At 40.7% G+C, this 72,089-nt stretch overlaps 2 protein-coding genes and 2 long non-coding RNA genes across 5 annotated transcripts; all 4 read left to right on the top strand.

Annotated features, from left to right (window-relative positions):
• Positions 1 to 11,113: 11,113 nt before the first annotated feature.
• On the top strand, positions 11,114 to 24,397 carry LOC124264662 (immunogenic protein MPB70-like). Of its 2 annotated transcripts, none has more exons than XM_046699397.1 (4): positions 11,114 to 11,210; positions 11,443 to 11,541; positions 23,194 to 23,304; positions 24,190 to 24,397. In XM_046699397.1, exons 1-4 carry the CDS (start codon positions 11,180 to 11,182, stop codon positions 24,300 to 24,302), a joined length of 354 nt encoding a protein of 117 aa, XP_046555353.1. In that variant the 5' UTR covers positions 11,114 to 11,179; the 3' UTR covers positions 24,303 to 24,397. The 2 variants fall into 2 exon arrangements, with proteins under 2 accessions (XP_046555353.1, XP_046555352.1); XM_046699396.1 differs by lacking the exons at positions 23,194 to 23,304; positions 24,190 to 24,397 and adding exons at positions 11,701 to 11,811; positions 12,623 to 12,818.
• A 2,622-nt stretch (positions 24,398 to 27,019) lies between these two features.
• LOC124264663 lies at positions 27,020 to 27,537 on the top strand. Its single transcript, XR_006895211.1, has 3 exons — positions 27,020 to 27,035; positions 27,233 to 27,331; positions 27,491 to 27,537. It is a non-coding gene; the product is annotated as an uncharacterized LOC124264663 (long non-coding RNA).
• Positions 27,538 to 46,410: 18,873 nt separating this feature from the next.
• LOC124264656 (transforming growth factor-beta-induced protein ig-h3-like) lies at positions 46,411 to 48,420 on the top strand. Its single transcript, XM_046699393.1, has 4 exons — positions 46,411 to 46,767; positions 47,000 to 47,098; positions 47,258 to 47,368; positions 48,185 to 48,420. Exons 1-4 carry the CDS (start codon positions 46,638 to 46,640, stop codon positions 48,295 to 48,297), a joined length of 453 nt encoding a protein of 150 aa, XP_046555349.1. The 5' UTR covers positions 46,411 to 46,637; the 3' UTR covers positions 48,298 to 48,420.
• A 12,136-nt stretch (positions 48,421 to 60,556) lies between these two features.
• Positions 60,557 to 61,064, top strand: LOC124264657. The gene is made up of 3 exons (XR_006895209.1): positions 60,557 to 60,575; positions 60,773 to 60,871; positions 61,031 to 61,064. It is a non-coding gene; the product is annotated as an uncharacterized LOC124264657 (long non-coding RNA).
• Positions 61,065 to 72,089: the final 11,025 nt, after the last annotated feature.

Below are 72,089 nucleotides of genomic sequence, written 5' to 3' on the forward strand. Positions count from 1 at the left end.
TACATTTTCCTCTATGACGTCACAGACGTTTGCAAGATTACACACGCCTGAAGACAAGGTGACATAATAAGGTCACCGTAACGCAGGTCATTTGATGAGACTTTGCCGTGGATAAGGGCAACATATTTTCCTGATGTTTTGTTCACCAGGAGCCAAACCATTCCAATACGATCCACATTTATAACCGTATACATTTTCGTATCACAAATTGAAAGAAGTGAATTGTAGATTATTCAGTGATCTCATTATGAAATTACCAGCTTTTGCTAATCCCCAGCTGTATGAAAGGTCCCATATATGTCGGTGTTTCAATCTGAGATCAGATTAGATCCATGGCCTGTTTACACCATGCTCATACGTTTCACAAACGTAAACGTTCAACACTTCGGACTTTGTTCCTTATGGAGACAATATCGGTATATGCTAGCTGTAACGTAAGTTGCCGACTTGTACTGAAATCACTGAAGAATTGTTCAAAGAGCAAGGGATCAATAGACCGATCCAATCCCCTCCGATAAGCCCCGCCCACTTCGTTTTTGACGTTAGGGGGACAACCCTGACTAATCACAATGGCGTGTCCGAAACGTACATGATTGAGAACGTTGTTCATGAATTATGCTTGTGGTACTTTGGTATCCGTCGTTTGTGAATGATATTTATAGAGGCAAGTTATAGGCATGTGAATTTTAATATATTTTAGTTGGCAGATTGCAATTGGCGAGTGAAAATGAGTTACATGCCCGATGAAAAATCGTCTGGGCCTGTTGCTGAGAATAGGAAGCGTATTTTCTTTCGAATCAATTAATCTATCTAGCAATTCACCTCCGTCAAAGATGTCAGCAGGGGAAGGGTAACTGAATTTTGTTGCTTGGATATTTTCCCCAAAAAAATTCCATCATAATTTTATAAAAACCATGAACACATCCACATGTTCATGTTCCAGATCGTTTCGGCATCTATAAATAGATTGTCAACGTTGCGCGCGGCGCCTTTACTTATCCGTTGGCGTTGTTTAAACTTAGTTAAATAATCTGAAAACATGGGTGTCTATGTTTTAATGAATTAATAAATGGTAAATAAAAAGCAGAAAATATTTCCCGTTTACTACTTTGTGCACCTTGTTTGTCTGTATATAATTAATGTAAACAAATCAGTCACAGTGCGCAACTTAGTGAACTTATTTGGAAATCTGGAAAATGGGCTTGGGCTTGGGCTTGAAAACAGTATGTTTCCATGGATGTACTCTGGACATACCCAGAAGCAAATATTCAGCAGCTGATCTGCAGCAATTCTCAGTAAAGTTTCCCTCTTCAAAATCTGTACACTATCCTAAAATGACACTGAATATAAGGAAATCCATTTTTAAAAACCATCCTTTCCATTGTATTTTTCTATACAATGTATGTAGTTTGTTGTGGAATCCTAACTTACATACAGACTTCGACAATATTTGACTTCATAAACTACCAGCGTTCATGTACAGGTATGTCACAGCACCAGAACACAAAGAAGATACAAGACCCAAGATACAGTCTGCACCTACTGGCAGACCCATCTTCCAGAAATACGAAACCTGTGATGCAAAATCTTTGAACAGAGGATCCACAGTTATCCGAACAATTAGCTAGCATTGAAATAGAATGTTACACAAATTACAAAAATATAGCTTTTTTCTTCAGAGATATTTAACTGCTATAACTATTAGTGCAAATAAGGTGCAAAGAATATATCCTAACTTCAAAGCTTTTTGTCAATACAAATTCATATTGACATTATTGCTTCTTAAACAATGATAATCTTTGTTTTATTAGATCTACGACTATATCCCTAGAGGACATTTCTAAATTTTGATTTATTTCCTTTTCTGAGATACTTATTAGTGTCATAAAAATTATAATAAGGTTGACTCAAAATGTGATAAAAGTCATAGCAAAAGTTTAGGAAAACACACATGAAAAGCGTTCACAAACCAGTGTGCAGTTTAATATGAAGCTCATGTTGCAAATAACCATCAACAAACTTGAACAATTTGTCCAAAACCAACATCTTAATAAACACTAGCTTTGGCTCAGTCCTCAAATATTAGTAACCTCCTCAAAAACTAATGATTTATAAGAAAAATTACATCAAATCTGGGTTAAATTATATGTTTCAATATTTATTCCATTACATGAAAAATCATCTGAGATTTTTGTAAGTTATTCTGTTCCAGGACTGGATAATGCCTGACCAGGATGTGACCAAAACGTAGGGTTGTCTGGATGTTGGAATAACTTTGATGAGTTATGATACTAGCAATCACTTTCAGAATTATCTTATTAGTAAAAACATCTAAAAGCAGGAACCAACAAACTAAGTTAATACCAAGTGATTGTCCTGCCATGATTTGTATAGTGTTTGTTTGCCTAGTTCTGCCTTAAAAATCATATGAGTCTGATATGTCAATCAATAAAATAATTATTTATAATTGATTAGGTTATTATTAATTTTATTACCCTTCCACATTTACTAAAAAAAACAAAATTCTTAAAACATACCCTGCTATCATTTCCAGTGAATTAATCGAAATGACAGTTGCAATATTGCTCCTAAATTGTACCAATATATGTGAATAATTCTATGTTGTAACAAAACTTCAAATGTCCTCATAATTAAGATATACACTTTATTTCAATCTGCCCAATACTACAGAAAGTCACTATTCTTCTCACATAGTTTTCGTATTCGATCCACATGGAGGAACGTAATTCAATTCAAAGCCCAATCCATCTCTTTATAAAAATTCTGAAATATTTGAAGCATAGATTTATAGGCACTCATATGAATTAATTTTGATATTTGGATATTGCATGATAGGCAACTGCTGACACTGACAATATTTTCGTTTGAATAAAAAATTGTTACTCCTCGAATATTTTGCACTATTAACAAGACACTGTGCAGTAGGCCTTCAGATTGTGCTTTAGATACTTAAAACATCCTAAAATGTGTGACAAATTTAAGAATATTTAAGAGCGAAGGGAACAGTATCCGCCACATTGTTCTTTAATGTAACACGTTTTGCTCTTTCGGTCGACCCTAGAACCGAAATCAGATCGCTGTCAGATTTGTTTACATTGTGAGACGGCTTTCTCGCCCGTCTCATTTGAGCTTTATGGCGTACCAACTCAATGCCCAGTAGGGACTAAAAACGTTAAGCAAAATCAATTTTGTAGTTACAAGAATTGTCCGTGTTTATAACCCTTGCAAAGTCTTAAACTGCTATTTGTTGTCACCAATTGGTAATGATTATTGCACATGTGCAAAAGTGAGGACATTCGTGCAAATTCTCATCTGCAGGCAGACGAAGGTTTCGTGAACGATGGTGCAGACATTTAACTGATCGTTAGGCCTATCGCGCTCCTTGATCCGCCTCAATTCCTTTTGTTTTGACCATAATGGTTTTGGTAAAGGTACACATCAAATCGCAGCTATATGTAATAGATATAGCGAGTGTAAATGGCATAATTCGAAGCACATCGCTTCGGAGGCATCGTTTTGAACCCGGAAATAAGTCTGACACATCCACACAGCGCGCAAGTTTTGATTGACAGACTGGATCGGTCTATTAAGCCTCACTCACTCACTCACTCACTCACTGTTACGAGAGTGGAAGGTAAGTAGATTGATACGTGGCAGCATTATGACGATAGGACCCGTCGGCTTGGAGGCAGTTTGCTGTGTGTGGAACATCCTTCTATAACTGCAGCATAACTTCTCTTGAAGAGATGTGGTGTGAAAAGTCAGTTCACAAATTCAGAATTGTGTGTGTCCACCATTGACGTTGATGCCATAACACTTCCGCCACCAAACTGTCGAAGTTGAACAACGCACGCGTCAGCATACCGTTCACCCTTGCCCTGCCATCTGTGCAGTTCAGATGAAATCTCGACTCGTCAGTGACCAAAACAGTGTTGTACTCCCTCAGTCTGTTTCCTACTGTCCTGGAACTGATTGGACGTAAGCCAGGAATGGTCCGAGCAGTCAAACTGCCAGTCTGGATTCCTTAGATGGGTCAGTTGAATGGGATAGTCTTGATGTGACGTCACGCGTGGACGGCCGGTATGAGGCAAATCCCATTATGTTGAAAAGGTCTCCATAGAGATGAGACCGTGTTTCGATGGACACCAACATGTCACTTCATTTTGGGACATTCCAGTCTCCAGGATACCCACGGCGCGGTGACGCTGATTTTCTGTAAGCCGTGGCATGACGTGCGCGCAGTTTGGATTCAAGTCAACGTGTTTTCCACAACATTCAGAGGCGAGAGAGTAATCAACCGCACTTCAGTTTTCAATATCAGGTGTGTGTACTTCAGGTGTCATAAGGCATGCAAAAAGTGTGGTAGTTCATTGTGCACAAAGTACTCGTGCCACGCGAGATACGTGATATCAAAGTTCATTCAAAATGCTTTGTTACATGATTATTCAGGATTATTTTTTCAAACAAGTTTTTAAATATCTTCTGTTTTATGGAATTATGGTATGCACGTTTAACTTTTTCTGTAGGGGCGGTTGGGTAGCCTAGTGGTTAATGCGTTGGCTCGTCACGCCGAAGACCCGGGTTCGATTCCCCACATGGGTACCATGTGTGAAGCCCATTTCTGGTGTCCCCCGCCGTGGTATTCCTGGAATATTGCCAAAAAGCGGCGTAAAACTGAACTCAGTCAGTCAGTCAGTCAGTAAAGTTTTCTGCTAGTATATAACCGACATCAGTCCTAACTGGTACTGTGAAGCAGTTACTTAACTCTTCAACTCTACCCCCACATACTGTTACACATGAAACATACAATGTCCCATTGTCCACAGCTACGAACTATCATAAACGAATGAGCATTTGATGTTGGTTGCACTCGTCGTGAACGTCAAGGTCACAACGCTTACCTGTAGGCTCTTGATGTCTGAGTCCGTTGCTTGTAGGGTTTTGAAGCCATCTACTTGCTACAAAGGCATGTGATAGCATTGCTGTGTGTATTTGATTCATGGTGGCTGCTGTAGCTATTGAACACACAAATCAATGACTGAAATTATGAGCAATGATCAATATAACGCACACACAAAAACAACATGGTCGACTGTATCAAAAATATTTATAAAACAAGCACCGGGTGTAAACTAATACATCGGTGCGTTATACACTGGCTAGACAAAGAAACTACCAGAAGCAAAAGTATGTTAGAAATCGGATTTATAGACGAAACAATGTTCTAAAATCATGTTGGACCAATCGTACAAATTCACATGAACACCGTCAGATGTAAACTAATACACTGGCGAACAAAACACACTATACCAAGAGGAAAGTATAAGTCGGATTCTAATATCATGTTGGACCAATCGTACAAATTCACATGAACACCATCAGATGTAAACTAATACACTGGCGAACAAAACACACTATACCAACAGGAAATTCTTTTATAAGTCGGATTCTCAAATCATGTTGGACCAAACGTTCAAATTCAAATGCAAATTTTGGCTTAGTTGACGGTACTCCCTATAAATATATTCTTTAAAAGTTCCACATTCAGTTATGCACAGTTAAATCCTCACACATTATCTTTCCTAAACATAAGTATAACCCCATGACTGTCGACCCGGTTTGGTGTTCAGAAATCATACTTATCGTAAGATGCGCCTGAGAGGACAAGGTGATCAGGTTCACCGTCTTGGTGGTTGATGCACGCCATCGTATCTCAGTTGCCTAGATAGACGTTGATGATGTCAATCACTGGATTGTCTTGTCCAGACTCGATTATATAGCTGGAATATTGCCAGGTGTAGCTAACATTGTATTTTGGCTGTCAGTGTGTTATAACTCCTTGCTGTCTATTTCAGTAGCATTTCACAGACGTTATTGTTTCTAGTCAAAACTGAAACATAGTTAGTCAGTGTAAATGCGAATGTTTTATAAAGGTATGGTTTTAGGCACCTTTGTAACAACATTCCTGCAATGTCAGGTCTGATGAGTAGGTTTACAACCCGACCTGTAGTATTGTCAGTGTAGATAAGGTATCTCAAGAAATCTATGATAGTATGGTTTTGGACGCGTTTAGCAACATTCCCTGAGTATGTGTGCGTGTACATGAGGGGGTGTGCGTGTGCGTGTGCGTGTGCGTGTGCGTGTGTGTGTGTGTGTGTGTGTGTGCGTGTGCGTGTGTGTGTGTGTGTGTGTGTGTGTGAAATGAAAACCACACCCACCGTCACTCCATGTAATAAAAGAACCGTACCCAACGTCTCTAATTTTAATTTTAAAATCCCACCCAACTTCTCTATAGTTAAGATCAGAACCACACTTTTAACTTAATCTGAGAACCACACCCGCCGTCTCTTTATTTGATATCAGAGCAACATCCACCATCTCTATAACTTATATGAGAACAAACTCCATCCACTCTTCATCTAATATTAGGACCGCTTTCTTTCATTTTTACTCTAATGTCTGAAAGGTATACAGAGAAAACCATCACCGTCCAAAATTTAAAAACCCAGCATCAGCCCAAACCAAACACTGTATCTAATATCAGAGCAACTTGCACCTTCTGTTTTTATAATATCAAAACTACCTTCACCTTCCGTTTACTTATCATTGGAATTGTGTCCACCCATTCTTTATCTCATACCAACTCCACCTAATCTATATATATCTGACATGTCTCCTCCCTCTCTTTACCTAATGTCAGAACCACCACCCTTTCCAAGTTTGAAATAAAATCTGTTTCCCACGCCTCTTTATTTCACATGCGAAACACTCTACTCCATCTTTACATGCTATCACAATCATCTCAATTCACTGCACATCATCCCAGGTTTTATTTGATACCAGAACTCTCGGCTCTCGCATAAAAGGATTGGTACAACTTGTTCCAGTATTCGGAATTGCGAAATACATGCATCTAACATGCGTTCGTTACAGAAAGATAATTCTAAATATATGTCGTGCCTTTATATACCGATTCTTATCAACCATGTGATTCTCTTGACCAATCAAATCTCCAGATAAAAGACCAACGCAAGATAAACTTTCCGCCAGCCAATATAAAGACTGTTTTGACTCAGTTTCAGCAGTTGTTCCTGCAGAATGAAGACCCTTCTCATCAGCTTAGTGGCGGCCACGGTGCTCGGGGTGGTGATGTCTCTTCCCTTCCAGCGGGACACACTTAAACAGCTAATACCTCTTGCCAAGAGCCTGGGGGCGACGAAGTTCGCCCACCTTGTTCACGAAGCCAACCTGACAGCTAACTTCACAAGGAAAGGTAATTCAATGCAGCTATATGACAGGCTTCGTTCAGAGTGGTTCAATGTCGATGGCATATCCATGTCAGTGTCGTAGATTTACTTTTGCCTGTGAAGATTATACAATACTAATACAGTCTGAAATAGTGTTGGGGAAAAGCACAATTAGGCAAGGGGATTAGGGATCTGCCACTTGTCAACACTCGCTCCTTTCTGTAACCTCGAAGAAGATTTGCCCATGATTCTTATGCGCGAAAATACGACAAACCAATGGGAATGCACGAAAATAACTGGGCATGTGGATAACAAATTTACAAACTTATTTTAATTTAATATCCATCACATATGTGATATATTGACTGGAAGGTTCTGCCCAAGTGCATACATCATAAATTCATAGTAGCTCTTTGTGTGCGACATCATCTTCTTAGTTGCTGTTCTTAGTTGCTGTTTCAGCATACTTTCAGGCTCCCCGTCCCCTTTGTGTATGGTTGTATGCCAATCGTTTGCAGATAGATAAAATGATATAGAGCCTTAACATGGAATGTTTGATTGAAGTATTGCAACATAATGATAAAGATCATAGTATAACACGATTTTCAGCGTCAGTGTTGTTTGCTTCAACAGAATGCACTTCAATGTAGTGTGTAATTATTGTTACTGTATGTCAGTGATTCATTCAGATTCAATCCAATATAAACATGTGTTATTATGAACTATGAAACAAACACATGATTTAGTTTAACTAGTTGAGCTTAAAATCCAATAACTAAGAACCTTGACTAGAATGTCATTATACAGTCCTACAAAATTGAGACTTAGACATTTATGATAAATTGATATCATATGTCCCATTATGAAATAAACAAAAATAACAATTGTGAATTGTAAAATGGTCACTCAGACCCAGAGCCTCTACTAATAAGTCCAAATAAACAAATGGTCCATTTGAGGTCACTTAATTCCTCAAAATGAAACCATTCAAACTCACAAAACGTAAAGCATTTGGTAGAATATATGGCACTTTTGGAGCCACTTATAATGTCACTTCCACTTGTAAAATGTTACATGGCGAGATACTGTACCGATATCTACCGGTTTACCGGTAGTATTGCATAGCCCTAGTTTTAATAAGAGATCAAACATTATTTGTAAAGGGAAACGTTTGCCATTGTTTTCTACGCTGGAATTATGCAATGGTTTACTGTAAAGGCTAGCTTCTTTTATCAAAATACGGAAATAAATGCTGATGGAATTGGTTTATCAAACATTTATAGACTAAAAACGAAAGATTTTACTGACGCAGTACACATTTTCAGGAACAAGTGGTTATTTTGTGACAGATGCCTTCAGTAGGGCAGCCGCTCTCGTAGTTATCGAACATATGTTATATTTGCCATTTAACATCGATGCAAAGCATATGCGTATGAAACTTTGCTTCTTTTGTTGAATATGAGGCTATGTCGTTACTTGTTGTTTCAGCTGGGAACTTCACCCTGTTCGTCCCAGACAACAAGGCATTCAATGTTCTGCCAAGAAACATCACAGGAAACAAGACCCTGCTGAGACAGCTCATCCTCTTCCACTCCGTCAATGGTACTTACAACAGATCCGAATTGATCCGAAACAAGAAACTGAGGACGCTGTCTGGAAGATTCCTGTACTTTAACCACACCAATACTAAGGTAAGCAAGAACGACAAATACTAAAGTGGAGATTCCAGTATTATAATCACGCTAAGACCAAGGTAAATAAGGACGTCAGATAATGTAGTGGAGATTATTGTTCTTTAACCACACTAAAACCAAGGTAAACAAGAACGACAAAAATATACTGGAGATTCATGTTCTTTAACCAAACTAAGACCATGGTAAAAACGACAGAAAAATATAGTGGAGATTCCTGTTCTTTAACCGCACTAAGACCAAGGTAAACAAGGACCACAAATTCTATAGTGGCGAGTCCAGTATTATAATCACACTAAGACCAAGGTAAACAAGAACGACAGAAAGTACATTGGAGATTCCTGTTCTTTAATCCAACTAAGACCAAGTTAAAAGGACAACAGACGCTGATATGTGAATTCATTTACTTTAATGATATTTAAACCAAGGCAAACAAGAATAACGCACTTTTGAGTAGATTTCTCCGTTTCAACGACACAAATACCACACTGCACTGCATTCCATAAGACCAAGGTACACAAAACTCACTGCAGATTTCGACCTTGGCCATACTGATTTAGAGCTTAGGCATTCTATTTTCTCCTTTTTTTCGTTAATGCAGGGAGTGTTCGTGAACGGTGTCAATATCACGGGATTCAACAGGAGAGCCTCCAACGGCTTCATCTTCCTTGTCAGCAAGGTCGTGCTAAACGGATCAGGACTGCTCAACAAAACCAACAACAAAAGGTCTGGACAACACCGCCGTCAAGCATATGTCCTGTGTCGTAATGGCACTTTGGGTAAAAACTGCACTCACCTTGGCAATGGTACCAATGGAAACTTCAACCATAGCGCCAACACTGTCAATCGCCCAATCCAACATGCCAATTTCTCAGGATGCATTAACGGGACTTACGGGAGAAACTGCACCCTCCATGGCAACGGTACCAATGGACACTTCACCAACCACCCAATCCAGCATGCCAATTTCTCAGGATGTATTAACGGGACCTACGGGAGAAACTGCACCCTCCATGGCAACGGTACCAATGGAAACTTCACCAATTACCCAATCCAGCATGCCAATTTCTCAGGATGCATTAACGGGACTTACGGGAGAAACTGCACCCTCCATGGCAACGGTACCAATGGAAACTTCACCAATTACCCAGTCCAGCATGCCAATTTCTCAGGATGCATTAACGGGACTTACGGGAGAAACTGCACCCTCCATGGCAACGGTACCAATGGAAACTTCACCAATTACCCAATCCAGCATGCCAATTTCTCAGGATGCATTAACGGGACTTACGGGAGAAACTGTACCAACCATGGTAGCGGTACCAACTTCACCATACCCAATCCAGCATGCCAATTTCTCAGGATGCATTAACGGGACTTATGGAAACTTCCAACATGGCAACGGTACCCATGGAAACTTCACCAGCAATCCAGCATGCCAATTTCTCAGGATGCATTAACGGGACTTACGGGAGAAACTGCACCCTCCATGGCAACGGTACCAATGGAAACTTCACCAATTACCCAATCCAGCATGCCAATTTCTCAGGATGCATTAACGGGACTTACGGGAGAAACTGTACCCTCCATGGCAACGGTACCAATGGAAACTTCACCAATTACCCAATCCAGCATGCCAATTTCTCAGGATGCATTAACGGGACTTACGGGAGAAACTGTACCAACCAGGGCAACGGTACCAATGGAAACTTCACCAATTACCCAGTCCAGCATGCCAATTTCTCAGGATGCATTAACGGGACTTACTCCATGGGGAGAAACTGCACCCTCCATGGCAACGGTACCAATGGAAACTTCACCAATTACCCAATCCAGCATGCCAATTTCTCAGGATGCATTAACGGGACTTACGGGAGAAACTGTACCCTCCATGGCAACGGTACCAATGGAAACTTCACCAATTACCCAATCCAGCATGCCAATTTCTCAGGATGCATTAACGGGACTTACGGGAGAAACTGTACCAACCATGGCAACGGTACCAATGGAAACTTCACCAATTACCCAATCCAGCATGCCAATTTCTCAGGATGCATTAACGGGACTTACGGGAGAAACTGCACCCTCCATGGCAACGGTACCAATGGAAACATCACCAATTACCCAGTCCAGCATGCCAATTTCTCAATGACGCATGGCAGTATAGCACATGTTTTAAGTCAGAGCTATGGTCAGTACAGCACCTTGATTGTGGACTTGATGAAAACTGGAACCTGGAGCGAGATCGAGAGTAAGTAACACATTTACTTCTTGAAGACAGAATGTCACTCTTTGCTTTAACTTTGCCTTTGTTTCATTCGTTTTTCAGATTTGTTTCTAACGTGTTCATTAGTATAAGCCACGGTAATACAACAATTCTGTCAATGCTTGAACTGAAACATAGCCTTGCCTTTGGGGCCAAACACGTATTGGTGAACATGTCGCTTCCTTGAATACACAATGCCTATAATCTCTTCCTGTAGGACCCCAAGTGACCCTTCTTGCGCCGACCAATGCAGCGTTCAGCAGCCTCCCGACGGTCTACCGAAACAACCTTGACAAGCAGGCCAATTTTCTGAAGAGTATGTACACCTCTTTGTTTCATATTCCACAAAATATTCACACGTTACTTGACACTAACTGGGTATTTCTTTAATTTGTATTTACCTACACAAATAGATCAGCTATATAAAATGACCATATCACACACAGTGTTGCAAGTTTGGGCGTGTTTTCTTCAGGCACAATGATGTACCACATCTTGGACGGCATCCACGGCCCCGATTCTCTGCATCAGAACGACATGCTCACCTCTCTGGAGGGACACCGCATCCACGTCTCCATGCAGAACGGTGAGTCACATATCATCAGAGACTAAATGAGTCAGACAGAGCTAGTACACATTGAAAATGATAACCAGTACACACTGAAGACCCAATCCTGTACAATATTTGTGTCTGCTTTGTGTACAGGCCATGATAGTCTGGTTTAACCGTTTCTGACAACATTAAGTCAACACAAATTCATACCCATGTCTACGTACCTTTTTCTTGGACTTTTACACAGCATTCTTTTGACCTGTCAACAATTTCATTGGACAATGGATTGTGATAAGATAATCGAGGTCGAGATCATTGGATATTGAATGGATATTTTTTCATCAAACTGTTAACCCCAATTCGAGGGGAAAACATGTTTTGCATTGGCAACTCATTTGTTTGTGAACAAATCTAATGACAAAAGTCTGTCACAGAAATGGCTTACTAGTACCATTTTTACTAATATTACGGCTCGCTTATTATCAAGTCTTTAGTAAAGGTCTTCACATTTGGTTTCCTGGACCTATGCAGACATGTCAGGTGTATTCCTACAGGCTATGTATCAGTTAGTCATGATTCAAGTAATTCTATTTGCATATTATTATCGCATGACTCTCAAGAATATGCCTCGAAAAGGACTGACTGTTTCAAGACTGTTTAAGACTAAGTATTTCGAATGTGCTTCATTTTCTTTGACGTCTGAAAAGACGTCGATATATACCAAATCATTTGAGCCTACGCGATTTAGGAAACATTCTTATAATCTCTCTCAACATGGCTTTCTAATCCTCACCCAGTGCTGTTTGAAACGGACTCAAACCATTTTGTTGGGAATATATTGCAGGCCACGTGCCCCAGTTCAACAGGGTCAGCATCATGAACGCGATTCATGCCACCAACGGCGTCATCTACGTCCTGAACGGCGTCCTTCACCTTCCAAGCAGCCCTATTGTGTGAGGTAGACCAGAAGACCCTGAAGACCAGACGAGATGCAATACTGCATCATGTAGAATGTTGAAATAAAATTATACTGCATCGACCGTATGTTTATTACCTCGGGCTTATCTTACAACATTTGTCCAAACACTAAATGTGCTGTTCCTCAACTTGTCACATATCACCCTGCACTAAAGTCTTCTACACTAATTATTACACATGCTCAGACTCTAAATGTCAACTACTTTAATATAGTCAATATCTAACATTCAATATAGACACATGGACAAAAGTTAAACACCCCCTGTATTTTTTTACAAAGCTGAATGTTTCGGCTAACATCAGTGGTGTGCATCCACAGTACGTTGGTAAAGCTAAAGTAAAGTTGGTTAAGTTTACAGTCATGAGAGACACAGCTCCCACCATGACGGAATCTCCACCAAAGGCAACAGTTGGTTGAACATTTTTGCTGCAGATGCTGTATTTCGCTTCCTCTATTTTCACAAGCGTTCATGAGTTACAATCACCTTTCGTCAGACCAATGTATTCTTTGCCAAGTCCTCGGATTCCAAGCCAAACGTTCTTGTTTGATGGCCTTCTAGCGTTGTACCCGGCTGTCCTTGGGCGATTCCGAACTTTTCGCGTTGAGACGAAATTATACGGGGGTGTTTTCAGAACGTTACTTGTGGCAAATGGATGTCGTCTAGTGAGCCTCAATATTCCCCTGTCTTCACAATCTGAGGTCACCCTGGGTCGACCTTCACCTCATTGGTTTCCCAGTATTTTCTGACAAAACGACTGACAGCTTTGTAGTGGACATTCATTTCCCGATCAGTTTTTTGAAAGACATACCGTAGTTATGCATACTAATAATTTGCCATCTCCAGCTATCTGATAATCTTCTTTGCACCATAGTTAAATGATTGAGCATTGTAAACCATGCAGATTAAATACCGACATGTGGCACGTGCACAAACTACATATGGTGTGTTTGGGAGACACTTTCTACAAACTACTCTTGTAACAATCATTATATCTTAAATGAAAGCTGTTATCGTAGGTATTGCCATACACGACCTGAACTTGAACATAGCTCTGTTAGCGATCAACATATTTAGAGGTGCTTAACTGTTTTCCATGTGTGTGTAATTCGAACGATCACAGTTTCCGTAACGATGCCGATGATAATGTCAGCTCATCTCACGTACTCTTACAGGAGAGAGGGGCGGTGGGGTAGCCTAGTGGTTAAAGCGTTCGCTCGTTACGCCAAAGACCCGGGTTCGAATCCCCACATGGGTACATTGTGTGAAGCTCATTTCTGGTGTCCCCCGCCGTGATATTGCTGGAATATTGCTAAAAGCGGCGTAAAACCAAACTCACTCACTCACTCACTCACTTACAGGAGAGAAAGGGTGAAACCTACAAGGTCCTATTGTCCACAGGTACGAACCTTTATAAACGAAGGAGCATTTGATATCCTAAAGGCTCGTCTTCAAAGTCAAGATCACCTGTAGGCGGTAGTCCGTTGATTTTAGGATTTTGAACCCATCTACCTGCTACAAATACATCATTCTGATATCATCGATGTGTTTGTTTGCGTGTTTGTTTGATTCATGGCGACTACTATAACTAGTTCTATCTGGAACAGATAAATCAATGAGTGATATTATGAGCACCGACCAAATTACGTGAAATGCACCAAGGATACATTAAAACAACATGGGCGACTGAATCGGAAATATATATCAAACAAACAGCCCGTGTAAACTAATACTTCGGTGTTATTTTCCATCATACATTGGCGAGCAAAAGAATCTGTACCAAAACAATTTATATCGATTTCAAAGGCGAAACCAATTAATGCTCTCAAATCGTCTAAGACCAATCGTACAAATTCAACTGAAAATATTGCTTCACTTCACTGAGCTCCCTATTAAATGACTCTTAAACATATCTCCATCACCTTGCCGTCCTCGTGACCAGTGTTAGATTTGTTCAAAAAGAAATGCTTGTAGAGGCGACTGGCGGGATCCGACGGTCTGGTTCAATGACTTGGTTGATGTATGTCTTCGTATAGCAGTTGCGTAGATCGATGCTCATGATGTCAGTCACCGGGTTGTCTAGTACAGACTCGATTATTTACAGCCGCCGTTACACAGCAAACAGCAAACAAACAAATATTTTCTTTGTATTTTGGCTGCCCCTGTGCTAACTTTATATCATTGATGCCTGCTTCAGTAGTACTTCATAAACGCTATTGTCTTTAGTTAAACCTAAAACTATGTTTCGTCGATGTGGATCTGTTATCTCAAGAAGAGATATGCACATTATTTTATAATGGTATGGTTTCAGTCCTGCAATATAACGTCGAGCGACAGAAAAAGTAGGTTTCAAACGAGAATAAATGAAATATGAACTGGCCGTTCTTCAAGGTACAACACTGAGATGTTGTTTTATTAGGGCAGCAAACAGGAAACTCCTTGCAGTGTCGTCTTGTGGTGCACGTGCCTCGCTAACTTTTGGTGTGAGTAACTGAAGTACAGGTGACAGACCTGGCGAAAGGAACACCCAACAGCCTAGGTTACACAAAACCAGATGTTTTCCCAGTGACTTCTATAGCAATATCATAATTTATCAAAATTAACTAAGCTACTCAGACAAACCGTAGGTCTGCACAAAATGTCACCAGCTTGAAAGTATCTGTGCTCACATTCAACATGTCATTATATTAAAAAAACCAGCTCTAAATATCTGAAAATGTTTTCAGTTTTAATCAGTAGATGGAATTACATTACAAAAACATGCACACACACACACAAAAAATCTTACGCAAAATCATCCAATCAAAGCTGCAAGATGGTTCAGTCTGCTCTGAAACTGCTTGATAAACTTCGGATTCTGATTTGGTGTAGTGAACTGTGAAGTGTGATCCAGATCATCACCTTGGTTTCTGATGACTTGGTTCTGGATTGTCTGGTCCAGAGTGATTGAGTGAGCTTAGCTTTACGCCACACTCAGCAATATTCAAGCTATATGGCGGCGGTCTGCAAATAATGGAGTCTGGACCAGACAATCCAGTGATCAACAGCATGAGCATCGATCTACGCAATTCGGATACGAAGATATGTGTCAACCAAGTCAGCGAGCCTGACCACCCGATCCCGTTAGTCGCCTCTTACAAGAAGCATGGGTTACTGAAGATCAATACTGTAACCCGGTCCAGACTCGACTATTATGCCGAGTGTGGCGTAAAACTTAACTCACTCACTCATTTAACAGGTATCAGAACAATATCCACCCTACTATATTAATTATCAAAATAACACACAGCTTCTTTTTTTCAAAATCATAACCTGACCAATCTTCTTTTTTATTAATGTAAGAACCACACTGACCACATTTTTAACATCATAACCACTTGATATCAAAACTCCATCCCTTTTTTATTCAACATCGGAACCCCCTCTACCTACTCTTTATCTCAGATCTGAACTTGATACGGAGAAAACGACAACTACAAAACTGTCAATAAACCTATCGTCTGCCTCCGATCTGGAGAAAACACTTTATTTCTCACCCGTTGAAGATATCACTCTTTAATAAATCTACAATGTTATTACACATTGTGTAATAACACCGCCTGATGTCGGACATATGACGTCATAATGGTTTACAGTACAATACCTCTGTCACAATGGTATTAGACCTTGATGGACTCGCAGAAAGCTGAGAGTCATCACACTGTAGGCAGTTTCTATCAATTTATCTTGGAGAGTAATAAACAGAATATTAATCTCGCTTTCGTGAAATACCATTTTTATATAACTCGTGAAAGATTTAGTATTCAACTCGCGTTCGCTCGTTTGATACACATCATTAACTCATTTAATAAAAATGGCATAACACGAAAGGTCGTTTAGTATCCTCTATGCATCTAACATTGGAACCACCTACACTTTTGTACAGTTAACATCAAACCTGCCTTCACCTTCTGTCCATTTATTATTAGAATCGTGTCCACCCATTCTTTATCTCACATCAACTCCACCATAGCTATTTATATCCGACCTGTCTCCTCCCTTTCTTTACCTAATGTCAGAACCGCCACCCTTTCCATGTTCAATATCAAAATGTTTAGATCGGCTTTTTATCTCAAATGACAACCTCTAACCCATCGTTATATAATCTCACAACCATTTCCATCCACTGTTATTCTATGTAGCTTTTGTTTTTATATTAGAATTGTCAACTCTCACATAAAAGGACAGGTACAATTTGTTCCAGTATTCTAAATTATAAAATACATGTATCTAACATGTGTTCGTTGCAGATAAATCATTCTAAATATATGTCGTGCCTTTATATACTGAATCTTATCACCCACGTGATTTTCTCAACAAACAAATCTCAAGATAAAAGACCAACGTTAGATAAACTTTCCGCCAGGCAATATAATGGCTGTCTCAACTCAGTTCCAGCAATTAACTCTGCAGAATGAAGACCCTTCTCATCAGCTTAGTGGCGGCCACGGTGCTCGGGGTGGTGATGTCTCTTCCCTTCCAGCGGGACACACTTGAACAGCTCATACCTCTTGCCAGGAGCTTGGGGGCGACGAAGTTCGCCCACTTTGTTCACGAAGCCAACCTGACAGCTAACTTCACAAGGAAAGGTACTTCAATGAATATTTGTGGGCACGCTACGTTCAGAATGGTTCATGTGACTATTGCAGATTATATAATACTGACAAACATAGAGTCTGAAATAGTTTTAGGGAAAAACACAATTAGGCATTTGTCACCACTCGCCCCTTTCTGTAACCTCCAACAAGATTTGAGAATGCACGTAAAGAATTGGGAATTGGATAAAAAAAATTCCCGAGGAATATATTGACATTATAAAGTTCACAGTTAACAGAAATGTATTCCATGAATTAAAATTGTTAATGGATAAATCTCGTCATGCAAGGCGAGACATTCAAATTCAGACAGGTGCCTTTGTTAACATTACGGCTCCAATGTTTATCTCTGAACAGCTATTTGGCTTTATAAATTTATTTCAGTTTAAAACCCATTTGGAGTACAGAGAGGTGATGAATATTTCTATGAAAAAACTGACTGCGACCTTTTCGTACAGATACCTTTGTCAAGCAAAACGTCGAACTCACGAAATAGAAGAAGTTGTTGTCCATAAGGGTTGTCTATATTGTCGTTTTCTAGAATCATTAAAATTTTCTTGATTATAAATTTCCGCCAGAGGTATGGCAGCGAGGTTACATGCAAGGTTAGACAACTGAACTAACACTCAAGCACTCTTGTCTGTTTGCATGACTCTTCGTGAATTCGTGTGATTAAGGTACCGGTATTCTTGTTCAACGAAAGCCTAGTTTTTTTGCTATTTCATATTGTCTTATTCATGTTGAGTAAAACCTATTTGGACTTGTCTTTTTTAAACATCTATAGTATCACGATGACAAAAGCATATCAGGACGATATTCCACAGTTAATGCTGAGGGTTAATGTGTACCCACAGCTTTTTTTTATTTATCAAACTGAAACTATTTCATAATAAATGCTGAGTAGTATCTGGTTACACTAAACAGACATATTTTTACTTTCAACTAGAAGCTGGATTCATATTTGATCTTGTATTGATAATTGCGTACCTGTCTTTGGACTTACTACAGCTTACAAATATAAAATAAGTGACTATCCATGCCAAATACTTAGTATTTAACTTTAAAACTATGCATTCAAAATTAAAAGATGAACAAATGAGAATATTTATGTTCGAATACAGTTTCAACAGATATTTTAGCATTGGTGTTATTGTTTTCATTATTAATAGATCATAGATGCTTGATTCTTTCAAAAACAGCAATGTGCGAGTGCTTTTGCACTTTATATTTTTAAGAATTGAACAGATACATAGTTTAGAGTTTATTTCGGTATAACGGCCAACAGCCCACTTACAAAAGAAACAATTGAATAACAATGACAAGGTGACAAGACATTCAAAATTACTCATTCAAAGTCGTTTTCCGTTTTCACAGTGATTCCTTGATCAATTTCGCATAATTGTTGAACGAGATAGGATTTTCAGATGTTATTAAATTTCATGGTAGTGGTTTGAAAACAGTAATACAATGGAAGATATCGTATTCTTGTGTTATGATAGGCAGGACATTCTAGTTGAAAATGATATTCGTTTTCGATTACATGTAGGTCACACATTAAACATATTATTGCCTTAAGGAGTATTCGTTCCCACTTACTCTTAGTGGGAATTCAGATGATCTTAGTAGAAATAGCACTCGGCGTAATTCTCTGGTCGTAATGGCGGACAGGAAATATTCTACATTTAATAATGATTTAAATCCTCGATAGGTGGTCAATGTTTCAGATTCATAACTGTTATACCATTCTTGAAGAATTCTTTAATTCCTCGAGTTAAACTCTTATATAATGTAATACACCTCCAACATCTTGTGAGAGCGATACAAAGGCACATACAAACATACATAGAATTTCTCGTATACGAGATGCCCAAGTTGTTCTGTTAATTTGATCGAGATTTTTCAGTAAGAGATAGATTTGTTTAGGGTATCTGTTGGGTTTTAGTCTCATTAATTTACACCAATAGTTAATACTTATCGGTAAATAATCAACATGCAGAGCATAACGTTCACAATCGCCAATAGCTGCATCATTAGAAACGTGTCTTCCAGCACATACACAGAATTGATAGAATTTATACTGAAACTGTTCGATGATGGGTCTCTTCTCAACTCGCCATATTTCTGAACAATACACCAAAATTGTTTTGATTTATGTATCAAATATTATAAACAGTATAAGCGGTTGTATATTTTTTAATGTTATTTGTAGTGATTTGATTGCAAAGACCGTCGTATGTGCCTTCACCCCGTGAAGGTCGTGGTTAGAATGAACCTTCGGTTACCCATGCTTGTCGTAAGAGGCGACTAACGGGATCGGGTGGTCAGGCTCGCTGGCTTGGTTGACACATGTCATCGGTTCCAAAATGCGCAGATGGGTGCTCATGCAGTTGATCACTGGATTGTTAGGTCCAGACTAGATTATTGACAGACCTCACAAACTCTTATGTGCCTTCAAAGTTAAATTGTTCACACCGTTGTTCCATGATAATCGGGATGAAAAAAGGATGCCTAAATAGTTGTAATGAGATGAAACCTTAGTCTATGTTCCTACATTTCCACTTTTCTATTCTCCACTGTTTTATAATTCCCCCTTTCCCATTTTTCGGTTTGATACGAGTTGGTCACGAATATCTGGGTGTTTGCAGTTTCACTGCATGTTTGTTAATGTGACGTAATGTTTCAACTCGGTTAATGGCAAAATATATTTCACGATAGTTAAGCATATTTCCCTACAATTTCCTCTGATTTGCATAAAGTTGTTTGCTACTTTTGTTTTTCTGCATGGCTCTGTGGATTCTTCCTTCACGAACGGCAAAAGAATTATGTGAACAAAACCTTGGTCCTTTGAAAATGAGACTATGCGGTTACATGATGTTTCAGCTGGGAACTTCACCCTTTTCGTCCCAGACAACTAGGCCTTCCATGGTCTGTCTAGAAACATCACAGGAAACAAGACCCTGCTGACTCAGCTCATCCTCTTCCACTCCGTCAATGGAACATACAACACATCCGAATTGATCCGAAACAAGAAACTAAGGACGCTGTCGGGACGATTCCTGTACTTTAACCACACTAAAACCAAGGTAAACAAGAAGGACAGATAATATAGTGTAGATTCCTGTACTTTAATGATAATTAGACCACACTTAACAAGAAGTACAGCTGTGCTGTGGTTGATTCCTGTATTTCAATGACAAGAATGACACACCAACCCTGTCACACTGCCGTGTAGATTCTTGAACCTGAATGACTCTAAAACTAAGGTAAACAAAGAGAAGGTATATGCCAGGTGGTACAAATCCCTGATGAGTCAGGGTGTATGGGAAGGATTGTGGTAGATAGAACATGCATTTTACAGTTCAGGGTGTATGGGCAGGTATGTACTAGGTATGTTCTGACAGAAATTTTTATAATATACAGGGTATTTGGAGTAGATTTCGATCTTGGTGATGCTGATTTAGCACCCCGTGAGTCTGGTCTGTTTTTCTGTTAATGCAGGCAGTTTTCGTGAACGGTGTCAAGATTAATGGATTCAACAAGAAAGCCTCCAACGGCTTTATCTTCCTTGTCAGCAAGGTCGTGCTACAGGGGTCAGGGCTGCTGAACAAAACCACCAACAAAACGTCTGGACAACACCGCCGTCCAACATATGTCCAGTGTCGTAATGGAACTTGGGGTAGAAACTGTCACTGTCAGTCACCGAATCAAGCATGCCAATGGCTCAATATGCATTAACGGGACTTACGGAAGAAACTGTACCCACTATGGCAACGGTACCCATGGAAACTTCACATATAACGCCAACACTGTCAATCATCTCATCCAGCTTGCCAATGGCTCAATATGCACTAACGGGACTTACGGTAGAAACTGTACCCACAATGGCAACGGTACCCATGGAAACTTCACCAATCACCCAATCCAGCATGGCAATGGCTCAATATGTATTAACGGGACCTACGGCAGACACTGCACACACCATGGCAACGGTACCCATGGAAACTTCACATATAACGCCAACACTGTCAATCATCTCATCCAGCTTGCCAATGGCTCAATATGCACTAACGGGACGTACGGTAGAAACTGTACCTACAATGGCAACGGTACCCATGGAAACTTCACCAATCACCCAATCAAGCATGCCAATGGCTCAATATGCATTAACGGGACCTACGGCAGAAACTGTACCACACCATGGCAACGGTACCCATGGAAACTTCACATATAACGCCAACACTGTCAATCATCTCATCCAGCTTGCCAATGGCTCAATATGCACTAACGGGACTTACGGTAGAAACTGTACCCACAATGGCAACGGTACCCATGGAAACTTCACCAATCACCCAATCCAGCATGGCAATGGCTCAATATGTATTAACGGGACCTACGGCAGACACTGCACACACCATGGCAACGGTACCCATGGAAACTTCACATATAACGCCAACACTGTCAATCATCTCATCCAGCTTGCCAATGGCTCAATATGCACTAACGGGACGTACGGTAGAAACTGTACCTACAATGGCAACGGTACCCATGGAAACTTCACCAATCACCCAATCAAGCATGCCAATGGCTCAATATGCATTAACGGGACCTACGGCAGACACTGCACACACCATGGCAACGGTACCCATGGCAACTTCACATATAACGCCAACACTGTCAACTACCCAATCAAGAATGCCAATGGCTCAATATGCATTAACGGGACTTACGGAAGAAACTGTACACACCATGGCAACGGTACCCATGGAAACTTCACATATAACGCCAACACTGTCAATCATCTCATCCAGCTTGCCAATGGCTCAATATGCATTAACGGGACTTACCGAAGAAACTGTACCCACCATGGCAACGGTACCCATGGAAACTTCACCAATCACCCAATCCAGCATGGCAATGGCTCAATATGCATTAATGGGACATACGGGAGAAACTGCACTCACCATGGCAACGGTACCCATGGAAACTTCACATATAACGCCAACACTGTCAATCATCCAATCCAGCATGCCAATAGCTCAATATGCAGAAACGGAACCTGGGGTGTTAACTGCTCTCACCATGGCAACGGCACAATTTGCCCCAACGGAACCTTGGGTGTCAACTGCACTATCCATGGTAACGGTACTCATGGCAATATGACGCATGGCAGTATAGCACATGTTCTAAGTCAGAGCTATGGTCAGTACAGCACCTTGAGTACAGACCTGATGAAAACTAGAACCTGGAGCGAGATCGAGAGTAAGTAACACATTTACTTCTTGAAGACATTGTGTCATTCTTTGCTTTAACTTTACCTTTATTTCATTTGTTTTTCTGATTTGTTTCTAACGTGCTCATTAGCATAAGCCACGATAATACAACAATTCTGTGAATGCTTGAACTGAAACATGAGTTTGCCTCGACGTGAAGAGTAGCTGTGTCACACAGCCCCTTCCATGTTAAGAGCCAGTGGCCAAACACGTGTTGGGGAATATATCACTTCCGTAAATACACAATGCCTATAATCTCCTCCTGTAGGACCCAAATTGACCCTTTTCGCGCCGACCAATGCAGCGTTCAGCAACCTCCCGACTGCCTACCGAAACAACCTTGACATGCACGCCAATTTTCTGAAGAGTATGTAACCTATTTATTTCTTATTGCACAAAGCATTCACACATTATTTAACACGAACTGGATATTTCTTCAAGTGTTATTTACCTCCACGAAAGATCCAGCTGTATGAAATGACAAACGACCATATGAAATAGTACAATGTTTCAATCTTTGTTGTTGTTTTTCAGGCACAATGATGTACCACATCTTGGACGGCATCCACGGCCCCGATTCCCTGCATCAGAACGACATGCTCACCTCCCTAGAGGGACACCGCATCCACGTCTCCATGCAGAACGGTGAGACACATATCATCAGAGACTAAATGACATTTTGAGGAAGGAGACATGTACATTCAAAAGACAAAGCCAATACACATTGATGACACAAACCACTACACATTCAAGTCGCAAACCAGTACATATGGAAGACGCAAACAGTACACATTCAAGTCGCAAAGCTGTACATATTGAAGACGCAAACAGTACACATTCAAGTCGCAAACCAGTACATATGGAAGACGCAAACCACTACACAATCAAGTAGCAAACCAGTACACAGTGAAGACGCAAACCACTACACAATCAAGTCGCAAACCAGTACACAGTGATGACGCAAACAGTACACATTCAAGTCACATTCCTGTACATATTGAAGACGCAAAGAGTACACATTCAAGTCGCACACCTGTACTCACTGAAGACGCAAACAGTACACATATAAATCGCAAACCTGTACATATTGAAGACGCAAACAGTACACATTCAAGTCGCAAACTAGTACATATTGAAGAGGCAAACAGTACACATTCAAGTCGCAAACCAGTACACATTCAAGTCGCAAACCTGTACATATTGAAGACGCAAACAGTACACATTCAAGTCGCAAACCTGTACATATTGAAGACGCAAACAGTACACATTCAAGTCGCAAACAGTACACATTCAAGTCGCAAACCTTTACATATTGAAGACGCAAACAGTACATATTGAAAACGCAAACAGTACACACTGAAGACGCACGTTTACCTACTGTCTGCCATGTTAACTAATTGTTGCAGACAATAAATTGACATGAAGCAAATTTATTCATGGGATGACACCCCACCACCTTCACGTTTTCTAAACATCAACGAGTGTTGTTTGAAAGGGGCTAAGAAACATTTTGTTGTGAATACATTGCAGGTCACGTGCACCAGTTCAACAGGGTCAGCATCATGAACGTGCTTCATACCACCAACGGCGTCATCTACGTCCTGAACGGAGTCCTTCACCTTCCAAGCAGCCCTATTGTATGAAGTAGAGCAGAAGTAACCTGTGAAAGAGTGTGAGTGAGTTTAGTTTTACGCCGCACTCAGCAATATTCCAGCTATATGGCGGCGGTCTGTAAATAATCGAGTCTAGACCAGACAAGCCAGTGATCAACAGAATGAGCATCGATCTACGCAAATGGGAACCGATGACATGTGTCAACCACCCGATCCCGTTAGTCGCCTCTTACGACAAGCATTTGTTACTGAAGATCAATTCTAACCCGGATCTTCACGGGTCCCCTGTGAAAGAGATGCACTACTGCATCACGTAGAATGTTGAAATAAAATGATACTTCATCGGCCGTATGTGTTCTCCTCCAACTTGTCTATCGTGTTCCAGCACTAATAGCTGTTTCTTTAACTTATATCATATATCCAAACACTAAATGTCCGGTACCTCAACTTGCCACACATGTTCCTGCATCAAAGTCTACTACAGTAATTATTACGCATGCTAACACACACTGAATGTCAACTGCTTCAACTACTTATCATTCCTCTCAAAGATCGGGCGGTGGGGTAGCCTAGTGGTTAAAGCGTTCGCTCGTCACGCCGAAGGCCCGGGTTCGATTCCCCACATGGGTACAATTTCTGAAGGCCATTTCTGGTGTCCCCCGCCGTGATATTGCTGGAATATTGCTAAAAACGGCGTAAAACCATACTCAGTCAGTCAGTCCTCTCAAAGATAATACAACGTGCAGTGTGTCTTCAGTTGTCCGGACACCTTGACAAGTCTAACCTACGAGAGCCCTTTCACTCAGCTTATCGTCCACGACACAGCACGGAAACAGCCCTGCTCCACGTACTTAGTGAAATCCGAAACGGTGTCGATAAAGGAAATGTTGCTCTGTTAGTTCTTTTAGATTTTAGTGCAGCATTTGACACTATTGACCACAGAAACCTCCTTAAGTGCCTTGAGAGTCAGACTGGGATCAAGGATCCTGCATTGCCGTGGTTTGACTTCTACCTCAGTGATAGAAGCCAGGCAGTGTCCATCGATGGATACACCTCAACATCAAGCAAGTTAGTGTGTGGAGTTTCACAAGGCTCAGTGTTGGGACCTGTCATATTCACACTTTATACTAAGACCCTCTGACTCCAAAGACACTTTTAGGCAGACGATTCTCAGCTTCTAGATTTGTTCAAGCTACAAATATCTTCAGGAATTGCTGCAAACTCCAGGATGTCACTCTACTATGAGGATATAAAGAAATGTACGACAGCCAATAAGCTCAAACTGAACAATGAGAAAACTGAAGCACTTCTGATTGCTCCCTCTCCCTTCCCCTCCCTTCCAGACGACGGGTACGGAATAAACTGAAAACGTTTTACATTTGGTTCTTCATCTATCGCAGTTTCTCATTCTGTAAAAAAAACCTGGTCGTCGTACTGGGCTCTGAGATGACGATGGAAAACCATGCAAACCAGCTCTCAAAACAGTGCTATCTTCACATCAGAAATATCAGCTCTATCCGGAAATACATCACTACTCAGTCTGCTGCAACATTAGCAGTGTCACTATTACTTTCCCGTCTTGATTACTGCAACAGCCTCATTGCCGGAGCACCAATAGCTGTCACATCTAAATTTCAGAGAATCAAAAACACAATAGCTCGAATATTGTCTCACTCACACGCAGATACGATCACATAACGCCCGTTCTGAAGAACCTGCATTGGTAACCAGTGGAATACAGACTGAAGTTAAGTCCTCTGTCTGACTTATCATTGCGTCTCTGGCACAGCTCCAGGGTATCTCCGTGACATGATTGAGGTTCACCATCCCTTCAGGACACTCAGATCCTCAAGCCAGAACCTCCTCACAGTTCCAAAGGCCATGGCTGCTCGCTATGGACAGAGAAGCTTTTCCTACATCGCAGCTGTAGAGTGGAACAACCTCCCAGCACATGTAAAAGACTCACCGTCTCTTCAATCATTTCGTAGAACAGTAAAACCTTTCTTCTTCAACAAGCTTTCTGTGCCTGAACTCTGAAGTGTGTACATCCAGACTTTGTATATAGTTTTATTCCTGTGCGTTTAGAGCATGCCGATGCATGGAATACAGCGCTATATTAATACACACTTACACAATATATTTCTGATGCTGTAATACAATATGCCTGCTACTTTAATCACACATGGTCTAACATAAAATTTCTTCTGAATCATCTTTCTCACAAACACCAACATGCACGTGGACTGAATGTCGTCTCCATAAGCGTATTATACATATCCCACATACTACCCGGTACGTGAACGACATAACAATGTATCAAATCGATTTGTATTCTTATGTGTGACTTTATACGTTCTATGGAATGGCACTTGGGGGATAAACTGCACTCACCATGGCAACGGTACCCATGGAAACTTCACATATAACGCCAACACTGTCAATCATCTAATCCAGCATGCCAATGGCTCAATATGCATCAACGGAACATGGGGTAGAAACTGCACTCGCAATGGCAACGGAACCCATGGCAACAGCACATTTTGCCCCAACGGAACCTGGGGTGTTAACTGCTCTCACCATGGCAACGGCTCAATCTGCCCCAACGGAACCTTGGGTGTCAACTGCACTATCAATGGCAACCGGTACTATGAATGGCAACGGACTCATGGCATGGTATAGCACATGTTCTAAGTCAGAGCTATGGTCAGTACAGCACCTTGATTGCGGACTTGATGAAAACTAAAACATGGAGCGAGATCGAGAGTAAGTAACACATTTACTTCTTGAAGACAGAATGTCATTCTTTTTTCTGATTTGTTTCTAACGTGTTCATTAGTATAAGCCACGGTAATACAACAATTCTGTCAATGCTTGAACTGAAACATGAACTTGTCTTTGGGGCCAAACACGTATTGCTGAACATGTCTCTTCCACACAATGCCTATAATCTCTTCCTGTAGGACCCCAAGTGACCCTTCTTGCGCCAACCAATGCAGCGTTCAGCAGCCTCCCGACGGCCTACCGAAACAACCTTGACAAGCAGGCCAATTTTCTGAAGAGTATGAACACCTCTTTGGTTCATATTCCACAAAATATTCACACGTTACTTGACACTATCTGGGTATTTCTTTAATTTGTATTTATCTACACAAATAGATCAGCTATATAAAATGACTATATCACACACAGTGTTGCAAGTTTGGGTGTGTGTTTTTCAGGCACAATGATGTACCACATCTTGGACGGCATCCACGGCCCCGATTCTTTGCATCAGAACGACATGCTCACCTCTGTGGAGGGACACCGCATCCACGTCTCCATGCAGAACGGTGAGTCACATATCATCAGAGACTAAATGAGTCAGACAGAGCTAGTACACATTGAAAATGATAACCAGTACACACTGAAGACCCAATCCTGTACACTATTTGTGTCTGCTTTGTGTACAGGTCATGATTGTCTGGGTTAACCGTTTCTGACTACAACATTAAGTCAACACAAATTCACACCCATGTGTACAGACCTTTTTCTTGGACTTTTACACAGCATTCTTTTGACCTGTCAACAATTTCATTGGACAATATATTGTTGTAAAATCGAGATCATTGGATATTGAATGGATATTTTTTCATCAAACTGTTAACCCCAATTCGAGGGGAAAACAATGTTTTGCATTGGCAACTCATTTGTTTGTGAACAAATCTAATGACAAAAGTCTGTCACAGAAATGGCTTACTATTACAATTTTTACTAATATTACGGCTCCGGTTATTATCAAGTCTTTAGTAAAAGTCTTCACATTTGGATTCCTGGACCTATGCAGACATGTCAGATGTTTTCCTACAGGCTATGTATCAGTTAGTCATGATTCAAGTAATTCTATTTGCAAATTATTATCGCATGGCTCTCAAGAATATGCCTCGAAACGGACTGACTGTTTCAAGACTGTTTAAGACTAACTAATTCGAATGTGCTTCATTTTCTTTGACGTCTGAAAAGACGTCGATACATATCAACTCATTTGAGCCTACGCAATTTAGGAAACATTCTTATAAGCTCTCTCAACATGGCTTTCTAATCCTCAACCAGTGCTGTTTGAAACGGACTCAAACCATTTTGTTGGGAATACATTGCAGGTCACATGCACCAGTTCAACAGGGTCAGCATCATGAACGTGATTCATGCCACCAACGGCGTCATCTACGTCCTGAACGGCGTCCTTCACCTTCCAAGTAGCCCTATTGTGTGAGGTAGACCAGAAAACCCTGCGAAAGAGATGCAATACTGCATCATGTATAATGTTAAAATAAAATTCTACTGCATCGGCCGTGTGTTTTCACCTCAGACTTATCAACCGCTGCTTTTTATCTTACAACATTTGTCCAAACACTAAATGTAACTACTTTAATATAGTCAATATATAACATTCAATATAGACACATGGACAAAAGTTAAACACCCCCGGTATTTTTTACAAAGCTGAATGTTTGAAGTAAAGTTGGTTACGTTTACAGTCATGAGAGACACAGCTCCACCATGACGGAATCTCCACCAAAGGCAACAGTTGCTTGAACATTCTTGAACATATTTGCTGCAGATGCTGTATTTCGCTTCCTCTAATTTCACAAGCGTCCAGGAGTTACAATCACCTTTCGTCAGACCAATGTATTCTTTGCCACGTCCTGCATCGACCGTATGTTTATTACCTCGGACTTATCAATCGTACCTCAGGACTAAACGCTGCTTCTTAAATGATAACATGTGTCCAAACACTAAGTGTCAGCTACCTCAACTTATTATACATGTCCCTTCATCAAAGTCTTCAACAATAATTGTTACACATGCTCAAACACTAAATGTCAAGCAGTCCTATTGTGTGAAGTAGAGCAGAAGTATCCCTGTGAAAGAGTGAGTGAGTGAGTGAGTGCAACAGGTAGAATGATGAAATACAATTATACTGCATGTATGTCTCACCCCGGACTTATCAATAGTACCATAGTACTAAATGTGCTTTTTCACTGACAACATGTGTCCAAACACTAAAAGTCCGGTACCTCAACTTATTATACATATCCCTGCACCAAAGTATTCTACAATAATTATTACACATGTTCAAACACAAAATGTAAATAACTTAAACATAATCAGTGTCCAATATTCCATATAACTCCCAGTCATTTTTACAAAACGCAACAACTGCAATATATTTCTTATGGTGTAACACAATAAGTCGAAAATTACATTTCCTCTGAATCATCCTTTCACAAATATCAACATACACATCGACTGAATGTCGTCTCCATAAACGTATGACACATACCCCACACTCTACCTGATACGTGAACGGAATAACTATGTATCAAATGGATTTGTATTCTTATGTATGACTTTATACGTTCAACGGAAACAACAGCTTGCCATACATTTTCCTCTATGACGTCAAAGACGTTTGCAAGGTTAAACACGCCTAAAGACAAGGTGACATAATAAGGTCACTGTAACGCAGGTCATTTGGTGAGAATTTGCCGTGGATAAGGGCAACATATTTTCCTGATATTTTGTTCACCAGGAGCCAAACCATTCCAATACGATCCACCATTATAACCGAATAAATTTTCGTATCACAAATTGAAAGAAGTGAATTGTAGATTATTCAGTGATCTCATTATGAAATTACCAGCTTGTGCTAATCCCCAGCTGTATGAAAGGTCCCATATATGTCGGTGTTTCAATCTGAGATCAGATTAGATCCATGGCCTGTTTACACCATGCTTATACGTTTCACAAACGTAAACGTTCAACACTTCGGACTTTGTTCCTTATGGAGACAATATCGGCATATGCTATCTGTAACTTAAGTTGCCGACTTGTACTGAAATCACCGAAGAATTGTTCAAAGATCAAGGGATTAATTAAGTCTCACTCACTCACTCACTGTTAGGTAAGTGGATTGATATGTGGCAGCATTATGACGATAGGATCGGTCGGCTTGGAGGCAGTTTGCTGTGTGTGGAACATCCTTCTATAACTGCAGCATAACGTCTCTTGAAGAGATGTGGTGTGAAAAGTCAGTTCACAAATTCAGAATTGTGTGTGTCCACCATTGACGTTGATGCCATAACACTTCCGCCACCAAACTTTCAAAGTCGAACAACGCACGCGTCAGCATACCGTTCACCCTTGCCCTGCCATCTGTGCAGTTCAGATGAAATCTCGACTCGTCAGTGACCAAAACACCATCCCAATCTTGTCCCCAGTACCGTAGATGCTGTCTGCACCAGGCAACACGTGTCTGTCGGTGACGTTGGAGCACAGTTGGACGTATTGCAGCCGGTCGGGGTCGGATGTATTACTCCCTCAGTCTGTTTCCTACAGTCCTGGAACTGATTGGACGTAAGCCAGGAATGGTCCGAGCAGTCAAACTGCCAGTCTGGATTCCTTAGATGGGTCAGTTGAATGGGATAGTCTTGATGTGACGTCACGCGTGGACGGCCGGTATGAGGCAAATCCCATTATGTTCAAAAGGTCTCCATAGAGATGAGACCGTGTTTCGATGGACACCAACATGTCACTTCATTTTGGGACATCCCAGTCTCCAGCATACCCACGGCGCGGAGACGCTGATTTTCTGTAAGCCGTGGCATGACGTACGCGCAGTTTGGATTGAAGTTAGCGTGTTTTCTACAACATTCAGAGGCGAGAGATTAAATATCAATATCAATATCAGGTGTGTGAACTTCAGGTGTTAAAAGGCATGCAAAAAGTGAGTTAGTTCATTGTGCACAAAGTACTCGTGCCACGAGATACGTGACATCAAAGTTCATTCAAAATGCTTTGTTACATGATTATTCAGGATTATTTGTTCAAACAAATTTTTAAATATCTTCTGTTTTATGGAATTATGGTATGGACGTTTAAATGTTTCTGTAGGGGCGGTGGGGCCTAGTAGTTAATGCGTTGGATCGTCATGCCGAAGACCCGGGTTCGATTCCCCACATGGGTACAATGTGTGAAGCCCATTTCTGGTGTCCCCCGCCGTGGTATTGCTGGAATATTGCCAAAAAAACGGCGTAAAACTAAAGTCAGTCAGTCAGTCAGTCAGTCAGTAAGGTTTTCTGCTATAAGGGTAATGCTATTTTTTAGGGCATTATCATTTGCAGAAGCCCGAGGTCTTCCATTAACTGCCCGACGAAGGAAAAAGACCGAGGGCTTCTGCAAATGATAATGCCCTCAAAAAAAGCATTACCGTTGTTATTGCAAAAATACATGGAATTTGTTTTGAAAAGAAAAAGGAAACAATGAAGGAATTTGACTGTAACTTCTGACGGGGTTGACTGACCGAATGCAATTACGTAATGGAACAATTCAAGTGACGTCACAACAGAACGTTACGATATTCGACCTTGGCCTTTGACAAGACCATGGCCTGCAACATGTCAAACTATGTCAGACACAACGACAGTTTTCAGGGTGTCCTCCCATTTGTGAGAACTGCCAGTTGTGAGAGACATTAGTTAATGGTTCAGTGCACATATGTGGTGTTTCCACATCCCTACAATGAAAGTGGGATCAGCCCAGCCCAGTACCCACAGGAGGCATAGTTCATTGATGAGTTCATTAAATAGTTCATTGAATATTTTATTTATTCAGAAGAATATGTAATTATGATAACACATTTTTATTGACTATTAGGAAGTTTGAAAGTCATTTTGGTTTAAACATATTTTATTATTATTTATGAAAATGAATTGGGATTGGTGAAGTATTACTGAAGGTTGTGTCTTGATGAGATAATCGTGGACGGATTCGACTATTTTCTGGTTTACACAAGGAGTAAATTCTTTGTTTCCGTTCAAAAAATTATCCAGGTTATAACGGGTAGTTGATATCCACAAGAGCAACATGCACTGTTTATTAAATGTCTGTTATACTTATCGGCGTTTGGGTCGCTAGATCCGAGCCTGAGGTGGCAGTGAACGATTTGACAAAAACAAGAGCCATAATTAAGATCAATATAAATCTTGTTTTCGGCTTTTGTAATTAGGTTTTAAAATTCTTTGAGACTGCATGACTCTTTGGAATTTGGTAGGGCATTCCATAAATTTATTGTGTCGCGTAGAAAGGGATTGGCATAAGGGGCTTTTCGACTGTAAATTTCAGAGTTATTTCAGAGTTATTTCTTAAACTATAGCTTGTAGTTTCGGAGACGCAGTAAATCTGAGTAGGTAAATTGATTTCTCTTTGATCACGAAGTTCCCTACACAAAGTGTTTACTTATTAAAGACATTTACCTGAGAATGTTAATCAATTCATCTTATAAAGTTTCATTAAGTTACCTCCACAAGATTCAGTTACATAGCAAATCAGTAATTAGCTAGGGTGAATCCATTCTATCAGACAGGGGAGTATAGTGTGTTTTCGTTGTTAATTACCTACTCCACTGTCTCATAACTGGGAGTCTCACAACTGGGAGTTCTCACAAATGGGAGGAGACCGTTGTCCGTTTTTGGTCCAACAGCAACGTTAATAGTGCAATTGTTAAGGTTAGCACTAGCAAGAAAGCCAATATTACCGCTATTTAAAGCGGGAATTCTGGTTGCTTTGACTTGTTTGCCCCAGAATATCTGCCAGTCCAAAGCCAAAGTGGAATGAACCGACGCACCCACTATGACGTCACTTGACAACAGAACTGATAGTGGCCCGTCGTTAAGGTTGAACGGTCCAATATCATTTGCAGCGGCCGGCAAATTTCTGATAATAGGAGGGCCGTTTCATGATAATTCCATGTGTTTTAGCTATAATAGTATATAACCGACATCAGTCCTAACTGGTACTGTGAAGCAGTTACTTAATTCTTCAACTCATCCCCCCCACATACTGTTACACATGAAACATACAATGTCCCATTGTCCACAGCTACGAACTATCATAAACGAATGAGTATTTGATGTTGGTTGCACGCGTCGTGAACGTCAAGGTCACAACGCTTACCTGTAGGCTCTTGATGTCTGAGTCCGTTGCTTGTAGGGTTTTGAAGCCATCTACTTGCTACAAAGGCATCTGATAGCATTGCTGTGTGTGTTTGATTCATGGTGGCTGCTGTAACTATTGAACACACAAATCAATGCCTGAAATTATGAGCAATGATCAAAATAACGCACACACAAAAACAACATGGTCGACTGTATCAAACATATTTATGAAACAAGCACCGGGTGTAAACTAATACATCGGTGCGTTATACACTGGCTAGCCAAAGACACTACCAGAAGCAAAAGTATGTTAGAAATCAGATTTATAGACGAAACAATGTTCTAAAATCATGTAAGACCATTCGTACAAATTCACATGAACACCATCAGATGTAAACTAATACACTGGCTAACAAAACACGCTATACCAAGAGGAAATTCTTTTATAAGTCGGATTTTCAAATCATGTTGGACCAATCGTACAAATTCAAATGCAAATTCTGGTTCAGCTGACGTAACTACCTATTAATATATTCTTTAAAAGTTCCACATTCAGTTATGTACAGTTAAATCCTCACACATTATCTTTCCTAAACATAAGTATAACCCCATGACTGTCGACCCGGTTTGGTGTTCAGAAAGCATACTTATCGTAAGATGCGCCTGAGAGGATAAGGTGATCAGGTTCACCGTCTTGGTGGTTGATGCACGCCGTCGTATCTCAGTTGCCTAGATAATGTTGATCAGTGTTTACTTTCTAATTTGTCTGAGTTTAGAGATTCACATATTGTACTTTGTGGCGACATGAACGCGCGAACAGGAGAGAGTAACAACCCCAAAGTGACATGTGTCGATGATAGAAACGTCACCAACATATTTGATGACGAGGAGGATATTCCTGTTGGGGATCGTAAATCACATGATAAGGTCATAAATAGATTCGGATAAATTTTGATAGACATGTGTTATGCATTTCAGTTATTTATTGTCAATGGTAGAGTGTTTGGAGATGAACAAGGTGAATATACTTTTGTCGGACAGCATGGCTGTAGTGTTAATGATTATTTCATATGTTCTCCTGATCTCTTTGAATATATAAGTATGTTGAATATAGGTGATCGATTAGATTCCGATCATCTGCCTTTAGAGCTCAAATGCCGATTTCCTTAAATGAACATGATTAAAGGTAAATCAACAGCGGATATCTCCTCTAATGAAAAAATTGTGTGGAATGAGTCTTTATGTAAGACCTTTTTAGGAAATCTTCAAGAGATAACCGCAGCTGGTTTTCAGTCGGTGTTTAATAAACTTGACAGTAATATAGAAGATGCTATTGATGATTTAGTAAATATGATTTTAGATTCTGCAAGCTGTATGAAGAAACGTGCATCGATTGCACCGCCGCGAAACAATCCACCTCTAAATGCTCAGTGTAAGGCTGCACGACGGGTTGCACGAAAATCTCTAAAGACATGTAGACGTAAACGTAACGATATCAATAGAAAACTATATTGTAAAGAACGAAATATATACAGAAACTGCTGTAGAAGATTAAAATCGGACCTGAGTAAACGAAATATCGATAACTTAAAGGGAAGTTTACACGAAAATTAACCTTTTTTGTCTTGCACTTTCTCATCATAAAACGTTTTTGTCAAGTAGTTTTATAGACAAGACAGTACAAATATCAGAAGTAACTAGTTTATTTTTTGCGTTATATCGAGTCAAATTTTCCACATTTACCGAGTGTTCTATGGCCACAGTAAACACACCATGGCTTATGTCCCTTGGAAATGACGTCATTGGTGCCAAACAGATAAACGAATGACGTTGCTAGACACATTTCAGTGGCGCAGATATAGGTGTGGTTCTAGTGTCTCGATGCGCAGGCTACTGTTTTAATCCAGCTTGCCGTCAGCTGGCTAAGTGATCAGTTGCACACTGTGATGACGTTGCAGTTGTATAAAAAAAAAACCGTATACATTGTACAAACAGTGTTACCACGTAACCAAATACTACAACATTCAATTTGAGTCGGTCGTCATTCAACAGTATCGTTTTTCACAAAAACTAAAGCGTTTATGCACTATTCATAGCTTGCCATCGGTGAATGTGTCGGCATTCTACGTTTGTTACTTAATTCCTGCATATATCCACTCTTCCTACCTATCGATACCACAATCATCCAAATACATCACGAAGATAAATGATAGTGGCAGTTGTTAGTTCTGTTTGAAATTCGTTTTTCTATGATACCATTTCTATGACGCCCATTGTAAGGCAAATAAACTCTGTCAAAAAAGAAACGCAACCCCTGTCCTCAGATATGAAAAATTCGTTTGAATGAAGTTATTGCTTCCAAACTAAATGTTATTCGAATGTATTGAAATTATACACGTAATTAATGAAGATTACCATCCAAACAACTGCATTTGTACGCATAAGTGTATTTTATTGCTTATTCCGTCACAACGCATGAAATGACCCTCATGGTGACTTCGCACAAAAAAAACACATGCAAATCATGAAAATGGCAGTTAATGTAGGGGTGTATAAAAGCCCATGTGCTTTCGTATTATATTCATTCATTTGTCGCATGAAAAGCTGTGTGAAAAATGCCACGATTGAGTGCTGCCGACCGAAATATCGCCATTGGTCGTGTTCAAGCCGGAGAAAGTTTTGGAACTGTTGCACGGCACCTAAATGTTCACAAAACAACGATATCCCGACTTTGGAGCCGCTACAACAACTTCAATTTGACCAACGATCGCCCGAGAAGTGGAAGGCCAAGAATCACGACCCCCCTTCAAGATCGGTACATCCGGGTCCATCACCTGCGTAATCGGCATGCCCTACCAACCGTGACTGCCACACAAATACCAGGTTTGAGGAGAGTGTCAGCTCAAACGATTAGGAACCGTCTGAAAGAAGCGGGTTTACGTGCCTGTAGACCAGTTGTTGGACCTGTACTACGCCCCTACATCTCCGCCGACGACTCAGGTGGTGCAACAACGTAAGGATATGGACTTTACAAAACTGGAGGCGCATCTGGTTTTCTGATGAATCCCGTTTTCTTTTGCAACATCACGACGGAAGAAAACGTGTGTATAGGAGACGTCATGAACGTTTGCGCCCATCTGCGTCCGACAGGGGGACAGATTTGGCGGAGAAAGCGTTATGGTTTGGGGATCCATCTCATACAACCAGAAATCAGACTTGGTGATCGTTGAAGGAACCTGACAGCCCAACGTTACATCAACCACGTATTACAGCCTCACCTTCTCCCGATTATTGACCAACAGACACAGATTTTTCAACCAGACAACGCCCGGCCTCATACTGCACGTGCAACAATGAACTTTCTGCAGAATTCCAACGTCAATGTCTTGCCATAGCCCTCTAAATCACCAGACCTCAACCCTATTGAACACCTGTGGGATACTCTGGGTCGACGCGTACGTCAACGTCAGCCGCCGCCACAGACGCTGCATTGCACTGCAGGAGGAGTGGAGAGCCATTCCCCAGGAAAGAATCCGGCGGCTTATCCGTTCTTGTCCAAGGAGATGCCGTGCAGTGATTGCAGCTCGTGGTGCTCATACGAGATACTGAGAAAGACGCCCCCCTGGTGACAAACTGGTGTCTGTGAGATGACTTTTGAAATGACAATTTTAAACATGCCCATCTTGGTTATTATTCTGCCAAATTTCAGACTTCTGTCTTAAATAATAAAAATGCTGTGTCGTCTTAAAACTTCAGATCAAAATCTCTAAAATACAGGGGTTGCGTTTCTTTTTTGACAGAGTTTACATGTATACTGAAAATTACATGCATCGTAAATCTGGCCAGTTTGGACAGATTACGAAATCCCCATTCACTGTGTTTTGCGTAATTTATAGTATTGATGTCATAATTCAAATGTCAAATTTTGCTGGGAGAATTGAATTTAAGAGACAAAAAAAAACACACCCAAGAACCCGTATCATTGTGATCAGCGGTATTTTTAAAAAATTTTTTGATCGAATCACCAATGCTCGTTCTGAAACATTGTCGATACAACAGCTAGAGAATCGCTGAGAATGTTTTTTGAAAATACGCACAGTTAACGTCAAAGTGAATTTTCAGCCATATTGCAGAGTGTTTATAAAATACCGTCACACGTGCACTTACACTAATCCCAGAATTCCTCATACAGCTCAAAATATAATGACAAATGGTCTTTGTCACCAGTACCAAGTGTTTCAGTGAAATCTAACGAAATAAATCAGATGCCGCGCTGGGAAAGGACCACTTGTTTGAAATGTAAATCAAAGTCAATCTCAGATTTTACACTGTGTATCTGTTCGCCTACTTTTGTTGCATACACTTGCTCATTAGTTTTATACCATGCACGGGAATGGTATAGTAGCAAGCGGTAGTTAAATAAAATAGGTGTATTCCAATGATTTTCGAGATTCATCACAACATATTATAGTTTCTGAAAGCGTGACGCCATGATTGACGCAAACACACGAACACCCACGATGGAAATTCTCCACCCCTGGTCACAATGAAAACGAAAGGAAAATAACAACCAGCAGATTGTCAGAATGTTTCGGACTACTTACATGTCACATTTATGTATATACGTTGCTTGAAACAACGAAATTTTCCGTCGAAAAATCCGGTGTACTCGTGTCAGTGAACACGCCATTTTGAGAGTGTCACTTCCCGATAGTGATGTCATACGTACGTCAACATTGTTACACATATTTAGTATTTTCATTGAGGTGAGGCTATGAATGAAAATACACATTGTAGCATACTTTGACGTCGGTGCCTTTGATCCCAAGTGAAGTGTAACCTATAGTTTTGCAAGCCCCTCCCCTTGCTGCTCAGTCATTAGCTGACATAGGTCACGCCCACAAAAGGCAATGAATGACTCGCACATTGTTTTACATTTTATTTCACTGTCATCTGTCAGTGGTTCGGCCTGTTTGACAACTGTTCCGATATACCTTGAGAAGTATAATTTTCGTCATATGTGCACTTAACACTCGACGAAATGGCAAACAGTCATCTCGTTTCACATTCAAGAAATTTATAAAGTTTCCTTGTTCTCTAATGCTTCTGAGTAGTCCCGTCATTATCAAGTATAAAGTTTTGGCTTGGTAAAGAGTACCATCCACTTTACGTGCCTCCATTACGAACTTCTGACCTATTGTAATGTCGTCAATATCAGTATCCCAACAATCGGTCACGTTCGAACTCGACATTTTCGTTATTTACTGTTTTATCGCCAGGACAAACTGAAAAGTGGCGGGAAATTCAAAATTTACCTCACATCCAGTTTGCGACGTCAAAGTATGGTACAAGTGAGTTACATCACTGCACACTCGTGATTGGCTCAGTTACCTCACAGTTTTGTGTGGCTTTGATTGACAGGAGAATTTGACAACTCGGGGCTCTGCCCCTCGTGTCAATTCTCCTGTCAATCAAAGCCACACAAAACTGTGAGGTAACCAAGCCAATCACTCGTGTTAAGGTGATGTAACTACTACTTATCAATCTGTCCTGCTGATTACATTTTCAGTTCTTATGCTTCTTTCGTATTTTCACAAACTTTTCTCACGTGATTAATTTCAGTATTATTATTTTTTGATTTGGGACTAGACAGGAGACCAGTCTAAAATCAAGTGGCACCAATTGCGTCATAATCAAAGGGCGGTAACTCTGACCTGTTTAGCTCGGCATTTAGGGCCGCATAATGGCATAACATTTCAGCACTTATTTTGAGGGTTTTACTGTTATTGTAAGAAAAATGAGTGTATCATCTCAAACAGTGATATTAAATAATTAAAATATTTCAGTTTGGTTCACATAAGAATAAATGTGATTTTATCGTGTACACTTCCCCTTTAACAAAGGCAACAAAAAGCCCGACCTCATTTTGGAAACGAATCAGATATTTAAAAAGTCGACCAACACGAAAAAATGTATTTCCGAAAGCGGAATGGTTAAATCATTTTAAAAATGTATTTCATAATGATTTTGTTTTTAATGATTCTTTTGATGATTGCCCTTTGCAGGATGATGCAACACTAGATATTTTAACTGCAGATATGTCAGACGTCGAATCACTTGTATTAGACTCACCCATAACAGGTAATGAAATATCAGAAGCGTTATTGCATTTGAAAAATGGAAAATCAGCTGGTCTTTCCCTTGTTCTGATGGAAATGCTTAAAAGTTCAGAGTTTGTTACCATGCCCTTTTTGAATAAGTGTTTTAATACATTGTTTGAAAATGGTATTTTCCCCCGTGGTTGGGCGCGATCCATTATTGTTCCCTTACATAAGAAAGGTGATGTCACCAATCCAGATAATTATAGAGGAATTTCCCTTATGAGTATGTTAGGTAAAGTCTTTACATCTGTTCTAAATAACAGACTCATTAAATGGGCAAGTATGACAGATAACATTCCCGAATCACAAGCAGGCTTTAGAAAGAAATATTCAACTTCTGATCACATCTTTACACTATTTGGACTAGCCCAGAAATGTCTATCCCGTCGTAAGCGTGAATTATATGTAGCTTTCGTTGATTTCCGTAAAGCATTTGATTCTGTCAATCGTTCTAAATTGTGATCTTCTTTAAGTATTGCTGGCCTGAAAGGTAGAATGTATTCAATTTTAAAAGCAATGTATACTAGTGTGATAGCTTGTGTACGTTGTGGTGATGATAAGACTGATTTTTTCGACTGCCCCGTTGGCTTAAGACAAGGATGTGTTGTGAGTCCAATTCTATTTTCCCTGTTTATCAACGAATTGTACTACGATATTATCGCAAATGGTAAGCATGGCATCCAAATGTTTCCAGATCTCTTAGAACTTTTTATTCTTTTATTTGCTGATGACGTAATTCTTTTATCAGAATCTGTAGTTGGACTACAAACCCAGTTAAATATTTTGGAACGGTATACTAAAACATGGGATTTATCCGTTAATCTAGATAAACTAATATTGTTATATTTAGAAAAGGTGGTCGGATATCTTCTAAAGAAAGGTGGTCCTTTAATGACTAACCTGTTATTGTCTCTGATCATTACACTTATGTTGGTATTAAGTTTACATCTGCTATGAACTGGAAAACATCTGTTACTGAATTATCATTGAAAGCTAAGAAAGCATTGATAAGTCTTTTATCAGCCCAGTATTTACTTTAAACTATTTGATTGTCAAATTCAGCCTATTCTTTTGTATGGATCCGAGATTTAGGGATTCCAGAGATATGGATGCATAGAAAAAGTACATCTCATGGTCAGTAAGAATTTTTAAATGTAGGACCATCTACACCGAATTGTATGGTGTACGGTGAATGTGGGAGGTATCCCCTGTATATAAATGCTCATATTCGATGTATAAAATTCTGGTTTAAGATATTGTGTATGCAAGAACATAGATTACCCAAAAAGGCTTATAACATGCTTGTTCATTTGGACAACATTGGTAAAGTGACGTGGGCATCTTATGTCAGAAAGTCAGTCAGTTGGTGATGCAAGTTTGATTTTAACTCAGTTTCGAGAAAGAAGTCTTAATATGTTTAATCAAAAATGGTATTCAGTAATAGATAATGGTTCACGGTACAACTCTTATAGAATATACAAATCACTACTCCAGCCGGAGAAATATCTGTCGTTTTTAATATTAGACGTTTTTATATTGAACGATGCAAGAGAATGTGCCCACTGTGTAATAGATAGATGTGGAAAATGAAATCCATGTTTTACTTGTATGTCCTTTGTATAAAGATTTGCATACGAAATATATAGCTGAATATTATCTATGTAAGCCACCTACATTAGCATTTAAACTACTTCTTTCATCAACTGACCAGCATGTAATAATAAAGCTGTCGTACTAGATCAATTATGCTCTTATTAAACGTAACAATCTGATAAAAAGTTTTGTAGCTCCATCGTATTTCACTACATGTACATAATGTACTGCCTGTATCATGATTTGCTGTTTGGATCACTAATTACTACTTATTGCACCATATGTATAATGTATATGTATAACTCCAATGTATATGGGCCGGAGGCCTTTTGTACAATAAACATCTTTGACTTTGATAGACGTTGATGATGTCAATCACTGGATTGTCTGGTCCAGACTCGATTATTTACAGACCACCGCTATATAGCTGGAATATTGCTAGGTGTAGCTAACATTGTATTTTGGCTGTCAGTGTGTTATAACTCCTTGCTGTCTATTTCAGTAGTATTTCACAGACGTTATTGTTTCTAGTCAAAAACTGAAACATAGTTTAGTCAGTGTAAATGCGAATGTTTTATAAAAGTATGGTTTTAGGCACCTTTGTAACAACATTCCTGCAATGTCACGTCTGATGAGTAGGTTTACAACCCGACCTGTAGTATTGTCAGTGTAGATAAGGTATCTCAAGAAATCTATGATCGTATGGTTTTGGACGCGTTTAGCAACATTCCTTGAGTAGGTGTGCGTGTGCATGAGGGTGTAGGTGTGTCTATTTAATATGAAAACCACACCCACTGTCACTCCATGTAATATAAGAACCGTACCTAACGTCTCTAATTATAATTTTAGAATCACACCCAACTTCTTTATAGTTAAGATCAGAACCACACCCTTTTTATTTAATCTGAGAACCACACCAGCCGTCTCTTTATTTGATATCAGAAACACACCCACCGTCTCTTTATTTGATATCAGAGCAACATCCACCGTCTCTATAACTTATATGAGAACAAACTCCATCCACTCTTCATCTAATATTAGGACCGCCTTCTTTCATTTTTACTCTCATATCTGAAAGGTATATAAAGAAAACTATCACCGTCCAAAATTTAAAAAAAACCAGCATGAGCCCACACAAAACATTGTATCTAATATCAGAGCAACTTGCACCTTCTGTTTTTATAATATCAAAACTACCTTCACCTTCTGTTTACTTATCATTGGAATTGTGTCCACCCATTCTTTATCTCATTACCAACTCCACCTAATCTATATATATCTGACATGTCTTCTCCCTCTCTTTACCTAATGTCAGAACCACCACCCTTTCAAAGTTTGAAATCAAATCTGTTTCCATCGCCTCTTACACTCTACCCCATGTATGATATCACAATCATCTCAATTCACTGCACATCACCCCAGGTTTTAGTTGATACCAGAACTCTCGGCTCTCACATAAAAGGACAGGTACAATTTGTTCAAGTATTCGGAATTATGAAATACATGTATCTAACATGTGTTCGTTACAGAAAGATAATTCTAAATATATGTCGTGCCTTTATATACCGATTCTTATCAACCATGTGATTCTCTTGACCAATCAAATCTCAAGATAAAAGACCAACGCAAGATAAACTTTCCGCCAGGCAATATAAAGACTGTTTTAACTCAGTTTCAGCAGTTGTTCCTGCAGAATGAAGACCCTTCTCATCAGCTTAGTGGCGGCCACGGTGCTCGGGGTGGTGACGTCTCTTCCCTTCCAACGGGACACACTTAAACAGCTCATACCTCTTGCCAAGAGCCTGGGGGCGACGAAGTTCGCCCACTTTGTTCACGAAGCCAACCTGACAGCTAACTTCACAAGGAAAGGTAATTCAATGCAGCTATATGACAGGCTTCGTTCAGAGTGGTTCAATGTCGATGGCATATCCATGTCAGTGTCGTAGATTTACTTTTGCCTGTGAAGATTATACAATACTAATACAGTCTAAATTGTGTTGGGGAAAGGCACAATTAGGCAAGGGGATAAGGGATCTGCCACTTGTCAACACTCGCTCCTTTCTGTAACCTCGAAGAAGATTTGTCCATGATTCTTATGCGCGAAAATACGACAAACCAATGAGAATGCACGAAAAGAACTGGGCATGTGGATAACAAATTTACAAACTTATTTTACTTTAATATCCATCTTGAATACTGAGAGGAAAATAACTAAGTTCGACATATCGTACTTCATAAGTTGTTATAAATCGAAGCTACATATGCAGTGCATGAGAGAAGTGATCACCAAAGATGGTTATAGCATTCATATCTTCAGACGATTCAAAAGGTATTTTTATCACAAGTCGTGCTATAAAATATATTCTTAACTGGTGCTTTATTATTACTTTTATAGACAACGATTAAAGATTTGAAGATTCTTTAAGAGAAAGATTAGATAGATGTAGTAGATCTTTGCACATGTATTTTGTTTTATATTGCGATATATTGTAATAATTTAAGAGATATAGCAATACATATGTGATATATTGACTGGAAGGTTTCTGCCCAAGTGCGTACATCATAAATTCATAGTAGCTCTCTGTGTGCGACATCATCTTCTTAGTTGCTGTTCTTAGTTGCTGTTACAACATACTTTCAGGCTCCCCGTCCCCATTGTGTATGGTTGTATGCCAATCGTTTGCAGATAGATAAAATGATATAGAACCTTAACGTGGAATGTTTGATTGAAGTATTGCAACATAATGATAAAGATAATAGTATAACATGAATTTCAGCGTCAGTGTTGTTTGCTTCAACAGAATGCACTTCAATGTAGTGTGTAATTATTGTTACTGTATGTCAGTGATTCATTCAGATTCAACTCCAATATAAACATGTGTTTACATGAACTATTGCAAAATGAAACAAACACATGATTTAGTTTTAACTAGTTGAGCTTAAAATCCAGTAACTAAGAACCTTGACTAGAATGTCATTATACAGTCCTACAAAACTGAGACTTAGACATTTATGATAAATTGATATCATATGTCCCATTATGAAATATACAAAAAAAACAATTGTGATTTGTAATATGGTCACTCAGACCCAGAGCCTCTACTAATAAGTCCAAATAAACAAACGGTCCTTTTCAGGCCACTTAATTCCTCAAAATAAAACAATTCAAACGCACAAAACGTAAAGCATTTGGTAGAATATATGGCACTTTTGGAGCCACTTATAATGTCACTTCCAATTGTAAAATGTTACATGGAAATCAAGGGCAGATAATTCAAAGGGAGCTAAATCTGGATGACCCAATATATTGCAGAATCTGAACCATATCGCGATAATATCGCGAGATACTGTACCGATATCTACCGGTTTACCGGTAGTATTGCATAGCCCTAGTTTTAATAAGAGATCAAACATTATTTGTAAAGGGAAACGTTTGCCATTGTTTTCTATGCTGGAATTATGCAATAGTTTACTGTAAAGGCTAGCTTCTTTTATCAAAATACGGAAATAAATGCTGATGGAATTGGTTTATCAAACATTAATAGACTAAAAACGAAAGATTTTACTGACGCAGTACACATTTTCAGGAACAAGTGGTTTCTTTGTGACAGATGCCTTCAGTAGGGCAGCCGCTCTCGTATTTATCGAACACATGTTGTATTTGCCATTTAACATCGATGCCAAGCACATGCGTATGAAACTTTGCTTCTTTTGTTGAATATGAGGCTATCCCGTTACTTGTTGTTTCAGCTGGGAACTTCACCCTGTTCGTCCCAGACAATAAGGCATTCCATGGTCTGCCAAGAAACATCACAGGAAACAAGACCCTGCTGAGACAGCTCATCCTCTTCCACTCCGTCAATGGAACTTACAACAGATCCGAATTGATCCGAAACAAGAAACTGAGGACGCTGTCTGGAAGATTCCTGTACTTTAACCACACCAAGACTAAGGTAAGCAAGAACGACAAATACTAAAGTGGAGATTCCAGTATCATAATCACGCTAAGACCAAGGTAAATAAGGACGTCAGATAATGTAGTGGAGATTACTGTTCTTTAACCACACTAACACCAAGGTAAAACAAGAACGACAGAAAATATACTGGAGATTCATGTTCTTTAACCAAACTAAGACCATGGTAAACAAGAACGACAGAACAATATAAGTGGAGATTCCTGTTCTTTAACCGCACTAAGACCAAGGTAAACAAGGACCACAAATACTATAGCGGCGAGTCCAGTATTATAATCACACTAAGACCAAGGTAAACAAGAACGACAGAAAGTATATTGGAGATTCCTGTTCTTTAATCCAACTAAGACCAAGGTTAACAAGGACAACAGACGCTGATATGTGAATTCATTTACTTTAATGATATTTAAACCAAGGCAAACAAGAATAACAGGCACTTTTGAGTAGATTACTCTGTTTCAACGACACAAAGACCACACTGCACTGCCTACCATAAGACCAAGGTACACAACACTCACTGCAGATTTCGACCTTGGCCATACTGATTTACAGCATAGGCATTCTATTCTCTCCTTTTTTTCGTTAATGCAGGCAGTGTTCGTGAACGGTGTCAATATCACGGGATTCAACAAGAGAGCCTCCAACGGTTTCATCTTCCTTGTCAGCAAGGTCGTGCTAAACGGATCAGGACTGCTCAACAAAACCAACAACAAAACGTCTGGACAATTCCGCCGTCAAGCATATGTCCTGTGTCGTAATGGCACTTTGGGTAGAAACTGCAGTCACCTTGGCAATGGTACCAATGGAAACTTCACCCATAGCGTCAACACTGTCAATCGCCCAATCCAACATGCCAATGGCTCAATATGCATTAACGGGACTTACGGGAGAAACTGCACAAACAATGGCAACGGTACTCATGGAAACTTCACCAATCACCCAATCCAGCATGCCAATTTATCAGGATGCATTAACGGGACTTACGGGAGAAACTGCACCCACCTTGGCAACGGTACACATGGAAACTTCACCAATCACCAAATCCAGCTTGCCAATTTCTCAGGATGCATTAACGGGACTTACGGGAGACACTGTACTCTCCATGGCAACGGTACACATGGAAACTTCACCAGTCACCCAATCCAGCATGCCAATTTCTCAGGATGCATTAACGGGACTTACGGGAGAAACTGTACCCGGCATGGCAACGGTACCCATGGAAACTTCACCAAGTACCCAATCCAGCATGCCAATTTCTCAGGATGCATTAACGGGACTTACGGGAGAAACTGTACCCAACATGGCAACGGTACACATGGAAACTTCACCAATTACCCAATCCAGCATGCCAATTTCTCAGGATGCATTAACGGGACTTACGGGAGAAACTGTACCCTCCATGGCAACGGTACCCATGGAAACTTCACCAAGTACCCAATCCAGCATGCCAATTTCTCAGGATGCATAAACGGGACTTACGGGAGAAACTGTATCGTCCATGGCAACGGTACCCATGGAAACTTCACATATAATGCCAACACTGTCAATCATCTAATCCAGCATGGCAACGGCTCAATTTGCCCCAACGGGACCTTTGGCGTCAACTGCACTTACCATGGCAACGGCACAATCTGCCCCAACGGAACCTTGGGTGTCAACTGCACTATGAATGGCAACGGTACTCATGGCAATATGACGCATGGCAGTATAGCACATGTTTTAAGTCAGAGCTATGGTCAGTACAGCACCTTGATTGTGGACTTGATGAAAACTGGAGCCTGGAGCGAGATCGACAGTAAGTAACACATTTACTTCTTGAAGACAGAATGTCAGTCTTTGCTTTAACTTTGCCTTTGTTTCATTCGTTTTTCAGATTTGTTTCTAACGTGTTCATTAGTATAAGCCACGGTAATACAACAATTCTGTCAATGATTGAACTGAAACATAGCCTTGCCTTTGGGGCCAAACACGTATTGGTGAACATGTCTCTTCCGTGAATACACAATGCCTATAATCTCTTCCTGTAGGACCCCAAGTGACCCTTCTTGCGCCAACCAATGCAGCGTTCAGCAGCCTCCCGACGGCCTACCGAAACAACCTTGACAAGCAGGCCAATTTTCTGAAGAGTATGTACACCTCTTTGGTTCATATTCCACAAAATATTCACACGTTACTTGACACTAACTGGGTATTTCTTTAATTTGTATTTACCTACACAAATAGATCAGCTATATAAAATGACCATATCACACACAGTGTTGCAAGTCTGGGTGTGTTTTCTTCAGGCACAATGATGTACCACATCTTGGACGGCATCCACGGCCCCGATTCTCTGCATCAGAACGACATGCTCACCTCTCTGGAGGGACACCGCATCCACGTCTCCATGCAGAACGGTGAGTCACATATCATCAGAGACTAAATGAGACAGACAGAGCTAGTACACATTGAAAATGATAACCAGTACACACTGAAGACCCAATCCTGTACAATATTTGTGTCTGCTTTGTGTACAGGCCATGATAGTCTGGGTTAACCGTTTCTCACTACACCATTAAGTCAACACAAATTCACACCCATGTGCACAGACCTTTTTCTTGGACTTTTACACAGCATTCTTTTGACCTGTCAACAATTTCATTGGACAATGGATTGTGATAAGATAATCGAGGTCGAGATCATTGGATATTGAATGGATATTTTTTCATCAAACTGTTAACCCCAATTCAAGGGGAAAACAATGTTTTGCATTGGCAACTCATTTGTTTGTGAACAAATCTAATGACAAAAGTCTGTCACAGAAATGGCTTACTATTACAATTTTTACTAATATTATGGCTCTGGTTATTATCAAGTCTTTAGTAAAGGTCTTAACATTTGGATTCCTGGACCTATGCAGACATGTCAGGTGTATTCCTACAGGCTATGTATCAGTTAGTCATGATTCAAGTAATTCTATTTGCATATTATTATCGCATGACTCTCAAGAATATGCCTCGAAAAGGACTGACTGTTTCAAGAATGTTTAAGACTAAGTATTTCGAATGTGCTTCATTTTCTTTGACGTCTGAAAAGACGTCGATATTTACCAAATCATTTGAGCCTACGCGATTTAGGAAACATTCTTATAAGCTCTCTCAACATGGCTTTCTAATACTCAACCAGTGCTGTTTGGAACGGCCTAAAACCATTTTGTTGGGAATACATTGCAGGCCACGTGCACCAGTTCAACAGGGTCAGCATCATGAACGTGATTCATGCCACCAACGGCGTCATCTACGTCCTGAACGGAGTCCTTCACCTTCCAAGCAGCCCTATTGTATGAAGTAGAGCAGAAGTAACCTGTGAAAGAGTGTGAGTGAGTTTAGTTTTACGCCGCACTCAGCAATATTCCAGCTATATGGCGGCGGTCTGTAAATAATCGAGTCTGGACCAGACAATCCAGTGATTAACAGCATGAGTATCGATCTATGCAATTGGGATACGATGACATGTGTCAACCACCCGATCCCGTTAGTCGCCTCTTACGACAAGCATTTGTTACTGAAGATCAGTTCTAACCCGGATCTTCACGTGTCCCCTGTGAAAGAGATGTAATACTGCTTCACGTAGAATGTTGAAATAAAATGGTACTGCATCGGCCGTATGTGTTTTCCTCCAACTTATCTATCGTGTTCCAGCACTAATCGCTGTTTCTTTAACTTATATCATATATCCAAACACTAAATGTCCGGTACCTCAACTTGCCACACATGTTCTTGCATCAAAGTCTACTTCAGTAGTTATTACGCATGCTCACACACACTGAATGTCGGGTACCTCAACTTGCCACACATGTTTCTGCATCAAAGTCTACTTACAATAGTTATTACGCATGCTCACACACACTGAATGTCCGGTACCTCAACTTGCCACACATGTTCCTGCATCAAAGTCTACTACAGTAGTTATTACGCATGCTCACACACACTGAATGTCAAGGCCATCTATGGCCGACAAGTGAGTATGATTGCCGATGGTTTTGGAGAAAATGCCTGCCTACTGTCGAGGAAATCATTTGTAGATGTTGCAATAAGATTTTAGACCCGTGGAATGCCGCTGCCGATCGATTATTGCCCTACATAGGTGCTGTCAACGTGGCTGGAATTAATAAACGAATTTAAAAGGTGAGTTTTCGCTGTCTTGGGTGATCCATGATTTTGGCTTGGAATTGCGAAGGTAGCCGTTTTCAGTGAGTCGTGGCGTATAACTTTTGAAATAATGATCCGATTGTGACCATTTATAGCTCATTTTGTAGGCAAATCATCTCGCTTTCGATCCGTAGACCTCGACGGGGCCTTAAAAATAGTTTACGTGTTGAAATCTAACTTTGATCGAGGAGGGGGTGGTTCCGTCGTTACATCCCTTTCCTTTTTATATAGTACTAGGGTCTATATACCTATATGTCTTCTAATGTTGTTACTAAGCGTGACACGCCCCTGTGGTTAAACCTAAAACTATGCTTCGTCGATATAGATCTGTTATCTCAAGAAGAGAAATGAACATTATTTTATAATGGTATGGTTTCAGTCCTGCAATAAACGTCGCGCGACAGAAAAAGTAGGTTTCAAACGAGAATAAATGAAATATGAACTGGCCGTTCTGTAAGGTACAACACTGAGATGTTGTTTTATTAGGGCAGGAAACAGGAAACTCCTTGCAGTGTTGTCTTGTGGTGCTCGTGCCTCGCTAACTTTCGGTGTGAGTAACTGAAGTACAGGTGACAGACCTGGCGAAAGGAACACCCAAAAGCCTAGGTTACACAAAAACAGATGTTTGCCCAGTGACTTCTATAGCAATATCATAATTTATCAAAATTAACTAAGCTAAACAGACCAACCCCAGGTCTGCACAAAATGTCACCAGCAAGTATCTGTGCTCAGTCAACATGTCATTATGTTAAAAAAACAGCTCTAAATATCTGAAAATGTTTTCAGTTTTAATCAGTAGATGGAATTACATTACAACACACACAGACACACACACACACACACACACACACACACACACACACACACACACACACACACACACACACACACACACACACACACACACACACACACACACAAAATCTTAAACAAAATCATCCAATCAAAGCTGCAAGATGGTTCAGTCTGCTCTGAAACTGCTTGATAAACTACGGATTCTGATTTGGTGTAGTGAACTGTGAAGTGTGATCCAGATCATCAACTTGGTTTCTGATGACTTGGTTCTGTCCGAAGCGTATTTTAGAATTTGCAGCATACACGAAAGTATGCAGTCTGCTGGACCGCTGTGCACATTGTTCACACATATGGTAATGCTCACTATACAATATCGTTCAAAGTAGAACGGGACTAAACTGAGGCTTGGAGGTTTTAAGTGATATCCACCTATGTATTAAGTGATATCTGCAGAATTTAATTATTAAACATCGGAACCACACCTACCTTTTTTTTAATTAATATCATAATTACACCCACCTTCTCTATATTTAAAATCAGAACCACACACACTTTCTCCTTTATTCACAAAATATTGCCACACCCACCTTTTCTTTAACTGATATCACCCGTGAAGATCCGGGTTAGAATTGATCTTCAGTAACCCCTGCTTGTCGTAAGAGGCGACTGACGGGATCGGGTGGTCAGGCTCGCTGACTTGGTTGACACATATCTTCGTATCCGAATTGCGTAGATCGATGATCATGTTGTTGATCACTGGATTGTCTGGTCCAGAGTGATTGAGTGGGCTTAGCTTTACGCCACACTCAGCAATATTCCAACTATATGGCGGCAGTCTGCAAATAATCGAGTCTGGACCAGAAAATCCACTGATCAACAGCATGAGCATCGATCTGCGCAATTGGGAACCGATGACATGTGTCAACCAAGTCAGCGAGCCTGACCACCCGATCCCGTTAGTCGCCTCTTCCGAGAAGCATGGGTTACTGAAGATAAATACTGTAACCCGGTCCAGACTCGACTATTATGGCGAGTGTGGCGTAAACCTTAACTCACTCACTCATTTAACAGGTATCAGAACAATATCCACCCTACTATATTAATTATCACAATAACACACAGCTTCTTTTTTTCAAAATCATAACCTGACCAATCTTCTTTTTTATTAATGTAAGAACCACACTGACCACATTTTTAACATCATAACCACTTGATATCAAAACTCCATCCTCTTTTTTATTCAACATCGGAACCCCCTCTACCTACTCTTTATCTCAGATCTGAACTTGATACGGAGAAAACGACAACTACAAAACTGTCAATAAACCTATCGTCTGCCTCGGTATGGAGAAAACACTTTATTTCTCATCCGTTGAAGATATCAATCTTTAATAAATCTACAATATTATTGCACATTGTGTAATAACACATTGTGTAATACATTGTGTAATAACACCACCTGATGCCGGACGTATGACGTCATAATGGTTTACAGTACAATACCTCTGTCACAATGGTATTAGACCTTGATGGACTCGCAGAAAGCTGAGAGTCAACACACTGTAGGCAGTTTCTATCAATTTATGTTGGAGAGTAATAAACATAATATTAATCTCGCTTTCGTGAAATACCATTTTTATATAACTCGTGAAAGATTTAGTATTCAACTCGCTTTCGTCGTTTGATACACATCATTAACTCATTTAATAAAAATGGCATAACACGAAAGGTCGTTTAGTATCCTCTATGCATCTAACATTGGAACAACCTAGCTATTTCCACCATAGCTATTTATATCTGACCTGTCTCCTCCCTTTCTTTACCTAATGTCAGAACCGCCACCCTTTCCAAGTTCAATATCAAAATGTTTACATCGGCTCTTTATCTCAAATCACAAAAGCTCTAACCAAGCGTTATATAATCTCACATTTCGATCCACTGTTATTCTATATAGCATTTGTTTTTATATTAGAATTGTCAACTCTCACATAAAAGGACAGGTACAATTTGTTCCAGCATTCTAAATTATAAAATACATGTATCTAACATGTGTTCGTTGCAGACAAATCATTCTAAATATATGTCGAGCCTTTATATACTGAATCTTATCACCCACGTGATTCTCTCAACCAATCAAATCTCAAGATAAAAGACCAACGTTAGATAAACTTTCCGCCAGGCAATATAAAGACTGTCTCAACTCAGTTCCAGCAATTAACTCTGCAGAATGAAGACCCTTCTCATCAGCTTAGTGGCAGCCACAGTGCTCGGGTTGTGATGTCTCTTCCCTTCCAGCGGGACACACTTGAACAGCTCATACCTCTTGCCAGGAGCCCGGGGGAGACGAAGTTCGCCCACTTTGTTCACGAAGCCAACCTGACAGCTAACTTCACAAGGAAAGGTACTTCAATAAATACTTGTGGGCACGCTACGTTCAGAATGGTTCATGTGACTATTGCAGATTATATAATACTGACAAACATACAGTCTGAAATAGTTTTAGGGAAAACCACAATTAGGCATTTGTCACCACTCGCCCCTTTCTGTAACCTCCACCACGATTTGAGAATGCGCGTAATTGAATTGGGAATTGGATAAAAAAAAATTCCCGAGGAATATATTGACATTATAAAGTTCACAGTAAACAGAAATGTATTCCATGAATTAAAATTGTTAATGGATAAATCTCGTCATGCAAGGCGAGACATTCAAATTCAGACAGGTGCCTTGTTAACATTACGGCTCCAATGTTTATCTCTGAACAGCTATTTGGCTTTATAAATTTATTTCAGTTTAAAACCATTTGGAGTACAGAGAGGTGATGAATATTTCCATGAAAAACTGAATGCGACCTTTTCGTACAGATACCTTTGTCAAACAAAACGTCGCACTCACGAAATAGAAGAAGTTGTTGTCCATAACTGGATTTGCCTCCTCTAAGAGCCCTAGCACAAGAGTTCCGCTCAGACTTATACAACTGACGGTGAATTTCAAGGCGACTCTTCCGCCATTTCCTCTCTGCAGCTCTGCGTTTCCGCTTGGCTAAGAGAACCTGCTCATTATACCAAGGAGTCCCTGATCTGACAATGATTTCCTGACAATAGCTGCATCATTAGAAACGTGTCTTCCAGCACATACACAAAATTGGTAGAATTTAGACTGAAACTGTTCCATGATGGGTCTCTTCTCAACTCGCCATATTTCTGAACCATACACCAAAATTGTTTTGATTTATGTATCAAATATTATAAACAGTATAAGCGGCTGTATATTTTTTAATGTTATTTGTAGTGATTTGATTGCAAAGAACGGCTTATGTGCCTTCACCCCGTGAAGGTCCTGGTTAGAATGAACCTTCGGTAACCCATGCTCGTTGTAAGAGGCGACTAACGGGATCGGGTGGTCAGGCCCGCTGGCTTGGTTGAAACATGTCATCGGTTCCCAAATGCCCAAATGGGTGCTCATGCTGTTGATCACTGGATTGTCTGGTCCAGACTCGCTTATAAGCAGACCTCACTCACTCTTATGTGCCTTCAAAGTTAAATTGTTCACAGCTTTGCTTCATGATAATCGGGATGAAAAAAGGATGCCTAAATAGTTGTAATGAGATGGAACCTTAGTCTATGTTCCTACATTTCCACTTTTCTATTCTCCACTTTTTTATAATTTCCCCTTTCCCATTCTTCGGTTTTGATACGAGTTGGTCACGAATATCTGGGTGTTTGCAGTTTCACTGTATTTTTGTTAATGTGACGTAATGATTCAACTCGGTTAATGACAAAGTATATTTCACGATATTTCCCTACAATTTCCTTCGATTTGCGTAAAGTTGTTTGCTAATTTTGTTTATCTGCATGGCTCTGTGGATTCTTCCTTCAAGAACGGCAAAAGAATTATGTGAACAAAACCTTCGTCCTTTGAAAATGGGACTATGCGGTTACATGATGTTTCAGCTGGGAACTTCACCCTTTTCGTCCCAGACAACAAGGCCTTCCATGGTCTGTCTAAAAATATCACAGGAAACAAGACCCTGCTGACTCAGCTCATCCTCTTCCACTCCGTCAATGGAACATACAACACATCCGAATTGATCCGAAACAAGAAACTGAGGACGCTGTCGGGACGATTCCTGTACTTTAACCACACTAAGGCCAAGGTAAACAAGAAGGACAGATAATATAGACTAGGTGTAGATTACAGTATTATAATCACAACTAAGACCAAGGTAAACAAGAAGGACAGATAATATAGTCTAGATTCAAGTACTTTTATGATAATTAGACCACACTAACCTAGAAGTACAGCTGTGCTGTGGTTGATTCCTATATTTCAATGACAAGATGACAAGATCAAGGAACACAACAACCCTGTCACACTGCCGTGTAGATTCTTGAACCTGAATGACTCTAAAACTACGAGAAGGTATATGCCAGGTGGTACAAACCCCTGACAAGTCAGGGTGTATGGGAAGGTTTGTGGTAGATAGAACATGCATTTCACAGTTCAGGGTGTATGGGAAGGTATGTACTAGGCATGTTCTGACAGAAATTATATATATTATACAGGGTATTTGGAGTAGATTTCGATCTTAGTGATGCTGATTTAACACCCCGTGAGTCTGGTCTGTTTTTCTGTTAATGCAGGCAGTTTTCGTGAACGGTGTCAAGATTAGTGGATTCAACAAGAGAGCCTCCAACGGCTTCATCTTCCTTGTGAGCAAGGTCGTGCTACAGGTGTCAGGGCTGCTGAACAAAACCACCAACAAAACGTCTGCACAACACCGCCGTCAAACATATATCCAGTGTCGTAATGGAACTTGGGGTAGAAACTGTTCTCACCTTGGCAACGGTACCTATGACAACTTTAGATATAACGCCAACACTGTCAATCACCCAATCAAGCATGCCAATGGCTCAATATGTATTAACGGGACTTACGGAAGAAACTGTACCCAACATGGCAACGGTACCAATGGAAAATTCACATATAACTCCAAAACTGTCAATCATCTAATCCACCTTGCCAATACCTCAATATGCATAAACGGGACATACGGCAGAAACTGCACACACCATGGCAACGGCACCCATGGGAACTTCACATATAACGCCAACACTGTTAATCATCTCATCCAGCTTGCCAATGTCTCAATATGCCTTAACGGGACTTACGGAAGAAACTGTACCCACCATGGCAACGGTACCCATGGAAACTTCACCAATCACCCAATCCAGCATGGAAATGGCTCAATATGCATTAACGGGACCTACGGCAGAAACTGTACATACCATGGCAACGGCACGCATGGAAACTTCACCAATCACCCAATCTGACTTGCCAATACCTCAACATGCATAAACGGGACATACGGCAGAATCTGCACACACCATGGCAACGGTACCCATGGAAACTTCACATATAACGCCAACACTGTCAATCATCTCATCCAGCTTGCCAATGGCTCAATATGCACTAACGGTACTTACGGTAGAAACTGTACCCACCATGGTAACGGTACACATGGAAACTTCACCAATCACCCAATCCAGCATGGCAATGGCTCAATATGCATTAACGGGACCTACGGCAGAAACTGTACCCACCATGGCAACGGCACGCATGGAAACTTCACCAATCACCCAATCCACCTTGCCAATACCTCAATATGCATAAACGGGACATACGGCAGAAACTGCACACACCAAGGCAATGGTACCCATGGGAACTTCACATATAACGCCAACACTGTCAATCATCTCATCCAGCTTGCCAATGGCTCAATATGCACTAACGAGACTTACGGTAGAAACTGTTCCCACCATGGCAACGGCACGCATGGAAACTTCACCAATCACCCAATCCAGCATGGCAATGGCTCAATATGCATTAACGGGACATACGGCAGAAACTGCACACACCATGGCAACGCTATCCATGGGAACTTCACATATAACGCCAACACTGTCAATCATCTAATCCAGCTTGCCAATGGCTCAATATGCATAAACGGGACATACGGCAGAAACTGCACACACCATGGCAACGGCACCCATGGGAACTTCACATATAACGCCAACACTGTTAATCATCTCATCCAGCTTGCCAATGGCTCAATATGCATTAACGGGACCTACGGGAGAAACTGCACACACCATGGCAACGGTACCCATGGAAACTTCACATATAACGCAAACACTGTCAATCATCCAATCCAGCATGCCAATAGCTCAATATGCATCAACGGAACCTGGGGTGTTAACTGCTCTCACCATGGCAACGGCACAATTTGCCCCAACGGGACCTTTGGTGTCAACTGCACTATCCATGGTAACGGTACTCATGGCAATATGACGCATGGCAGTATAGCACATGTTCTAAGTCAGAGCTATGGTCAGTACAGCACCTTGATTACAGACCTGATGAAAACTGGAACCTGGAGCGAGATCGAGAGTAAGCAACACATTTACTTCTTGAAGACATAGTGTCACTCTTTGCTTTAACTTTATCTTTATTTCATTTGTTTTTCTGATTTGTTTCTAACGTGCTCATTAGCATAGCCACGATAATACAACAATCCTATTAATGATTGAACTGAAACATGAGTTTGCCTCGACGTGAAGAGTAGCTGTGTCACACAGCCCCTTCCATGTTAAGAGCCAGTGGCCAAACACGTGTTGGGGAATATATCACTTCCGTGAATACACAATGCCTATAATCTCCTCTTGTAGGACCCAAAGTGACCCTTCTCGCTCCGACCAATGCAGCGTTCAGCAACCTCCCGACTACCTACCGAAACAACCTTGACATGCACGCCAATTTTCTGAAGAGTATGTAACCTCTTTATTTCCTATTGCACAAAGCATTCACACATTATTTAACACTAACTGGATATTTCTTCAAGTGCTATTTACCTCCACGAAAGATCCAGCTGTATGAAATGACAAACGACCATATAACATAGTACAATGTTTCATACTTTTTTGTTGTTTTTCAGGCACAATGATGTACCACATCCTGGACGGCATCCACGGCCCCGAATCCCTGCATCAGAACGACATGCTCACCTCCCTAGAGGGACACCGCATCCACGTCTCCATGCAGAACGGTGAGTCACATATCATCAGAGACTAAATGACATTATGAGGAAGGAGACATGTACATACAAAAGACAAAGCCAATACACATTGATGACCCAAACCTCTACACAATCTAGTCGCAAACCAGTACATATGGAGACCCAAACAGTACACATTCAAGTCGCAAACCAGTACACACTGAAGACGCAAACAGTACACATTCAAGTCGCAAACCAGTACATAAACAGTACACATTCAAGTCGCAAATCAGTACATTGTGAAGACGCAATCAGTACACATTCAAGTCGCAAATCTTTACATAATGAAAACGCAAACAGTACACATTCAAGTTGCAAACCAGGACACACTGAAGACGCAAACCAGTACACACTGAAGACGCACGTTTACCTACTGTCTGCCATGTTAATTAATTGTTGCAGACACAAAATTGACCTGAAGCAAATTTGTTCATGGGATGCCACCCTTACGCTTTCTAAACCTCAACGAGTGTTGTTTGAAAGGGGCTAAGAAATATTTTGTTGTGAATACATTGCAGGTCACGTGCACCAGTTCAACAGGGTCAGCATCGTGAACGTGCTTCAAGCCACCAACGGCGTCATCTACGTCCTGAACGGAGTCCTTCACCTTCCAAGCAGCCCTATTGTATGAAGTAGAGCAGAAGTAACCTGTGAAAGAGTGTGCGTGAGTTTAGTTTTACGCCGCACTCAGCAATATTCCAGCTATATGGCGGCGGTCTGTAAATAATCGAGTCTAGACCAGACAATCCAGTGATTAGCAGCATGAGTATCGATCTAACCGATCAAATCTTCACGGGTCCCCTGTGAAAGAGATGTAATACTGCTTCACGTAGAATGTTGAAATAAAATGATACTGCATCGGCCGTATGTGTTTTCCTCCAACTTATCTATCGTGTTCCAGCACTAATAGCTGTTTCTTTAACTTATATCATATATCTAAACACTAAATGTCCGGTACCTCAACTTGCCACACATGTTCCTGCATCAAAGTCTACTACAGTAGTTATTACGCATGCTCACACACACTGAATGTCCGGTACCTCAACTTGCCACACATGTTCCTGCATCAAAGTCTACTTCAGTAGTTATTACGCATGCTCACACACACTAAATGTCAACTACTTCAACTACTTATCATTCCTCTCAAGGAAGGGGCGCTGGGGTAGCCTAGTGGTTAAAGCGTTCGCTCGTCACGCCGAAGGCCCGGGTTCGATTCCCCACATGGGTACAATTTCTGAAGGCCATTTCTGGTGTCCCCCGCCGTGATATTGCTGGAATATTGCTAAAAACGGCGTAAAACCATACTCAGTCAGTCAGTCCTCTCAAAGATAATACAACGTGCAGTGTGTCTTCAGTTGTCCGGACACCTTGACAAGTGTAACCTACGAGAGCCCTTTCAATCAGCTTATCGTCCACGACACAGCACGGAAACAGCCCTGCTCCACGTACTTAGTGAAATCCGAAACGGTGTCGATAAAGGAAATGTTGCTCTGTTAGTTCTTTTAGATTTTAGTGCAGCATTTGACACTATTAACCACGGAAACCTCCTTAAGTGCCTTGAGAGTCAGACTGGGATCAAGGTTCCTGCATTGCCGTGGTTTGACTTCTACCTCAGTGATAAAAGCCAGGCAGTGTCCATCGATGGATACACCTCAACATCAAGCAAGTTAGTGTGTGGAGTTTCACAAGGCTTAGTGTTGGGACCTGTCATGTTCACACTTTATACTAAGACCCTTTGACTCCATCGACACTTTTAGGCAGACGATTCTCAGCTTCTAGATTTGTTCAAGCCACAAATATCTTCAGGAATTGCTGCAAACTCCAGGATGACACTCTACTATGAGGATGTAAAGAACTGGACGACAGCCAATAAGCTCAAACTCAACAATGAGAAAACTGAAGCACTTCTGATTGCTGCCCTTCACCCACCACACCACCCCCACCCCCACCCCCACCCTCCCTTCCAGACGGGAACAGAATAAACTGAAAACGTTTACATTTGGTTCCTCATCTATCGCAGTTTCTCATTCTGCAAAAAACCTGGTCGTCGTACTGGGCTCTGAGTTGACGATGGAAAACCATGCAAACCACCTCTCAAAACAGTGCTATCATCACATCAAAAATATCAGCTCTATCCGGAAATACATCACTACTCAGTCTGCTGCAACATTAGCAGTGTCACTAATACTTTCCCGACTTGATTACTGCAACAGTCTCATTGCCGGAGCACCAATAGCTGTCACAGCTAAATTTCAGAGAATCCAAAACACAATAGCTCGAATATTGTGACAATGTCTCACTCATACGCAGATACGATCACATAACGCCCGTTCTGAAGAACCTGCATTGGTTACCAGTGGAATACAGACTGAAGTTCAAAGTCCTCTGTCTGACTTATCATTGCGTCTCTGGCACAGCTCCAGGGTATCTCCGTGACATGATTGAGGTTCACCATCCCTTCAGGACACTCAGATCCTCAAGCCAGAACCTCCTCACAGTTCCAAAGGCCATGGCTGCTCGCTATGGACAGAGAAGCTTTTCCTACATCGCAGCTGTAGAGTGGAACAACCTCCCAGCACATGTAAAAGACTCACCATCTCTTCAATCATTTCGTAGAACAGTAAAAACCTTTCTTCTTCAACAAGCTTTCTGTGCCTGAACTCTGAAGTGTGTACATCGAGACTTTGTATATAGTTTTATTCCTGTGCGTTTAGAGCATGCCGATGCATGGAATACAGCGCTATATTAATACACACTTACACAATATATTTCGGATGCTGTAATACAATATGTCAGCTACTTTAATCACACATGGTCTAACATAAAATTTCTTCTGAATCATCTTTCTCACAAACACCAACATACACGAGGACTGAATGTCGTCTCTATAAGCGTATTATACATATCCCACATACTACCCGGTACGTGAACGACATAACAATGTATCAAATCGATTTGTATTCTTATGTATGACTTTATACGTTCTATGGAATGGCACTTGGGGGAGAAACTGCACTCACCATGGCAACGGTACCCATGGAAACTTCACCCATAGCGCCAGCACTGTCAATCGCCCAATCCATCATGCCATTTGCTCAATATGCATCAACGGAACATGGGGTAGAAACTGCACCCACCATGGCAACGGTACCCATAGAAACGTCACATATAACGCCAACACTGTCAATCATCTAATCCAGCATGCCAATGGCTCAATAAGCATCAACGGAACATGGGGTAGAAACTGCACTCGCAATGGCAACGGAACCCATGGCAACAGCACATTTTGCCACAACGGAACCTGGAGTGTTAACTGCTCTCACCATGGCAACGGCTCAATTTGACCCAACGGGACCTTGCGTGTCAACTGCACAATGAATGGCAATGGTACTCATGGCAATATGACGCATGGCAGTATAGCACATGTTTTAAGTCAGAGCTATGGTCAGTACAGCACCTTGATTGCGGACCTGATGAAAACTAAAACCTGGAGCGAGATCGAGAGTAAGCAACACATTTACTTCTTGAAGACAGAATGCCATTCTTCTTTCTGATTTGTTTCTAACGTGTTCATTAGTATAAGCCACGGTAATACAACAATTCTGTCAATGATTGAACTGAAACATGAACTTGCCATTGGGGCCAAACACGTATTGCTGAACATGTCTCTTCCACACAATGCCTATAATCTCTTCCTGTAGGACCCCAAGTGACCCTTCTTGCGCCGACCAATGCAGCGTTCAGCAGCCTCCCGACGGCCTACCGAAACAACCTTGACAAGCAGGCCAATTTTCTGAAGAGTATGTACACCTCTTTGTTTCATATTCCACAAAATATTCACACGTTACTTGACACTAACTGGGTATTTCTTTAATTTGTGTTTACCTACACAAATAGATCAGCTATATAAAATGACCATATCACAAACAGTGTTGCAAGTTTAGGTGTGTTTTTTTCAGGCACAATGATGTACCACATCTTGGACGGCATCCATGGTCCCGATTCTCTGCATCAGAACGACATGCTCACCTCTCTGGAGGGACACCGCATCCACGTCTCCATGCAGAACGGTGAGACACATATCATCAGAGACTAAATGAGACAGACAGAGCTAGTACACATTGAAAATGATAACCAGTACACACTGAAGACCCAATCCTGTACACTATTTGTGTCTGCTTTGTGTACAGGCCATGATAGTCTGGGTTAACCGTTTCTGACTACAACATTAAGTCAACACAAATTCACACCCATGTGTACAGAACTTTTTCTTGGACTTTTACACAGCATTCTTTTGACCTGTCAACAATTTCATTGGACAATATATTGTTGTAAGATCGAGATCATTGGATATTGAATGGATATTTTTTCATCAAACTGTTATCCCCATTTCGAGGGGAAAACAATGTTTTGCATTGGCAACTCATTTGTTTGTGAACAAATCTAATAACAAAAGTCTGTCACAGAAATGGCTTACTATTACAATTTTTACTAATATTACGGCTCTGGTTATTATCAAGTCTTTAGTAAAGGTCTTCACATTTGGTTTCCTGGACCTATGCAGACATGTCAGATGTTTTCCTACAGGCTATGTATCAGTTAGTCATGATTCAAGTAATTTTATTTGCAAATTATTATCGCAGGGCTCTCAAGAATATGCCTCGAAAAGGACTGACTGTTTCAAGACTGTTTAAGACTAACTAATTCGAATGTGCTTCATTTTCTTTGACGTCTGAAAAGGAGTCGATACATATCAACTCATTTCAGCCTACGCGATTTAGGAAACATTCTTATAACCTCTCTAAACATGGCTTTCTAATCCTCACCCAGTGCTGTTTGAAACGGACTAAAACCATTTTGTTGGGAATACATTGCAGGTCACGTGCACCAGTTCAACAGGGTCAGCATCATGAACGTGATTCATACCACCAACGGCGTCATCTACGTCCTGAACGGCCTCCTTCACCTTTCAAGCAGCCCTATTGTGTGGGGTAGACCAGAAGACCCATGTATGATGTTAGAATAAAATTCTACTGCATCGGCCGTGTGTTTTCACCTCAGACTTATCAACCGCTGCTTTTTATCATACAACATTTGTCCAAACACTAAGTGTCAGCTACCTCAACTTATTATACATGTCCCTTCATCAAAGTCTTCAACAATAATTGTTACACATGCTCAAACACTAAATGTCAAGCACTCCTATTGTGTGAAGTAGAGCAGAAGTATCCCTGTGAAAGAGTGAGTGAGTGAGTGCAACAGGTAGAATGATGAAATACAATTATACTGCATGTATGTCTCACCCCGGACTTATCAATCGTACCCCAGGACTAAACGCTGCTTCTTAAATGATAACATGTGTCCAAACACTAAGTGTCAGCTACCTCAACTTATCATACATATCCCTTCATCAAAGTCTTCGACAATAATTGTTACACATGCTCAAACACTAAAATGTCAAGCACTCCTATTGTGTGAAGTAGAGCAGAAGTATCCCTGTGAAGAGTGAGTGAGAGTGAGTGAGTGCAACAGGTAGAATGATCAAATACAATAATACTGCATGTATGTCTCACCCCGGACTTATCAATAGTACCATAGTACTAAATGTGCTTTTTCACTGACAACATGTGTCCAAACACTAAAAGTCCGGTACCTCAACTTATTATACATATCCCTTCATCAAAGTATTCTACAACAATTATTACGCATGTTCAAACACTAAATGTAAATAACTTAAACATAATCAGTGTCCAATATTCCATATAACTCCCAGTCATTTTTACAAAACGCAACAACTGCAATATATTTCTTACGGTGTATCACAATAAGTTGAAAATTACATTTCTTCTGAATCATCCTTTCACAAATATCAACATACACGTCGACTGAATGTCGTCTCCATAAACGTATGACACATACCCCACACTCTACCTGATATGTGAACGGCATAACTATGTATCAAATGGAGTTGTATTCTTATGTATGACTTTATACGTTCAACGGAAACAACAGCTTGCCATACATTTTCCTCTATGACGTCACAGACGTTTGCAAGGTTACACACGCCTGAAGACAAGGTGACATAATAAGGTCACTGTAACGCAGGTCATTTGGTGAGAATTTGCCGTGGATAAGGGCAACATATTTTCCTGATGTTTTGTTCACCAGGAGCCAAACCATTCCAAAACGATCCACCATTATAACCGTATACATTTCCGTATCACAAATTGAAAGAAGTGAATTGTAGATTATTCAGTGATCTCATTATGAAATTACCAGCTTTCGCTAATCCCCAGCTGTATGAAAGGTCCCAATAAATGTCGGTGTTTCAATCTGAGATCAGATTAGATCCATGGCCTGTTTACACCATGCTCATACGTTTCACAAACGTAAACGTTCAACACTTCGGACTTTGTTCCTTATGGAGACAATATCGGTATATGCTATCTGTAACTTAAGATGCCGACTCGTACTGAAATCACTGAAGAATTGTTCAAAGAGCAAGGGATCAATAGACCGATCCAGTCCCCTCCGATAAGCCCCGCCCACTTCGTTTTTGACGTTAGGGGGACAACCCTGACTAATCACAATGGCGTCACCGAAACGTACATGATTGAGAACGTTGTTCATGAATTATGCTTGTGGTACTTTGGTATCCGTCGTTTGTGAATGATATTTATAGAGGCAAGTTATAGGCATGTGAATTTTTAATATATTTTAGTTGGCAGATTGCAATTGGCGAGTGAAAATGAGTTACATGCCCGATGAAAATCGTCTGGGCCAGTTGCTGAGAATAGGAAGCGTATTTTCTTTCGAATCAATTAATCTATCTAGCAATTCACCTCCGTCAAAGATATCAGCGGGGAAGGGTAACTGAATTTAGCTGCTTGGATATTTTCCACAAAAAATTCCATCATAATTTTATAAAACCATGAACACATCCACATGTTCATGTTCCAGATCGTTTCGGCATCTATAAATAGATTGTCAACGTTGCGCGTGGCGCCTTTTACTTATCCATTGGCGTTGTTTAAACTTAGTTAAATAATCTGAAAACATGGGTGTCTATGTTTTAATGAATTAATAAATGGTAAATAAAAAAGCAGAAAATATTTCCGTTTACTTACTTTGTGCACCTTGTTTTGTCTGTATATAATTAATGTAAACAAATCAGTCACAGTGCGCAACTTAGTGAACTTATTTGGAAATCTGGAAAATGGGCTTGGGCTTGAAAACAGTATGTTTCCATGGATGTACTCTGGACATACCCAGAAGCAAATATTCAGCTGCTGATCTGCAGCAATTCTCAGTAAAGTTTCCCTCTTCAAAATCTGTACACTATCCTAAAATGACACTGAATATAAGGAAATCCGTTTTTAAAAACCATCCTTTCCATTGTATTTTTCTATACAATGTATGTAGTTTGTTGTGGAATCCTAACTTACATACAGACTTCGACAATATTTGACTTCATAACTACCAGCGTTCATGTACAGGTATGTCACAGCACCAGAACACAAAGAAGATACAAGACCCAAGATACAGTCTGCAACTACTAGCAGACCCATCTTCCAGAAATAGGAAACCTGTGATGCAAAATCTTTGAACAGAGGATCCACAGTTATCCGAACAATTAGCTAGCATTGAAATAGAATGTTACTCAAATTACAAAATATTGCTTTTTTCTTCAGAGATATTTAACTGCTATAACTATTAGTGCAAATAAGGTGCAAAGAATATATCCTAACTTCAAAGCTTTTTGTCAAATTCATATTGACATTATTGCTTCTTAAACAATGATAATCTTTGTTTTATTAGATCTACGACTATATCCCTAGAGGACATTTCTAAATTTTGATCTATTTCCTTTTCTGAGATACTTATTAGTGTCATAAAATTTATAATAAGGTTGACTCAAAATGTGGTAAAAGTCATAGCAAAAGTTTAGGAAAACACACATGAAAAGCATTCACAAACCAGTAAGCAGTTTAATATGAAGCTCATGTTGCAAATAACCATCAAGAAACTTGAACAATTTGTCCAAAACCAACATCTTATTAATATGATCTTATTGATATGTCAATCAATTAAATAATTATTTATAATTGATTAGGTTATTAATTTTATTACCCTTCCACATTTACTAAAAAAAACAAGATTCTTAAAACATACCCTGCTATCATTTCCAGTGAATTAATCGAAATGACAGTTGCAATATTGCTCCTAAATTGTACCAATATATGTGAATAATTCTATGTTGTAACAAAACTTCAAATGTCCTCATAATTAAGATATACACTTTATTTCACTCCGCCCAATACTATAGAAAGTCACTATTCTTCTCACATAGTTTTCGTATTCGATCCACATGGAGGAACGTAATTCAATTCAAAGCCCCATCCATCTCTTTATAAAAAATTCTGAAATATTTGAAGCATAGATTTATAGGCACTCATATGAATTAATTTTAATATTTGGATATTGCATGATAGCACAACGCTGACACTGACAATATTTTCGTTTGAATAAAATTGTTACTCCTCGAATATTTTGCACTATTAACAAGACACTGTGCAGTAGGCCTTCAGATTGTGCTTTAGATACTTAAACATCCTAAAATGTGTGACAAATTTAAGAATATTTAAGAGCGAAGGGAACATATCCGCCACATTGTTCTTTAATGTAACACGTTTTGCTCTTTCGGTCGACTCCAGAACCGAAATCAGATCGCTGTCAGATTTGTTTACATTGTGTGACGGCTTTCTCGCCCGTCTCATTTGAGCTTTATGGCGTACCAACTCAATGCCCAGTAGGGACTAAAAACGTTAAGCAAAATCAATTTTTTAGTTACAAGAATTGTCCGTGTTTATAACCCTTGCAAAGTCTTAAACTGCTATTTGTTGTCACCAATTGGTAATGATTATTGCACATGTGCAAAAGTGAGGAAATTGTGTAAATTCTCATCTGCAGGCAGACGAAGGTTTCGTAAACGATGGTGCAGACATTTAACCGATCGTTAGGCCTTTATAACGCCTTTGATCCGCCTCAACCTTTTGTCTTGACCATAATGGTTTGGTAAAGGTACACATCAAATCGCAGCTATATGTAATGGCGATATAGCGAGTGTAATGGCATAATTCGAAGCACATCGCTTCGGAGGCACCGTTTGAACCGGAAATATGTCTGACACATCCACACAGCGCGCAAGTTTTGATTGACAGACTGGATCGGTCTATTAAGCCTCACTCACTCACTCACTCGCTCACTGTTACGAGAGCGGAAGAAGGAAAGTAGATTGATACGTGGCAGCATTATGACGATAAGGACCGGTCGGCTTGAGGCAGTTTGCTGTGTGGAACATCCTTCTATAACTGCAGCATTGATGCCATAACAACACTTCCGCCACCAAACTGTCGAAGTTGAACAACGCACGCGTCAGCATACCCTTCACCCTCTGCCCTGCCATCACCAGTGGTGGCAGTTCAGATGAAATCTCGACTCGTCAGTGACCAAAACACCATCCCAATCTTGTCCCCAGTACCGTAGATGCTGTCTGCACCAGGCAACACGTGTCTCACCGGTGACGTTGGAGCAAAGTTGGACGTATTGCAGGCGGTCGGGGTCGGATGTTGTACCCTCAGTCTGTTTCCTACAGTCCTGGAACTGATTGACGTAAACCAGAATGGTCCGAGCAGTCAAACTGCCAGTCTGGATTCCTTAGATGGGTCAGTTGATGGGATAGTCTTGATGTGACGTCACGTGGACGGCCGGTATGAGGTAAATCCCATTATATGTTGAAAAAGTCTCCATAGAGATGAGACCGTGTTTCGATGGACACCAACATGTCACTTCATTTTGGGACATTCCAGTCTCCAGGATACCCACAGCGCGGAGGACGCTGATTTTCTGTAAGCCGTGGCATGACGTGCGCGCAATTTGGATTGAAGTCAACGTGTTTTCCACAACATTCAGAGGCGAGAGAGTAATCAACCGCACTTCAGTTTTTCAATATCAGGTGTGCGTACTTCAGGTGTCATAAGGCATGCAAAAGTGAGGTAGTTCATTGTGCACAAGTACTCGTGCCACGCGAGATACGTGATATCAAAGTTCATTCAAAATGCTTTGTTACATGATTATTCAGGATTATTTTTCAAACAAGTTTTAAATATCTTCTGTTTTGGCGGGAATTATGGTATGCACGTTTAACTTTTTCTGTAGGGGCGTGTAGCCTAGTGGTTAATGCGTTGGCTCGTCACGCCGAAGACCTGGTTCGATTCCCACATGGGTACCATGTGTGAAGCCCATTTCTGGTGTCCCCGCCGTGGTATTCCTGGAATATTGCCAAAAGCGGTGGCGTAAAACTGAACTCAGTCAGTCAGTCAGTCAGTAAAAGTTTTCTGCTAGTATAACTGACACATCAGTCCTAACTGGTACTGTGAAGCAGTTATTTAACTCTTTCAACTCTAACACACACCCCCCACATACCGTTACACACATGAAACATACACGTCCCATTGTCCACAGCCACGTAACTATCATAAACGAATGAGCATTTAATCGTATTATACCTCGTCGTGAACGTCGTAAGGTCACAACGCTACCTGTAGGCTCTTTGATGTCTCGAGTCCGTTGCTTGTAGGGTTTTAAAAGCCATCTACTGTTGGCTAAAGGCATGTGTGATAGCATTGCTGTGTGTATTTGATTCATGGTGGCTGGTCTGTTTTTCTGTTAATGCAGGCAGTTTTCGTGAACGGTGTCAAGATTAGTGGATTCAACAAGAGAGCCTCCAACGGCTTCATCTTCCTTGTGAGCAAGGTCGTGCTACAGGTGTCAGGGCTGCTGAACAAAACCACCAACAAAACGTCTGCACAACACCGCTGTCAAAACATATATCCAGTGTCGTAATGGAACTTGGGGTAGAAACTGTTCTCACCTTGGCAACGGTACCTATGACAACTTTAGATATAACGCCAAACACTGTCAATCACCCGATCAAAGCATGCCAATGGCTCAATATGTATTAACGGGACTTACGGAAGAAACTGTACCCAACATGGCAACGGTACCAATGGAAAATTCACATATAACGCCAAAACTGTCAATCATCTAATCCACCTTGCCAATAACCTCAACATGCATAAACGGGACATACGGCAGAAACTGCACACACCATGGCAACGGCACCCATGGGAACTTCACATATAACGCCAACACTGTTAATCATCTCATCCAGCTTGCCAATGTCTCAATATGCATTAACGGGACTTTACGGAAGAAACTGTACCCACCATGGCAACGGTACCCATGGAAACTTCACCAATCACCCAATCCAGCATGGAAATGGCTCAATATGCATTAACGGGACCTACGGTAGAAACTGTACATACCATGGCAACGGCACGCATGGAAACTTCACCAATCACCCAATCCGACTTTGCCAATACCTCAACATGCATAAACGGGACATACGGCAGAATCTGCACACACCATGGCAACGGTACCCATGGAAACTTCCACTTATAACGCCAACACTGTCAATCATCTCATCCAGCTTGCCAATGGCTCAATATGCAACTAACGGTACTTTACGGTAGAAACTGTAACTACCATGGCAACGGTACCCATATGGAAACTTCACCAATCACCCAATCCAGCATGGCAATGGCTCAATATGCATTAACGGGACCCACGGCAGAAACTGTACCCACCATGGCAACGGCACGCATGGAAACTTCACCAATCACTTAATCCAGCTTGCCAATACCCCTCAATATGCATAAACGGGACATACGGCAGAAACTGCACACACCAAGGCAATGGTACCCATGGGAACTTCACATATAACGCCAACACTGTCAATCATCTCATCCAGCTTGCCAATGGCTCAATATGCACTAACGAGACTTACGGTAGAAACTGTTCCCACCATGGCAACGGCACGCATGGAAACTTCACCAATCACCCAATCCAGCATGGCAATGGCTCAATATGCATTAACGGGACATACGGCAGAAACTGCACACACCATGGCAACGCTATCCATGGGAACTTCACATATAACGCCAACACTGTCAATCATCTAATCCAGCTTGCCCAATGGCTCAATATGCATTAACGGGACTTACGGTAGAAACTGTACCCAACATGGCAACGCTATCCATGGAACTTCACATATAACGCCAACACTGTCAATCATCTAATCCAGCTTGCCAATGTCTCAATATGCATTAATGGACTTACGGAAGAAACTGTTCCCACCATGGCAACGGTACGCATGGAAACTTCACCAATCACCCAATCCACCTTGCCAATGGCTCAATATGCATTAACGGGACCTACGGGAGAAACTGCACACACCATGGCAACGGTACCCATGGAAACTTCACATATAACGCAAACACTGTCAATCATCCAATCCAGCATGCCAATAGCTCAATATGCATCAACGGAACCTGGGGTGTTAACTGCTCTCACCATGGCAACGGCACAATTTGCCCCAACGGGACCTTTGGTGTCAACTGCACTATCCATGGTAACGGTACTCATGGCAATATGACGCATGGCAGTATAGCACATGTTCTAAGTCAGAGCTATGGTCAGTACAGCACCTTGATTACAGACCTGATGAAAACTGGAACCTGGAGCGAGATCGAGAGTAAGCAACATTACATTTACTTTTGAAGACATTGTGTCACTCTTTGCTTTAACTTTATCTTTATTTCATTTTGTTTTTCTGATTTGTTTCTAACGTGTTCATTAGTATAAGCCACGATAATACAACAATCCTGTTAATGATTGAACTGAAACATGAGTTTGCCTCGACGTGAAGAGTAGCTGTGTCACACAGCCCCTTCCATGTTAAGAGCCAGTGGCCAAACACGTGTTGGGGAATATATCACTTCCGTGAATACACAATGCCTATAATCTCCTCCTGTAGGACCCAAAGTGACCCTTCTCGCGCCGACCAATGCAGAGTTCAGCAACCTCCCGACTACCTACCGAAACAACCTTGACATGCACGCCAATTTTCTGAAGAGTATGTAACCTCTTTATTTCCTATTGCACAAAGCATTCACACATTATTTAAAACTAACTGGATATTTCTTCAAGTGCTATTTACCTCCACGAAAGATCCAGCTGTATGAAATGACAAACGACCATATAACATAGTACAATGTTTCATACTTTTTTGTTGTTTTTCAGGCACAATGATGTACCACATCCTGGACGGCATCCACGGCCCCGAATCCCTGCATCAGAACGACATGCTCACCTCCCTAGAGGGACACCGCATCCACGTCTCCATGCAGAACGGTGAGTCACATATCATCAGAGACTAAATGACATTATGAGGAAGGAGACATGTACATACAAAAGACAAAGCCAATACACATTGATGACCCAAACCTCTACACAATCTAGTCGCAAACCAGTACATATGGAGACCCAAACAGTACACATTCAAGTCGCAAACCAGTACACACTGAAGACGCAAACAGTACACATTCAAGTCGCAAACCAGTACATAAACAGTACACATTCAAGTCGCAAATCAGTACATTGTGAAGACGCAATCAGTACACATTCAAGTCGCAAATCTTTACATAATGAAGACGCAAACAGTACACATTCAAGTTGCAAACCAGGACACACTGAAGACGCAAACCAGTACACACTGAAGACGCACGTTTACCTACTGTCTGCCATGTTAACTAATTGTTGCAGACACAAAATTGACCTGAAGCAAATTTGTTCATGGGATGCCACCCTCACGCTTTCTAAACCTCAACGAGTGTTGTTTGAAAGGGGCTAAGAAACATTTTGTTGGGAATACATTGCAGGTCACGTGCACAAGTTCAACAGGGTCAGCATCGTGAACGTGCTTCAAGCCACCAACGGCGTCATCTACGTCCTGAACGGAGTCCTTCACCTTCCAAGCAGCCCTATTGTATGAAGTAGAGCAGAAGTAACCTGTGAAAGAGTGTGCGTGAGTTTAGTTTTACGCCGCACTCAGCAATATTCCAGCTATATGGCGGCGGTCTGTAAATAATCGAGTCTAGACCAGACAATCCAGTGATTAGCAGCATGAGTATCGATCTACGCAATTTGGATACGATGACATGTGTCAACCAATTCGATCCCGTTAGTCGCCTCTTACGACAAGCATTTGTTACTGCTAACCGATCAAATCTTCACGGGTCCCTTTGTGAAAGAGATGTAATACTGCTTCACGTAGAATGTTGAAATAAAATGATACTGCATCGGCCGTATGTGTTTTCCTCCAACTTATCTATCGTGTTCCAGCACTAATCGCTGTTTCTTTAACTTATATCATATATCCAAACACTAAATGTCCAGGTACCTCAACTTGCCACACATGTTCCTGCATCAAAGTCTACTACAGTAGTTATTACGCATGCTCACACACACTGAATGTCCGGTACCTCAACTTGCCACACATGTTCCTGCCTCAAAGTCTACTACAGTAGTTATTACGCATGCTCACACACACTGAATGTCCGGTACCTCAACTTGCCACACATGTTCCTGCATCAAAGTCTACTTCAGTAGTTACTACGCATGCTCACACACACTGAATGTCCGGTACCTCAACTTGCCACACATGTTCCTGCATCAAAGTCTACTACAGTAGTTATTACGCATGCTCACACACACTGAATGTCCGGTACCTCAACTTGCCACACATGTTCCTGCATCAAAGTCTACTTCAGTAGTTATTACGCATGCTCACACACACTAAATGTCAACTACTTCAACTACTTATCATTCCTCTCAAGGAAGGGGCGCTGGGGTAGCCTAGTGGTTAAAGCGTTCGCTCGTCACGCCGAAGGCCCGGGTTCGATTCCCCACATGGGTACAATTTCTGAAGGCCATTTCTGGTGTCCCCCGCCGTGATATTGCTGGAATATTGCTAAAAACGGCGTAAAACCATACTCAGTCAGTCAGTCCTCTCAAAGATAATACAACGTGCAGTGTGTCTTCAGTTGTCCGACACCT

This window comes from Haliotis rubra, unplaced genomic scaffold, assembly GCF_003918875.1.
Source record: "Haliotis rubra isolate DU_JTF1 unplaced genomic scaffold, ASM391887v1 Scf935, whole genome shotgun sequence".
Lineage (NCBI taxonomy): Eukaryota > Metazoa > Mollusca > Gastropoda > Lepetellida > Haliotidae > Haliotis > Haliotis rubra.

Bases quoted from the DNA above. Each gene is read 5' to 3' on its own strand.
- LOC124264656 (XM_046699393.1), top strand. From the start codon at position 46,638: ATGAATGGCAACGGTACTCATGGCAATATGACGCATGGCAGTATAGCA. The intron at 46,768-46,999 runs GTAAGTAACACA...CTCTTCCTGTAG, and splicing joins AGCCTGGAGCGAGATCGACA to GACCCCAAGTGACCCTTCTT. The intron at 47,369-48,184 runs GTGAGTCACATA...AATACATTGCAG, and splicing joins CCACGTCTCCATGCAGAACG to GCCACGTGCACCAGTTCAAC.
- LOC124264662 (XM_046699397.1), top strand. From the start codon at position 11,180: ATGAAAACTGGAACCTGGAGCGAGATCGAGA. The intron at 11,211-11,442 runs GTAAGTAACACA...CTCTTCCTGTAG, and splicing joins AACCTGGAGCGAGATCGAGA to GACCCCAAGTGACCCTTCTT. The intron at 11,542-23,193 runs GTATGTACACCT...GTTGTTTTTCAG, and splicing joins GCAGGCCAATTTTCTGAAGA to GCACAATGATGTACCACATC.